Source organism: Cordyceps javanica, chromosome 5, assembly GCF_051103115.1.
Source record: "Cordyceps javanica chromosome 5, complete sequence".
Taxonomy (NCBI): domain Eukaryota; kingdom Fungi; phylum Ascomycota; class Sordariomycetes; order Hypocreales; family Cordycipitaceae; genus Cordyceps; species Cordyceps javanica.
The window spans coordinates 348935-411126 of NC_139299.1; the positions used below are offsets into that span (position 1 = coordinate 348935).

A 62192-nucleotide genomic window follows, 5' to 3' on the forward strand; every position below is an offset into this window, starting at 1 on the left:
AAGGTGGCGTTTTCAGTGATCGGCATCCAACCTGGCACAGGAGAAAAAGGGGGGAAGACAATGTTTGAATACCAATAAGCTTGTCCAACAACCATGTACGGATGAAGAACGGAAAGCTCCTTTAATATTATGGCGATTTATGAGACACAGACGATCCTTCCTTCGAACGGGTATCCGGGTTGAAAACTTGAGCTCAAGCCTTGCCACGCGAGGCGGCAATGCCAAAAGTGATGCTACAGTAGCTGCCGTGACCCACTGCGACTGAAAGTCGACGCGACAAGTCATCCGGTTCGTTGCATTGAATAAGTTCCGAATGGAGACGTATCATGTTTTTAATATGGGAGCTACGACTCCATGAGCCATATAGTGCGGCATAGATGCGCCACCACTGGCAGCTTTCGGTGTGCACTGAGTAGCGGCGCGGCAACAAAAGCGCAGTTGGCGAGGACTTCAGTCACGAAGCTCGCCCAACATGCGATACCAAAGTTCTCGACCAACGCCTGCGGGTACATGAAGCACGTTCTGGGGTCTTCGGCCGGCGTATCACCTCGTGCAATCGTATGCTTCATGACGCCATTCGAGACGGCGAAGCAGGCTGCATCTGAGACTCCAAGGCGCAGAGGGTGTCCCTGACGTGGCCGGTGACATTGCCTGACGCGCAGAGGAGGGCCCGACACAGGAGACTGAAGATGGGATAAACAGGCACAGAGGGTTTTTAATGCGCTCAGATATTACTCAGAAGCGTCTGCGGGGGGAGGTTTGCGACGGTGCTTGCATTTATGGATGTGTGCAGGTACGGAGCAAAGAGTAATGCAGAGCTAATACTGCGGCTCACGGCAAGGTCCTGGAGCTGCATCTAAGCTAGACAGATTGGGGCTGGTGCTTGAGAATGCATGCTACTCGTTCGCCTGCAGCGATGAGCAGTTCGATATGCTCAAATCCGAAGCCGGATGTGCGTGCAGGTCACCGCAAGTCTGCCAATCGCAGAGTACACAAACTAAATCCAAACGCAAAACGACAAAACGTCTGACCGGATCTACAACCCATCACTCTCACTGATACGAGCATCGCCGAATTTTCTGTCAAACACACTGCCCACCCACACCCACCGAAAGACCTTGTCCTGGGTTTGCTTGGGGGCTGACGCCAGAAGCCGAGGAGAACAGAGGCCAAATTGAGCTGGACTGGTCGGACATTGGGCGAGAGCGGCAGATGTGTCTGTCGGGCTTCTTTAGCTGATGGAGTGGGTTTTGGAGTATGAGTGGGTAGCTCGACAAAAGGACCATGCCCCTGCCATATTTCTCTGGACGAGCCTGGAGACTGGTCCGGGACTAGTGCTCGGCTGGCCCCCATGCCTGAATTGCAGGGGCTTGAGAGGGGACGTCTTTTTGGGGGCAGGCGTCTCGTCGATGCTCGGGCTGTGATGTGATGGCGGCTTTGAAGCTGAAGTCGCATAATTTTGTCTCTGAGAGAGAACGTCGCAGCCACGTTGCTTGCAGGGATACTAAGACAACAGGCCAAAGATAAGGACAACATATAGGTCAGTAGAGGAATATGCTATATGGATGTAAGCGCAGAAGCGGAAACTGACGTGCTGCATAGCAACACGGAACAGCGCTCTTGTACATGAATGCTACTGCGTAGGGCTCAAGTCTCAGAGTAAGGCTGTGAATGGTCGAGAAGATGGGGTAGGGTAGACAGTCGGGGCCTAGTGCACACCACAGACTCGCCCATAGGCACCACAATCTATCTTGACATGTTGTAGAGGCGTCGAAGTGGCTTGATGTGCCCAGCTAACTCCTTGACTCCGTACTGCAACTTGCAGGTAATATGGGGATTCCTCGTGGAGTCGTTGGTGGAAACCTGATGCGGAGGAGCTCTTGCTTGATACTGTATTGCGTGCGATTTCGCGAGCATCACCTAGATTTCGGAGAAGGTTCTTCTCTATTATTACACATCAAGTTTCCAGATTGATGATCAAATGAATATGGGGCGCTACACGCAAAATTCCCGCCATGCATCAGTTCAACGTGACTGCTCAAAGTAGTGAGCAGTCCGTCTTCATCGCGCCTACTACGCGATCCCACAGTCGTAGTAGATACAACTCGAAACTCGCTTCTAGTGGCGGTTGAGGGCCCAATCTACGGATTTTGAAACGAGACCATCAAATTCATACGCAGAATGGGCTGGTGAATGAGCCGGGCAAGACAGACAGAGACGAGCTGTTGATAGGGGGCCGTGCAATCTAAGAAAAAGACTAAGCTGGCCGAGATACACGCGAATGGGGTACAGAGCAAGGTCCTCCGTGAATTCTTAAAGAGTCCATAGAGACTACGGATGCCTTGCTTTTTCTGGCAGAAATAGCAAGGATAACAGGACCTCCACATATGATGCCTCCGCTTGCTTCCATTGCTCGGAGATGTTTGGATGAGAATATAACTCGCAACCCTGCTCGGTCCCATACCCGCCACGCTCTGGGCCAATCCACCGAGCCGGGCCAGAACTGACAAGAGACGAGGGTCGAAACAGTCTCTCTTCGAATCAGGTTTGGAGACTGTTGCGTTTCCACCCCAAGCCTATGACTGGTCTGCAACCCCACCAAGACTACGCTGCCACTCGGCGCGTAGCACACGGGATTTGAGGTCGTGTCGATGAGCTACCGATGAGGTTACAGAGGGGGAGCAGCAGACACACTGCGAAAGCCTTTCTTTGTATTAGTAGTGGTTGAGGGGGAGGGAGGGGTGGTGTTGTCAAGACATGTGGTCACAAGGGATGTGGTTGCGGTGTAAGATGGATCGCAGGCAGGTACCTAGGTTACTGGCATCAGACGGCGATATTACAATGGAGGGTAAAAGGAAAGGCAAAAAAAAAAATGATGAACAAACGGACCCCGCCACAGACAGACGAATGACCACACGACTCGGAGAAAAATAAAGCGAACAGGAAGAATGTAAGAGGTAGAAGCAAGGGAAAGCCGGAGTTTACGAGGCAAACGAGCACGCAAAGTACGTACACCCACATCAGGTATATCAGGTAAGCAAGGAAGAGCGCTATCAGCGGGGTTGAGGCGACCTCACAGCGGACTTGGTGTGCTAGAGCGACGGTCAGCAGGCGAATTACAGAGGCATAGAGGCAACACCGCTGAAAGAAGGGGGGCGGCGGGGGCGGTTCAGCGAGAGATTACAGGCCATCCGGGCGAAAGACGCAGCTGGGCCTCCTAGTACTTAGTCACCTGGTACTGGAGGACCTACACCACGCTGGGGAGGCGAGGTAAGTAGGCAGATTGCAGTGGCACTCCAGGCTGGGGTAGCGAGTTTGCGGGCCAAAAAACTGTGGGTTCTTGGCACGCTGGCAGTGGGCGCTGCTGTCTGCTGTCGGTGTCTACTGGTCGAGGTGGCCGGAGCTGTTACTGGGAGCGGAGAATATGCATACCATCTTGCGCAGAAAAGTAGAGTTAAAAATAAATAAATGAACATATAGTAACAATTATATAGATACGACGAGGATGGATACCATTGTTCCGGAACAATATATATAAGGTCTCCAAACTGAATCGCCCAAGTCCCATGTAATTTTACAGGGGAGCGGGGGATTCTTCTCTATGATGAAGCTTTTTAGAGGTCAAAAAGACCAAAAGGCCTACTCAGCCTACCGAGTAGCACGCCTACTAATGGAGGTAGGTTGGCATGGTACTTTGGTAGTACTGAGTAGGTTGGATAGGGGGCGCAGCTTGTCTCTGTACCGCTACTGAGTACGTCTAGTTACCAAGTACAGGCGAAGAGGGGGGGGAAGGGGAGGGAGCGTGAGAGGGAGATATAGGACCTTTTGCCCAGACTTTTGCCCCTCCGCCGATCGTTGTTGAGCGGTGCTAAACCCAAGCCATGCTTCACCTGGTAGTTTCTCCGTACGTTAGCATTGGTCGGTGCCGCTGAAAGGCTAACTTGTTGTCCGCAGACCTTGCGCCTTGCTGGCTGGGGGTCAGAGAGAGAGAGCGAGCGAGCGAGAGAGGCAGGGAGGACGAGGGCATTCGGCACCCCCTCGAACCCCGTCTTAGTGGTGTCGGTGGGCACCTGTGCGCCCCTCACAGGGCCAGTACAACAGTCCTGCGGCGCACCCCCCCTATACTTTGCTGAGTTGCCGCTGGCTTGTTGGCGCTCACCCCCCCTCCGCTCCCTCCCCTCACGCTTCTGTACCTGCTGAGCCCAGCATTGTAATCCGTACATTGTCCACTATTTCTACTTCGCACTCCCCTTCCACCCCCCCCTTCTCCTCCTCTCCTCTCCGCCACATCTCGACAACTTCATTATCCCACATGCGCATCCACTTCCATTATCTTCGTACCCACGCTCACAATCACCATGAGCCATCGCATCTCGTGGCTTCCCAGCCAGACGCCCCTCCCATCATCCACCACGCCATCCCCACCCCTCTCCTGGTCCATCACCAGGCCCTCTTCGACAACACCCCTCCCCCCTTGTCTGCGCTACGGGGGCACCACATTGTATCCCTCACTCGCGCCGGTCCAACAACGCCAACTCTTTCTACCCGGCCGTTCGCCGCTAATACTGGAGGACGACGGAGCCGGGACCGCAGGTCAACTCGCTCCCTCATCGCATATACATATCGCTGGCTTCCCATTCTCGTCTTGCCTACCTGCTCTTCCTCACATACCGTGCATTTCATAAACTCGAATCCATCTCTTTTTTTCAACTCATGTTGTCACTTCTCTGACAAGACGGAAACGACCTCACATCTCACCTTCTTCATTCGCTTTACACGACCCTGCTCTCTGCCCTTCTCGTCCGTACGACGCTGCTTTGCCGCCTAGGACCTCACCGGCTCCCCGACATCGTACAACGACAGGACTTTCGCCCTCACGAACCAACAAGCACCCCCAACTGGCTGTTCTGTAATCAAGTTAATATACAATCATTGCGTATTGAATCGAAGATGACGGCGCCTTTGTCTCACCAGACTGTCACGGTCAAGGACCCCGCTGCCGTCCGCAAGCGCAGACGTCGTGCTCCCGCTGGCGGTGCTGCGGACGACTGCTTCGCCTGCACAAAGCGCAACGTAAAGTGCGACCGCCGGCGGCCGTACTGCTCACAATGTCTTGAAGTTGGCAACGAATGCTCCGGCTACAAAACCCAGCTGACCTGGGGTGTTGGCGTCGCCAGCCGTGGCAAGCTTCGTGGCCTCTCTCTGCCCATCGCCAAGGCTCCTCCGGTGGCTCGTGAGCCCAAGAAGGCCCCCGTCGCCCGCGGCCGATCCAACTCGACCATGACTACGCTTTCTTCTCACTGGGATGAGCATGACGAAGTTCACCAGATCAGCCATCGTGGTGCCATTGACATTCCCGCCTCGCACTCGTCGTACTCCAACTCGGGATACGACTACATGTCCCTGTCACACCAGGAACACAGCCACATGCACTCGCAGTCTGTTCCCCACGGCAGCTGGAGCAGCGTCCACTACAACTCCTCCATGATTCAGTCACCGGATGCTCGGACAACTCCCAAGTTCTCCAAGTGGCCCATGCCCATCATCACCGACGGACTCTCTTCCTCTGTTGATTCCTTGAGCGAGGTTGACTACCTTTCGCCAATGAGCCAAGGATACTCGCGCGAAGATATGCCACCCTTTGGACACAGCCCTACCGTTGCTTATGATGGTTTCCCCATCCACCACCAGACGTCGCCCATTTCACGCAGCCCGCCTCCCACCCTGCTCCTCGATACCAGCCGCGTATCAAATTCGTGTGGTGGCCTCGTCTATGGTGGCCCTTCGGACAGCAGCTCCAGTCTTCACTCGCAGCTCGACCACTTTGAGTCCATGCGCCATTCCAAGTCGGCGACGGAGTGCGACGGTCTCAGTGAGCATCGCAATGAGCTCTGCCCAGCTTTCCCATTCTAACTGTGAGCAGGTGTCCCAGATGTCAACGGCAACTGCAATGCTCTGTCTCCAGCCTGGCACACCAGAGTTAAGGAGGAAGACCTACATTCACCACTGTCCGAGTTTAACCCCAATCACTGGCCGACGATTAGCGACCAGCCTCAGCCTCGCATCGGCCAGGACGTCACGGCCAAGATGACATTTTTCATGGACTACTACAAGATGACAATGGCCCCGTCCATGGTTGTCATTGACACGGCCCACAACCCTTTTAAGAACCACATTCTGCAGCTTGCGAGCGGCAGCCAAAGTCTCCAGCACGCCATCTGTGCCCTGGCGGCCTGCAATCTTCGCATGAAGCGCAGGCTCAGCCTTGGCCAAGACACTCGCGAGCTCTACGAGAAACTCATCGCCGAGAAGCGTGCTACCGAGAATGCGGGAGATGCCCCACCTCAGGACCCCTCCCACGCCGAGGAGATTCAGCACCGCAACCTGGCCGTGCAGCTACTCAACCAGCAGCTGAGCGACCCGGTCAAGTCAAGCCACGACTCGGTGCTCGCCACCATCCTGATTCTCTGCCACTACCGCATGGCAGAATCGGGTATTGCCAAGTTCCACACCCAGTTTGCCGGCGTGAAGAAGATACTGGCCATGCGGAGCCCACAGCAATTTGGTGGGTCCACCAGCGACGTCGCATGGATGGAGACGCTGTTTAGCTACTTTGACGCCATTTCGGCCACGATCAATGATCGCGAGGCGCAGCTGACCTCTGTTGACGACGGCTTTGCCGCTGGCACCATGCCGGCTGGCGCCGCCAACATGGTGGGCTGCGACCGCGAGCTGTTCAGGACGATTGGCAAGCTCGGCAGGCTAAACATGCTCTCCCAACACAGACCAGTCCAGAACATGGCTGGCTCTATCCAGGCGGCGGGCGAGTCTCCGCTGGCAAGCGGTTCCATGAGTCACGGCTACAGAAATAGCATCAGCAGCGTGCACAGCCAGACTCAGGGGGCCGAATTGTATGCTACGCCTTCGAGCCAGCGTTTTGATGGCAACGGCTTCGGCACTTTGCTTGATGACGACGAGCTCTTGACGTCGGCCATGTCAACCTCGACGGCTTTTGAAGACCGGCGGGCGCTCTTCTGGGCGGAGTGGAAAGAAGCACGCCAAGCCCTGCAGCACTGGCATTTTGATGCAGGCGCGGTGGCCTCTGAGCTTCCGGGCGGCCCGAACCCCGGCCACCTGCGGGACCTCGAGTCTCTGTCGGAAGCATTCCGGTATGCGGCTATGCTCTACACGGAGCGACTGGCCAGCCCGAGCCTGCCATCGAGCCACACCAACTTTCAGAATCTTGTCAGTCAAGTGGTCTACTACGCCACGAGCCTGGAAGCCGGCAGCTCGGCCGAGAAGTTTCTTCTCTGGCCGCTCTTTATCGCGGGCTCGGAGTGCGTCAACGAGCTCCAGCAAAACATTGTGCGGTCAAAGTGCAAGGATATCATGAGGCGGTCCGGCTACATGAACAACTTGGCGGCCCTCGACGTGCTGGAGCGCCTATGGTCTGGCGATTTCCGCAACGGGAGTGAGATGAACCTGTATGGTGGACAGACCAAGATGGGTGGAGCTCGAGGCCCATTCAACTGGTCCAAGTGCTTTGGTGGTCCAGGTGTTGGCGTTGAGTGGATTATGTTTTGATTGAAGCCGTTGAGCACTTTGCATTTGTCTCCGTCATTGTTATCTATGTATTTGGGAGGGGTGCTAGTTTCCTTGTTTGTTGTATTGCGGACATGATTTGGATCTGAAGGAATTACAAAAAGTGCATTGGAAAGCTTGGGATGTATTTTTATTGGACACTGGCGTGAGTTGGGATCCGGGCAATTATGCATGCATGGAGCATATGATTTTCTTGATTTTATTTTATATGGGAGGAGGTGCCGGCGCAAACAGGAACATTGTCTTCCGGCTCATGGTTAAATGCTACATATCAATGAAATTTGTCACCTTGAATATTCGGCAGACCTTTTTTTTCTCCTGTATTTTTTTCCCTCGTATTGAAGAGTGGCGTGATGGGTTCAAGTCCACTTATAATCAAGCTCGGAGTGTTGTGCGGCCAGGATCTGGCTCTTTTTCCCGACAGGCAGGGGTTGCCGATCATATCAAGGAGAGTATCCGTATTTGAGCGAGAAATGTCAAGGACAAGCGGAATGACTGGATCGGAAAAACCACCGTCGCTGACCTCTTGGCGCGAGATAATGGGGGGGGGCGAAGAGCGGCGGAGCGGCCGGGGGGGCTGCGTGACAGCAATTGATCCCGAAGAAGGGGGGGCTTGTCTGGTGGGTTGACCGAGAACCACAAAGGAATCTGCCGGCAGTTGATTGATCACGCCAATCGAGGCAGTGCGATGCGGGAAAACCGACGTACAAGGACATATTTTTGCATTGCTTCTGTTTCTGTTCTTTTTCTGCGTTGTTGATGTGGCCTGTCCTGCCGAGCGGGCGGGCGGCCAGAGACAGGCTGCTTGGGGCGGCTGTGCTCGTGGTGAATGACTCGGTTCGGCTATTTACAATGGTGATTGGCCGCAGCCCAAGAAAAGAAGAAGAGGCAAAAAAACAAGAAAAAAAAAAAGAGAGAGAGAGAGAATTAAAGATGAGAAAACTCGTATCGTTATCTAACACACTATCATTACTCGCCCAAACTCTTTTTTTTTTCCCCGGTGCGTTTTGCATTCTTGGGCTCGGACGTTTCTCTCTACCCTGCCTGGCAAGGTGGGAGCGCCGCCGCCGAGAACCGACGGGTGAATGATCCAGGCACGCGAGAGGAGGACGTTGTGTGGTTCAGTACTTAGCGCAGCGAGTCGCGAGGGACAAAAAAAAAACTCTAAATAGGCCGTGGAAGTGGTTTTTGATGGCGGCGGCGGCGGCGGCGGTGGTGGTGGTGGTGTGCGGCTTAGATGGCCCATTGCTGCTGTTGCCGAATCTCAAAAAAACTCTATAAAACTAGCTGGTTGCTTACTGGTGCTGCGGCGCGCACGATACGTTACAGCTGATGAACAGGGCATTTGGTGGACTCGACTCGGCATAACAAAAAAAAGTCCCAAGGGAGAGAAAAAGGACGGAGACGGCCAAAGTAGGTTTTTTATTAAAGAAAAAGGATGTGATGCAATGAAATGAGGAATAGTCATCATCATAATAATAATGATGGCGATAATGATAACCATGATGATGGTACTTACAGACCAAATGCTTAACATGTTTAATATACATACAGAGAACTCGCAAATGCCGAAAAAAAGCAAGGTTACCGTGTCAGATTGCACTCTGTTTTTTTTAAGCTTCGTGCCAGCCTTTTTGTTAGTGGCCACGCGCCGCCTCACAGGGCCAAACAAGGAACCGTTGAGTCGATTTTCAGCCCCAAAGGGGTTGAAGATTGGCAGCTTGGTTCATCATGTGATGGAACATGGCAGCACGCGCAAAGTCAATGTAGAACCTGTTGGCGACTTTTTGCGTGTGTGTGTGTGTGTGCGTGAGGTTGTATGAGGTTGTATGAGGCTGTATGAGGTTGTACATGTGAGGCTTTCCAAGTCACCGACAACAAGACATTCGGACCAAGCAGTGGAAGTAATAAGGTAGTCTACCAACTCACAGTGTGTTGGAGCAACTGCTTCCAGCCAACCAACAGGTTACAGTGTACAAAAGGCCTGGACCACGGGCCTCACAAGCAGATTGTTCTTGATGAAACACATGTCCATGCCCGTCCCGTCAACCATGATCCCCGACTTGCAATGCCATTATGCTTGCTTTCATGCACATCCACGGCAGCAACGTCAACCATGGTGTGCTGCTGTTGCTGTTGCTGTTGCTGTTGCATAGATACAGACTACTGGTACAGTGCCCTTTTCCTAGTCCCGATGTGGCCATGCACGTCCTTGGTCAGCGGTTCGCGTCCAGCCACAGCCCGAGTTAACAACCTTACCACTAGTTTGTTAGTACACACACACCCCCGCGCCCCCCCCTTGCATTCAACTCCACGTTTTTCTTTTTTCTTTTTCTTTTTCCTTTTTGCCAATGCAGCTAGCTCATCAACAAAGAACCAAGCACGCGCCGCCGTAAGCTGCAAAAGCCTATCAGCAACCAGAGGGGGGCGAGTTTGTGGGTTGCGCTGCTGGAGAAGAGAGGGAGATGCGGAGAAGACTAAGAAACAGAGTCGAACCACATGACTGGACTCTCTGTCGTGCAGAGCTTTTTGATTGTTGGCGGCTCATTCGCGTAAATGGATGAAAATGGGAGAGGGCTGTCAAAGTCTTGTTGGTCATCATTCGAGTGACAAGGACGTTGGAATGACGGACGGGGGGACGGCAAAGGGAGCTTATTACTTGGTAGTTTCGTTGGCTTGCAACGCTGGAGGAGGTCAGCCACTTCCATGCGCCACCCGTTTCCCTCGTATCATCAAGGTACCGATGCGATTTCCATCATGGACAGATTGGAGATGCGGACTGGGGTCTGTCTGTCTGTCTGTCTGTAGCTCTCTCTCATTAAATACAATGTCTATGAGCACAACATGGCATCGGCCCTCATCGTCTATCGTAGCTACGTTGACTGTCAGCCACGCATTCCCTCGTTTTGCTCGGAATTCGCTGGCGTCATTGATCCGGAAACCGTGACCCCGAGAGAGGAAAACCCCCAGACACATTGCCCATACACACACACACACAAGATTAACCAACCCGCCCATCGAGATAAAAAGAAAAAGGATCAGGCAATCATCCCGCTTTTCCTTGCCCTTTCGCGCCACCGACGTCCGTTCACCGTCGCGCCCGCGCCCGTCTACACACACCCTTGGCCAATGATGCCCAACACACTGCCAGCAAATGCACCCCCTCATTGAGCTTATTGAGGAACCGGCTGGCTTGCAAAAGTTCCCCCCCAATTGACTCGTGGTTGGCAAAGTCCTGAGCCCTTTTTGCGGTGACTTTGGCTACCGATCCCCCCTAGCCCCCCTCCCTTTTCCTTCGCACCACCTTCGCACCGCCTTCGCACCGCCTCACGAGGCCCTTTCTCTCTTGTTATTTTGCTAGCTCCGGGGACTACGAATCAGGTTCCCCCAAGAGCGGCGCGCGCGCGCGCACTTTAGCCCAATCTAAGACAAAATCTCCATCCCGCATTTGTTTCGCCCAGTTTAACTAGAACGGCATAGAAAAAAAAAAAGAGAAAAAGAAAAAAAAGAGCAGGCAGAATAAAGTAAAAGAATGGAAACTAGCAAGTTAGAGCGGGTGTATATACATAGAGCCACACCCTTTGACCCCCTTCTACAGGACCATGTGGTGGCTGCCCCCCCCCCCCCCCCCCTCTCTCCGAACCAGCGGGGGCAAGGGGAGTGTGCCAAGGTAAGAAGAGGGGGAGCAACTCACAAGCAGCAAGGCCAAAACCCGGAATTGCTTTGGGAAAGATACGCCGTGCGGGGAAGGAAGAATAAAGGATGGATGGGAAAAACTGCCGTCTCGTTCAATCGCATCAATCAGAACGTAGCCTCGGTGTCCGACGCTAGCATCGCTTTTCGTCTTTTAGGCAGTCAGTCAGTTAGTCAGTCTGTCTGTCACTCAGTCTGTCAGTCTGTCAGTCTGTCAGTCTGTCAGTCTGTCAGTCTGTCTGTCACTCAGTCTGTCACTCGGCCTGTCACTCAGGCAGCCTCGCTCCTCCTCGCGTTGGTCGCGGGCGCGACGAGAACAAGAGAACCAGCAGACTCGCATCAAGTTTCCGGCAAGTACACCCACGAGAGCAAAAAAAACTAGAGTCACGCCTCTACTCCATCGCCGACTGGATACTGAGAAGCTAGCGTTGGTGCCTGTGGTGTTTGGGTGTGTAGTACCAGTACCAGTACAAGCATGTCAACCTTGCTTGTCAACGTCTCAAGGTGAATCTGGCCCTGTATTGGGTAGATTTTGCCACCTTGATTAGATGCCGACAGATGGGACAAAAAAGAAAAAAAAAAGCTTGCTTCCCACCACGTTTGTTAGCGCAAGTCCGCCGGGCGCGTAAACCAGTCTTGATTATATGAGCAATCACAATGAGGGATGGGGCATAAAAGCAGGCCATGACGTGCTTTCTTATTACTCATTCATATTACCATCAGAGCTTTTACTTAACAAGCAGAGTGTTGAATCGCAAGTTGAAAGTTGCATTTCCCTCCGTGGACCGTGATAACATGAGCTCTCCATCCCCATCCAGTCGGAGATGAAGTACCCCCCAAGACAAGGTTTCTGCTTGGTCGATCCCTTGACCGAAGCTCTCGCTTCTTTCCTGATCTGCCCTGCTGGCCCGTTGCACGTTGCACTACAGCGGCCCGTAGAAATAGTGTTTTGATGCACCGCCGCCTCGTCTGGCGCAAAGTCGATCACTCACTGACGGGGCTAGATTATCTGTCTTCCTCCTTTCCATCCTCTCCCTACATCGGCAAAATCCATCGACATTATGGGAAAAATCAAAAGAGAGAAAAAAGATAAACATCGGGAAAAATCGATTTTTGCTCATCTGTAGATTCAACGGCCGTTTCTTGCTCCCCCTCTGTGCCAAGGACCCTGCGGCGGGACCCGCGCTCCACGGCATGATTGCTCACGCAGTACGGAGTACCGAGTATAATGACACAGAATCCCACGTGCAAGGTCTTCCATGTTGGCCAGTTTTGGACAACGGCAAATGGTTCTCTGGGTCACTCTCTAGGCTAAGCTTTCTATTCTTTGGGGTTGGGGCTGTGCTGTCGGGGGGCGCAAAGAGTGGTGCTGGTCGTGTGCGACAATGGGGCCGTGGCCAGCATTATCCTTCATTTTGGTCAAGTATTACGTGTTGGCATGCTAATTTTGGGTTAACACGAGGTGGCTTCCACGATGAAGCAAGGAGACAAAAGGTAATTTTATTAAAATAGAAGCATGTGCGAGTCCAAAAAAACGTCCAAATATAGCCGCACCATGAGGTTGACGGAGTTGGTCATTGATTACCCGTCCGAGTTGTTGTCATGCAACGAGAAATCAGGACGCGGCCGCAAGTCCGTTGGTGTCGTTGTCGTGTTTCGGCCATCTGATCTTGCATTGGCGTGGCGGTGGGGGAATAAGAAATGGAGGGCAGAAGCCCGTAGTCTTGCCGCTTCAACTATGCAACCCTCTCAAACTCTGGGAGCGACAAGAGCATCGCCATCTTGTTGTTGTTGTTGTTGTTTGTTTGTTGGCGACAAGATGATGGATCGATCATGAAACATCTCGATAACGTCAAAAGTAGCGTGTGCTCTCAAGGTTGACTGATACAGGGCGGCGGCGGCATTTGGCCCATCGCCGAGCCAGCCCTGATCGTGAGCCGTTCCCGTCGTTGCCGGAAGGAGCATGATGGTTTCGAGCCCTGTGGCCAATAGATCGCACAGTGGCTTTCCAGGTGGCATCTTCAACACCTCCCCCTCCCAATCCATCTGGCCACCACTTGCTACTGATACTTGTTGGGCAGGTTCGTATGGTCTAGCGCACCCGTCCAACGTGGCGACCACAAACCGAACCGCCAAAAAGGGCTTGGGGTCAGGACAGATATGGAGGGAGGGGGGGGGGGAGAACTTGATTGCTCGATTGCTTGACCAGCAGGCACCAAGCCCAGAAATCGCATCGCCAGTGATTGGCCAACAGATGACTTGTGTGCGAACCCCGCCCTTCTCCAAAAGTCCCTGGAGCCAGAATGACCGAGGGATCTCCTGCGATGAGAGGAGGGGGCGTGTAAGAATGAAGTAGTCCGGGCTAGCGTGGAGAAGGCCGGCGCTAGTTCCTAATAAAGACTAGACGTACAAGGCGAGAGGGCGTGCAATCATGAACAGGGCAGGGGTCCCCGTCTCCCCTTGTCTAATCCTGATTCTGGACAAGGCAGCAAGAGTTCAACACAGAGAAAAGGCGAAAGGGCCAAAGCAAAGATAGATGGCCGAGTGCGGAGTACAAAGCCGCCGTGTATACAATGCCAATTGCTCATGTGCTACAGTATATGCAAGTCAGCTGCAGCACATCAAATCAATGGGAGACTTGTGTGTGGTAAAATAGAGATGCAAGCACAGGTTGGCTATTCCGTGCAGTCCCGGGTCCCAGCTCGGCGGCGGCGAAAGCAAGAGCCATATCATATCCATATCCACACATCCCAACAGCCCAACGGGGTTGGGACTAGCCCCGGTGTCTGCGTACTTAGTAGCGTGGGGAGAAGTGAATACAGGTACGTCGAGGCGATTGCGTGATCAAGGTAGTTTTTGTCTGGTCTTGTCATTTGCAGGTTACGGATACTTACTGGGCCTTTTCTTACAAGCGGGCTGAAGAAGATGCAGTGGCAGATGCAGATGAACGAACCTCTCTCTATTCTCTCGCCGGCTTCTCTTGTTCAGCGAGCATACATCATATGCCCTTTTCTCGCTCCGAACGGACCAGACCCTTGTTCTGCACGCCAACAAGCGGCATGTCTCAGGCCAGCCGCATGTCGAACCGTGAGACGCGCCCGCAGGCTCAGCGAAAAAAGGGCCGTCTTGGTATAAGCCCGTCATTCCGATATAGGCAACGACTTGTTGTCCTTTTTTTTCCCCTTCCGGCTTGACTTGTACAAATATTTCCTCCTTGACCGATATTTCTTTCACCGTGTAGCAGGACACCGGCAATCGCCGTGAGGAAGGAAAGGGAAGGGGGTCTGCTCGCTGTCAAGCCTCGCCTTCGGCCGAGACATTTCTAGGTGACCGCCGCCGCCGCCGGGGCATATACTGGGCAACGGGTCATCCACGCGCCCCTTTGACAAAATGCAAGTTCCAGCAAAAGCTTCTTTTTGCTTTACTCGCCTTTTGCCCACCAATAGACATTTGACACTGTAAATCAGCTCACGGCGTGGCCCGCCTTACCTCGATAACGGGTGCAACGTTGTGTCCTGAAGATCCCGCAATGTCCCGGATCAGCTGTCAGTCAGCGATGATCACAGGCATTCTTCATCCAAAAAGCAGACGGTAACAAGAAAAAGTATAATCACACCGTATCTATACAAAAAGAGTGAAAAAAAAAGGACTGGGCAATGACGCAGGCAGAGGTCACTGACCACATGAAAGAAAAAAAAAGACGTCATTATCAAGAATCATCAGAGCGCCACTCAAAGCAGCCCACCCCCCGGCAGGCAGCCCGGATTCAAGCAGAAAACAGTTGATTAGCTAGCTTCATCGCTTATTAAACTCGACACTTGCAGAAGCCACAGGGGCACATTCCCATGTTTCGCTGGCCTGGGGCACCGCTTCGGCCGGCCACCCCCACGCTCACGAGCCATTCCACCCTCTTCCTTTCGCAGATAAGTAGGTGGGCTCTCCAAGAAGTCCAGTCACTCCCATTTTGCGGAGCCCATTGGGGGCTTTCGAAATCAACTGATACGGAGGGCGGGGGAGGGGGGAACGAAGCGAGGGAAAAAAAAAAAACTGACCTCGCAGGCGGTGGCTTTTTGACAGGCCGGTTATGCATCTCACAGGGCCACCGGGGGAAGAAGGAGGGGGGGGGGGGGGGGGATTGACTGGATACGCCGTGGCTAGTAATGGCAAATACGCCATGTAAGACGCCAGCGCAAACGCCGTGAGACCCTCATCCAAGATGGCAAGCAGCGTGCAGCCCCGTCACGCTTAGGTTCGAGTTTCTCTTTTTCTTCTGGGCTCTATACTCTTCACGTCTAGCTTCACCAGATACAAGCGCCCCCCCTTCGGCCGTCGGGACGACATGCAGCGAGAGAGAGAGAGAGCTTGCATTGTACCCAACCAATAACAAAATATGGGCTTTCCGTCCTGCGCTGCAAGATTGCCCATGACCATCAGTTGGCCCTTGCGCCGGCTGACCAGCAGCCCCAACCACTTGGTGCGGGCGTGGTGCGTGCGTGTGTGTGTACTCCGTACTCCGTATACATGTACACATACATATATGTGTGTTGACCCCGGGAATGAGACTGGAATAAGAACCGGAGAACGTCAGAGAGACATGCGGCGAAAGTCCTTGCATGGACTTGCAAGCAGCAGGAGCTCGCATACTGGGTATGCTTCTGGTGCCGTTCCTCTCTCCTGCCTTTTTTGCATTTTCATGCTTAAAAGAAAAAAAGAGAGTCATCCTCCCGTCTCTGCATAATCAGCCCGCGTCTGGGCAGCCTCGTGGCTGTTTTTTCCCCTCCCCCAGATAACACGCCCCCTCATCCACTTCAAACGAAGCAGCGCCATTCCTTCTTCATCTTTTCCCCTTTATCCTCTCGCCTATTCCTTGGTGCCAAAGTAGTTGACGATGGAAAGCGGAGGGGGGGGGAAGGGAGGAGAAACCCGCCCCCATGAGGCTGAGAGACAAGGAACCACGTCAAAAAAAAAAAAGTCATTAGGTAACGAGAATCGTGCTGGTCATGTCTAGCTCTGGGCGCTAAGAGGCTTGGTTGTGTTATTAGTTATCGCGACGGGCGGTGGAGTTTGCTCGCTCCTTGGCGCCAGGTTTTTACCATTGTATTGTAGTGTACCAGTAGTGCTGCTGGATGCTGCTGCTGCTACTTGCTGCATGCAGATCACCGTTCGCTTGGCCCGACGTCGAACCCATCTTCCGAACGCAAAGTACCAAGTACTGAGGAAGAGTGTGAGCGAGAGCGCGCATTGCGGAAAAAAGCGCGAAGAGGGGGGGGGGGGGACGAAGCAGCGACATGCGGTATCTAGGCACATGGTCAAGTCTTGTGATTCATTACCGCTCCTCGCCGGTTTCGCAGATATCTGCTATATTTGCCAATATATATACATGTACGGAGTATATATATATATATGCATCGCTGGAGTTGATGATGTGTGCAGAGTGCAGAGTGCAGAGTGCAGGATTATGTCGATGAACCCCCGCCATGTAGAAGGGGAGGGAGGGGGGCAGGGGATGGGACGAGACACGATACGCCCCCCCCCCCGGGGTGATGCCCAGATTTGACCAGGTCGGGGTGTGCGACCATTGATTGAGACGTGCCCAGGTCCCGCCATGTAATCTGTATCCGTACTGAGCACCGAGTAGTATACTGGTATCGCCTGCATGTACTCCGTAGACCGTACGCCGGTAGCATCTTGGGTTGCAGTAACTGACGGGTGTCCGAAAGCCCTTCCCCTCATTGAGAATGCGTGCCTCTCCAGACGTAAGACGTACAGCTTCGCATCGGCGATGCTACCCTCCCTTTCCCCCAAGGATTTGGAGCTCCTCTAGTGCAGTACTGAGTAAAGCTCTCTGGGATGCTTCACCTAAGACACGCAGCTTTGCGCGCCGCCCCAGGGCCATTGGCAATGTCTCGGGTGCACCCCAGACGGACAGACTGCAGCTCTGCCCCGTCGCACCCCCTCCACCCCTAGGACGAACGCCTATCGACAAAAGGGCCTTGGTCTCAGTTTCTTCTTCTAGAAGGGCAATGCACTTCGTAACGTCGTTTTCCATTTCACTGGTGTCGCCCTCTGGGATGGTGTGTGTGTGTATGTCTGTCTGTCTGTGTGCGAGTGAGTGTCTGTCTGTCTGTCTCAAGCCTCATCCGATGCAGGTTTCTCTCGTGTCGCCGGCACTTTGATTGGTCACCATCACATGCCTTCCCTCGACTCTCTTTTTAGCCGTCGTTTAATCTTTTGCCTTTGCCAACATCCGAATTGCGCAATCGCATCACGGTTGTATTCATCGATCCCTTTTTCGTCATTCTCCAGCCGGGAAGCATGACCTACGGGACAAGTGCATACATAACCCGCAAGCCACCGCTACTACAGTTCCCCAGTTCACCGTCACCGCTCCGAAAAGCGAGATCTTGCGCCCCGGGGAAAAGTAACCACACTCGAGCTCTCACCCCCCCTCCCCCTCCCCGGGTCGCCGTGTTGAACTACCGGACCAAGAAGGGGGGGGGGGGTATATGCCTGCATTCAAAGGATCTTTTGTCAACGACGGCACGAGCAAGCACGCTCTCCACCCCAAATAGTGCTCCCCTTGTAATAATTCAGCTACATGGTTACCTAGAAAAAAAAACTCCGATGTCATGGGTATCATGTATCGCTGCGCATTTGGCGCCCGATAATGAATTACCCCCTTCTAATAGCACAGTCGTCCCTCTCGTTTCCTTTTATCCATCCACGCCCCCCCTCCCCCCGGGACATATGCCCGTCGCATAGGCTGTTATAACTGTTTTACAGAATACGCGCTGCAGAGGGCGCGCGCTTCGCTCGCTTTGCTGTTCATCTCCTTTTCATTGCAAGGATGAGAGCGAGCTTCTTGTCGCTGGTTTCACAGCTTCTGCAACAAGAGCAGGAATTAAAGGTCCCCTCCCCCCTTCACGGTTCCTTTTAGACGTTCGCCGGCCCGGCCTCGTCCCCCACTAGCCGCTTTCCCACAATTCTTTTTCAAAAAAAGCCCAGCTCGATCCCCGGCAAATTTCGTGGCCCATCTTGGCTCGGCCGGAGTCCGGTCAGCCGGGGGGGCGTTGATGGCCTCCTGACCCCCCGAAGCCCTTTCTTTTCACCGACCAATTCGCGCCAATGTCAAAAGTACCTCTCTTATACTGAGTAAGAAGAGCTGCTGCCTAGGTACTCCGTATTGTCCATACTATATACTTAGCGCCCCCGGCCTTTCCCTATCTTCTGTCATCTCCCCGACCTGTTGAATAGCGTAGTCGGCGGCCTTTGATTGCCCATTATTTTATCAGTCGGCGCTCTCTAGAATTGGGCCCCGGGCCATTCGGCGAAGCTTTTGGTTTTGCGACAACAAGTATATTTCCGGCCCCCATTGGCGACGTATAAGTTCGCGAGTCAGTTTAGACTTGGCCGAAACTCAGCCCAGAGTCCGGCGCAAGCCTTAAAATCCAGGGGTTTCGATCAAAACGTCCCTATCCGAAATTGTCCCCTTTTTCACTTGAACCAATGAAGAAATCAACGACTTGCAACGCCACGGCGTCGGCTTGCGCTTGTCCCTACTCTCTACAGTCAGGTACCACCCCTGCGCTGGGCTTAGAACATGAGACGTATACAGTAGCCCTTGTCCAAGACTTCGAACACGCAGTCTTCTGTGGAAAATAGCGTGTTTTTATTCAAGACGTGTCTGACAACTCACTTCAGATGACGCCATGCCGTGCGTTGCTCTTCCGGCTTGGCAGAATAGGTATCCGTACAGCGGCGCAGTTGTAATCCGTACACGTTGCATGCAGCCACAAGTGTTCCTCTTTGAGCGAGAGGCCTAAAAAGCATCAATTCTTATGCCTTTTTCAAACGCCATTTTTTTCGACTCCTGTATCTCTTTACTTCCTCTGTATTTCTGTCTCTTCTTGCATCTCCCCTGTCTGCCGGACTATACTCCTCTATCCCTCTTGTAGAAGACGAAAGCTATACCAAAGACTCGAATTCCAAGCTTTTAAATGTGTCCTTGTATCTTATAAGTCCGCAGCACATAACACATTAATTCTTTCGTTCTCTACAACTGTAATTCGCGGGCCGAGTTCTGATTGTGGTGCCGCCAATTTCAATCTATCGCTACACCGAGGACGCACACCATTTGCTATTGGCCACGCTGATGTTGCAGCCATAACGAAACCCACGACGCTCTCCCGTTTAGGTAACTTTGAAATATTTCTATTTCCTCGTCAGGCCGTGGTTCATCCAATGCCAAGTGGCCAGTTTCGTTGAAACACCCCTCCGCCATCTCACCGTTGGCCTGATATACGGCATTATTACCTCACACTCACGAACATAATCTTGAGTTCATCTCAATTTGTAGTGAATTCTTCACTCTAGAGGCGCTGTTGTTATGTATTTCAATTGTCATTTCCGTCGTCTTTAGCTTCGTACGTATGCACAGCAAATGCCGACTGATACAGCAAAGGCTTTATAACGCATCCCCAAACCATGTGACGCTTTACGTGGGTATCGAACTTCCAGCAATGACCTTCCCTCTCTTTTTCCACCTAAGAACATCATCCAACATAAAAAATAGCTAAGCAAAATGTGACCGTTCGTCATTTGGGGTATTCCGCGGCTTGCCCTACCACTGTCTTCCTCACCGTAGCCCAACACCAGTGATCAGAAGTTCAAGCATCCACCTCGTATTTGTACAAATTTCTGTCGTCAAAGCTATATTCTTGAAAGATACTTCTCTGTGCATTTTTAGGCTACTCCCCAGAGTAATGTCAACTTGTCCCTGTATTGCACAAACAATCGTCCTCGTAGAGCGCATTCACCTCCGAAACCTTTGTAGACCCGTAGACAGCCGAGAAAAATGTGGCATGCCATGAAAGTCAATTCAAACCAGGCAGTTTTGTTGCCAGATAGTAACTTGCTTGCTTGTGTAAGTATTACTTGCTAGGTCTGCTGCGAGGGCGGCTGCCGATGTTGAGTATGACAGATGCGCCGAAACCGGATGTTGTAAAGATATCAAAGACTTTTGGGGGAAAGAGGAAGATCCACCACCGGAGAATCGTCTCGAGATGGTGATCGCGACGATAGATGTGTTGCAGATGAAGGAGGCGATAAAGGCATTTCCCGCGATTTTCCCTGCATCGGCACGGGAGGTGGTGGCATCAATTCGCCGTCAGGCACGTCTTGTGCTCGGCCTCTCGCTGGCAATGGAGGAGATGGCATGAGCTCGCGTTTATTCGTAACTCCCATCTTTTCTGCAATGGCCCGGCTGATCAGTCGCGGGAGCCTCTCGTCAATCGAGTCGACCTCGTTCGAGTACCACTCAGACTCCTCGACAATGCGCAAACCCCGGGGTTTCATCTCGAGTAAAGTATGCAAATCGCGCTCAAATCCCTCCGTGTCTCGACATCCCCCGTGCTTGAGATCCCAGATTGTCTCTGCGTACTCCAAGGTCCATTGCTCGGCGTCTTCGGCCTCGTAGACTTGAGCATTACGCTTGCGGGATTCCGAGTCGGCCAGCCAGCCGTAGCGGGCACGTGCATTATACAACATGTCTGATCGTGTTGCTGATCCCACACTTATCTTCTCCTCAATCGCTGCTACGGCCGCTTCATGTGCAATACTGGCCTCGTTTCGATCTTGGCTAGCCTTGATCTTGATGCAGGAGCCGCAGGGGAAGCACGACTTGGTCACGAGCAGAGTCTCGGCGGGCTGGCAAAAGTCGTGGCAGCTTTTTGTGCAGCCAGTCTTTTGCAGTTGGCTGTGGCTACAGCCATACTGTGTGACGGCAAAGCAGCACACCATGTTGCAGCTTGAAGCGCGCTGCGTCTCTGTTTTGCAAAGTGAAGGATAATATAGGATGCAGAGTAGGAATATGCTCACGCGTTTGCTCCCTTTTGCTGTGAAGGGGGGACAACACGCGGTATATACTTTACGCCGCCGCTTTTCGAGAGTTCTATTACGGTTTCCCGCCATAATTCGTTGTTGTGAACGCCATTTGTCGGCTCGTAGGGCAGCGGCCAAAAGGTGGTTCTTGCCTTAACGCAGAAGTCACTCTGATGTACTCGACCGTTCGCGACGACAGGTATTCGCTCGTGTTTTCCACATCTTTATTGATACATTTGAGATACGTTAGATGGATTGAAAATCAACATTCGCGTGCCTGGCGAAGAGTGTTCACGCATGTCTTGTCCAAATTGCACCTGCTTCCTTGCAACATGCCCGAAATTTTCTCTATTCTATACAAGTAGTATACCTTTTTTTCGCTCTTCTTCTCCCTGACTTTTTGCAGAGAACATTCATGTACGGGCTGCTCTAACGGCGCTGGTCACAGCTTAGCAACGTCAGGCGCCCGTGGTGTCTCCCAAGTTGGCAAGCTGGTCTAGATTCATCGTCAAGGCGCTACAAAACTCTGTATTGCGAAAAATAAGCTATGTAGCCGAGACCAATTTGGTGTGCGTTGTTAGTGTATTAAGCGTTGCTGTGGTGCGCTCTATGAAGACGGTCTACTTCGATGAGTGGTGAGGAGCGGCCGTCCGGCTGTCGGCGTTACGGACACACGCGCAAAGTCAGGGCTGATGCTGCGCGAAAGCGATGACTGGCCGATGCTTTTGATATTTTCATAGATGCTGGCTGACGGTGCGTCGATGCCGGGACTCAGCGAACCACTCGGCGGCTTTTCATTGGACACGAGACCTTTAGTATGTACGAATGCGCTGGATCGCACATGATGAGGATCTCTGTCGTAGTACTTGTCTAGAATTGGATGGACCATGACCGTCTGCCGGTGAATCGTTAATATAGAGTTGGTAGGCACGTTGACCCAGTTCTCTGAGTATAGGTTAGCACTTCGTTGCGTACTCTAGCTTGAGAGTCATAGACGTCATGAACTTGCCTCGCTCAAACGTTAGAGGTTCGCTCGCCACCAGGACGATGTCGGCGCCCTTGTCCTGGCGCTCCATATGGTACTGCCTGTCTTCGACTGCGCCCGTCCTAGTCTCCCAGCGCGTTCCCGAGGAATAATAGAGACTTGCGGCTTCGTCACGCGCGCTGCTAATGTATCTGGTGCAGATGGTACTGTGGCCATCTGTGACAGCAAAGTTGAGCAGACTACGCGTGTCGACATCCTCGCTCTCGAGAATCTCCTTTGGTATGGAGTCGGTGAGCTCGTTGATCTTGGCAATCGTTTGCTCGACAGCTTTGCGCAAAACAGTTGGGCCGAAGCCGGCGGGAGGGCATGCACTCGGGTTGTGGCCGAGGCGTTCCAATGTATCGAGGAAGAGGGCAAACGCCCACTCGCTATCAGTGCCACCTTGCACTCCCAAGTACCACTTGTCCGCTAGCTGGCTACCTAGCCGGCGCTTGATGTACTTCCAGCCACCGAGACCGCCATTATGCATCCACATTAAGCTGCCATGGGTGAATGGGTGGCAATTGTCTTCGTTGGTGGAGCCTTCAGTCGTTGCGCGAACGTGGGCAAAGATTAGCCGAGAGGCGGTCTTTGAAGCGATTCTTTGAAGGTTTGCGCAGTTCCATGCCGGCGTCGTCGATGTAAAGAGGCAAGGAGCGGAGCCCAACTTGGGGTCCGTGTAGAAACCAATTCCAAAACCATCTGCGTTGTTCTGGCCTCGTCGCGTGTCCTGTTTGAAGGGTCAGCTGCCGGTCCCGGGGTGGGAGAGGTAGGCCTAATAAGTACCAGTCGGAGTCGCGAATCGAAAGACTGCTTAAGGATCGAATGTGTCGGGTCGAGTATCAGCTTGGAGAGCAGGATCTCATCGCTACCTTTGTACACCTGATGTGTGGTGTCAGCAGACATTGTTGGGTGTGAGGGCCAAGTTGCGCACGTACCAGGAAGCGACACATCTTGGGAAGCGCCGCAAGAGGGTAGTTGCGGGAGAAAAACAGTGGATGAGGGTTTCAGGGAGTCTTCTTTGTAAATACTATGTCCATAGGATTGTCCAGATCGAAAAGTTCCCCTGGCGCTGTTGCGCAATCGTGCGTGACTCAAATGACACCATCGGCGCCACAACAGAGTGTGGTCAGGGTAGCGAGCGAGATCGGCCGGGACAACGAGGGAGGGTGGGAGACCGGGCACGCCGCAAAATGTAGGATTACTGGGGAGTTTGGGGTGATAACACTTTGAATCAGGGGGCGACAAAAGGGATCACAGAGCAAACAAACAAGGGAAGGGTTTAGGATGGAAGTTGGAGGCGGCAGATTGCAGAAGAGGGCTGGCTTTTCGAGAGCTGGTGGTGGCAAGGCGAGTGAGGCACGTCAGGTGTGGCGGTGGAGTGTGGCTGCCTGTGATGGTGCAGCCCTGTAAATGCACACTGCAATGCGGTGCAATGCAGTGCGTGACGCTGCGGGTGATGGGAACAGCGCAAGAAAGGATTTCGGAGGTGAGCAGAGAAAGGCCCGTATGAAACAGATCAGACGAGGTTGTGTCGATTAAGCTTCAAGGATGCAGCTTTTTGTTTTTCGCCTGGAGGTGGATTTACTCACATCTACCACCGAGTCTAAGTACCTAGCCAACCACAGACAGACAGAGAAGTGCTCGTCCTTGACTACGGAGCATAAGGGACAGCTGTTTGATCCGGTCCTGTTTTGGGAGGGAAAGAAGTCATTTTTTGTAGCTACCGGTTGTTTATTATCATTTTTTCCGAATTCTTTAACGCAATTCCTTTTGAAGCTGAATGTCTGCCATTTTCCCACATTGCCACGGGGATTGCCACACACGACCAAGAACGCGTCGCTACCAGTGTATATCGAGCAAGTGTACTCCGTAGTAAAAGAAGTACATCAGCAGACAAGGCTTAGCCCAACACTCCCTCTGTCGAATGCAGCAAGTTTACCATCCCGATTCCAACTCGATTGGCTCTACGTCAATCACTTGCTCTCTCTTTATTTTATTGCTCTTTGAGCTTGCGCCACAGCGGCACCGCCACAGTACAGGGTGGCCGCTCAGCGCGACACCCGCCAGGTACCTAGGTAGGTAGCAAACGTCTCCACTTTACGCCACGAACCCGTCGACAAGTACCTAATTAGTACTGGGTAACTCTGGGTAACGCTGGTAACTTAAGTACTGCACGGATTACAGAGTGCGTGCCTTAAGTACCTACTCAAGTACCTACAGAGAGGTGCCAACTTACTAACCTACTACCACCCTTGTAAGCTGTGAGGCTCGCCGCCTCCACGCGACGAGACGCGGGACCGTGTTAATGACCGACATTTGGCGTTTTCTCCACGTTACAGTCCTCCCAGCCTCAATTTATTGCCTGCACGGGGCAATATCGATCCCTGGCTTTCTGCCATTACTTTTGTCTGTTTTCCACATCATCTTGCCTGCACTTTTGTCATGCTTCTTCCATCTTATATCTCCTAACCTTGCAATTCCTCTCATCGCCTCTCGTCTCCCCTCCCCCATTGTCTGCCCGTCGCCTCGAGGCTACAATGCATTTCCATCATGGTCCCTCTACCTACGCAACAGTCCCATCAAGCCCGCCAGCTTCCGCCGTAGCATCAGTGTCCGACATGAGCTCATCCCCCGCCGGGCCCTACCTCTCGCCCTCGCGTGCAAGACGCGGTAAAGAACGACGAAACCCTTCGGTTACGCCAAGACGATTTGGCAGATTCTTCACTCCCCGATCGTCTCTCCCAGGCGGCACTGTCCTACGCCTGCCTCTCGAATCCCTCACCAGCTCCGAAACCAACCGTCAAGCTTTGTCTCCGGAATCTTGGGCCAGCGATGTCCCAATGTCAGACCCTATATGCTCCTCACCAACTGAGAGAACAGCCCGAGCTGGTGCCAGCAAGCGGCACTGCCCGCAAAGCTCCTTGCAGGCTCTCAAGAGAAGACGTGGCTTACTGATGGATGATTTATCCCTACCACAGCTACGACTACCCGGAATCCCTCCAGACATGATCACGGAGGGAAACAGCACGGAGCAGCTGCCCACTGATGCTTTGGGCGACAGACGGAAAGCCACACTCGTACGACACGATCATTACCCCTAGCATGTTGTTCCTGGCTAACTCTTGGCAGAATCTCTTCTTCAAGGCTAGTCGAAGTGGACTCCGAGGTATCGAAGAGAAATCTCTCCCATCGACCCCAGACGTCATTTCTACCGACACTCAGGACCATGCTGTATGCTTCTCTACCTCGCCAGACTTTCTCTCTCCTAACGAATGACAGACTCTCGAGGGCTATAAACCACAGCCGATCCGTAAATTTCGCAACCGCGGTTTCGAGTCGCAGCTGCTCAATCGCGAACATGGCTTTTCCTCACACACTGGTCAACAATGTCTCGCCACACCAGCTTGCGACCCTCGTGCCGAATCGGCTGCATACTACAGCCGCAGCACTGACGTTCACCAATGCACAGCATACACTGGTCCCGGCAACACGATACCCTTTTCGCTGACCAGCTGCCACAAAGCACCCGTTACAGCTATCGGCGATGAGCAAGGCTATGTGCGCCTCTTCAACACAGCCGACAGTAGCGACCCTCAAGACTCCAAGGTGGATACTCACATCAAAGTTCACGACAATGCCATTATGGCCCTCGCATTTTCCGACGACGACCTTCGCCTCGCTACAGCATGTGGTGATCGCACAGGAAAAATTATAGATGTTGCGACACAGACTGCAGCCGTGGAGCTCAGCGGAGGGCACTGCGACTCTCTCCGCCAGATCGCTTTTCAAAAGGGTCAAGCCAATGGCAGCACACTAGCGACATCTGATCGGGCCGGCCGTATCCAAGTATGGGATCTGCGTTGCTCGGCCGTACCTGTCAATTGCTTCTCTACCGTCGGTGGGGAGAGTAAGCTCATCCAGCGTGATACACGCCTTGAGCCCATCACGGCTAGGACTGTCAACACAATTGACAACTCCCACGAACGCAAGGTCAATGGCTATACAAACTCGGCGTCTGTCACCACTATCCAATGGCTCCCTACCGGCCGTGAGCATCTTCTTCTGTCCGCATCCGAGGCCGACGCAACTGTGAAGCTGTGGGATACGCGCTATATCAAGCCTCGCCGACAGCTCGCTGAAACGCCGCTCGCCATGACGCAAGCGCCCCCCAGCCATGCGTGGCGCTCTTACGGTACAACATCCATGGCGCTAAGCTCCGATGCGGCGCGTCTCTATGCCGTCTGCAAAGACAGCACCGTGTATGCGTACTCGACAGCGCATCTTATCCTCGGCCACGCCCCTGCACTCGAGGACAATGCCGCTAAACGCAAGCCCAACGGCGCTCAAGGTATTGGCCCCCTTTACGGCTTGAAGCACGACATGTTTCGAATTCATTCGTTTTATGTGAAGTGTGCCATTCGCCCCGTTCGTACCGCCGGCGGGCCTGAAGTCCTCGCTGTGGGCAGCTCCGACTTTTGCGCTGTGCTCTTCCCCACCGACGAGCGCTACCTCCGGGCGTCATGGGCCGCCAACTCTCACATTCTCTCGGATGAACGCCACGGAAACCTGTCTGTCTCGTCCTCCTTCTCGGCCTGTACACCCGCAGCTGCCACGCCGTTCTGCTCTACCCCCTTGGGCGGCAGTAACAGCTCTCTGCCCATTTACCGCGCTGGTACTCCGCTTATCCGCGGGCACTCACGAGAAGTCACCACCATGAGCTGGTCATACGACGGCAAGCTGGTCACGGCGTCCGACGACTGCGTTGTGCGCCAGTGGCAGCAGGACGCCACTGCGGCGCGACACCTGCGCAACGTGGGCGAGTTCGGCGGCCAGCGATACATGACTGGTTGGGCCGACGTGGCAGCTGACTGGGACGCTGATGACGAAGAGTGATGTACTGCGAAGCATTCTGCGTCCTGTCAAAACACGCCTTGCGCACACAACCTTTTCTTAATGAATAATGATGTTTGTATATATATACATCTAACATGGCAGTAGTGATGGGCGTTTCTCTTGGTCCGCATTTTTAGTGTTATTTTATTTCTTTTTTTTCTGGTTGTAATTTTTGGGAACCGCAGTTTAAAGCATTGTCAGGGTCGAAAAGGGCGAAATTTCTTGCATTGCCGGCGTTGAGAAGGAGGATCATTGCATGTTACGAGCCTTATGAATTTTCTTTGATACAACATTAGCCAGGTCAAACATAGTTGTTCAAGTCGAAAAGCTAGGTAATTGTCTATGTCTAGAAAACAGTGCATACTTGCTGATGACATCGTCTGCCGTGTGCTCATAAAGGCTGAAAGTAATACAATTTCAAACGCCTGGGTATGCAATCTCGTATACTCTTGCTAAAATACAGTACCATTCATGTTTACATGATGCTACCAAAGTCAAGCTAATCAAAACGCCATCTAATGCAAGCCCATCCTCGTCTCCTAATAACCCGGTCAGGCCACCAACGCTCGTCGTGAGACTAAAATGACACCGAAAGCCACGACGCCGAGGATTGCAGCAAGAATGCAACTTGCTAGGTCTGCACTCTTGAGCTGCTCTCGCCCCGCCGCAGCGGTCGGCTCGTTTTGCTGAGGCAGCGCCAAAGCCGAATTGAAGCGGACGGATCTAACGGTCGCAATAGGACACAGCTCGATGCCTGTGACAGCAGGTAGTGATGGGTGCTCAGAAGTAGCACTGTCAGTCGTGTGCGATTCAGATGAGGCGCTTGAACCATGATTGCGTCGTCGAATCACGGTACCAGCGCTCTCGCCTTCACTTGAGGAAGTTCTCGGCGAACTCTTTGCGTGTCTCTCCTTGGCCACGGACACACTGTCACGCAGACGACTGAGAATAGGCACCATATGCAAGTAGTCTCCAGGCGTTGTTGCGGCACCGTCGTTGGGATCCTCCTCGCAAATGGCATCCAGCTGCTGCACAATAGAGGTGATGTGCTCAAAAATATTGGTCGCCTCTTGCACGATGTCATCTATCTCTTCCGGCTCCAGAGCTGCTTCGCAGATTCGAACCCGGCGCTTGAATTCAAGTTTCAAATCCTCCCCATCATGTGGCGTGTCAAAGTGGAAGAAGCTCAAGGGCAGCGGGTGGCATTTATGCGTGTCAGCCGAGGCCTGCAAGCCGTTGTCAATCTCATTTTGGAAGTTGGGGGTGGGTATACACGGCTGCATGGTGGGCTTAATGGGAGCCAGAGGAGTCTGCCAGAAGTCATCGCCAGTTGCTTCAAGCGTCGCTCGGATAAACCGCCCCCCCGCAAAGAGGGCCATGTACATAATGTATGTATACGTGACTAGAAGAAGAGGCTTCTTCTGGATTGAACGTTCCATATGATCGATCATGGCTGCAAGGGGTGCTGCTCGACTGGCGATTTCGAGTTGGCTCTCCACGACGTGGTCGGACCACCCTGTTAACGCTTGAATGTCGGCTCTCAGGCAGCCTCCTCGCGCTAGGCCAGGTAGTTGCAGCGCATGGAGCACAGAGTGCACTCGTATGGGAAGGACAGGCTTCCGTTCTTGTGATGAAGGGCCGGGCAGCGGTGAAGCTCCCGCTGGCGTTGTCTCGGATCCAGGGCGCGGCGACGCCGCCAGCTCCGCGTGGGATCCGACGCCGCCATCCGGGCCAGGTGAAAGAAAGCGGTCCCAGAGGCTTTCAAAGGTCAAGTATATCGGTGCAATATGCAGAATTCCGGTGACATATGTGGATGGATCGGAGGCACGAGGGGGCAGGGCAAGAGGAAGACGGGCCACGATGGACTTGTTAAGTCGAGCATGGATGCCTCGTGTTTGGGCAGCGATGGCTTCGGCGAGGGATCTATCCCGGACCCTGCCATTGGAGGGGGTAGTTGATGTGCTGTCTGTGACAGCCATGATGATGCAGTATAGACGGCTTGGATAGGACTGTTGGAAGACGTTTCGAGGTTTCGTAGGGATCAAGCGCGAGGGGGTTATAGGAAGCCGTGAGAGGTTTCAAGGTGTTGCGTATGGAGAGTTTCGAAAGGAGGAGTATCGGAGCAGAATGACGAATGATGATACAATACGCAGCCCATGTAAAGTAGCTCCTGCCATGTCGTTTGCACAGTGATGAGGTCGCCTCTGTAAGTCACTTGCACTGCATAGGTGGCTGGCGCGCGAGTAGGTCAGCTGCGGTGGTGCAGGGTTATAGAGCTCTAGGCGTTCTGTCAAGAAGCCTTGTCGAATGAGCAAGCAATATCAAATATGTGATACCCCAAGGCTCAGCGTATTGAATGGCCAGAGGCGTCGTCACATGGACAGTTGCGTTGACAGGCAGCCACGCCAAGTAGTGGCGGCGGGTAGCACACCAGCGAGGCAGCAGCAGAGGTTGCTCTATCGCGTGATTCCTGCGTCCCGTTCCCGAGTTGCTTCTTTTTGAAAGTAATGCATCGATGGCCTGCAGGCCTGGCAGGACTATGGAATATGCTGTGGTGCATGTAGTGAGAAAGATGGTGGTTGCGCCGCCCTGATGGGTGGGATGTGCAGGACAGCCACTCTACCTGCAGTTGCCAGGGAGGGAGGGGCAAGCGCCGCATGCAAAAGTGCATTATTGATTTTGCCCAAATCCCATTGTCTGAATTGAGCGGCGGGTCTTTTAGCTATCAGAATACGGAGCTAGCAAGTTCCACGGAACAGCATTCTCGAGTCGGTGATATGAGGATCGAGCCGACAGTGGACGATCGGTCCAAAGTGTGTCCCACCTTGTTCAGGACAAGGAACGGCCGCCGCCACTTGGGAAAAAAAAAAGTGTATGCCTCGGCCTAGTGAGATTGAGGCGTCTAGTATTAAAAGTTTGTCTAGTTTCAAGTAAACAGTTGTTTTAAATACCTGGATTCCACTTTCTCTCTAGGACACTTACATCGTCATCAGTTCGGGGCATGAGGCGTTCTTACCCTACCGCCACTGTGGCTGAAGCATGTCCTACCCTAGAGACCCTGGACCGCGTATTTGAGATCTCATCATGTCGAACATGGTGCTTCACACAATGATATGCAAAGCAGTAGCGCGTGATCAAATCGAGCATTGCAGTCATCATTTATTTCTTTTTGGTTCGGAGATAATATCACCTAGTCGTGGGATCAACTGATCAGGAAAGGGACATCTACAACCAGCAGAAGCTTTCGTGCTTCGGCCTCGCCCTCGCCACCCTCTTTGGCTTTTTGGGGAGTAGTATTAGATCTGGACAAATGTGCATTGTGCAGAAGAGGTTTTCTATTCAGAGTTGAGATAGCTAGTCTAGGATTTCTGTATAGGAACAATGGCGCCCAAAAGCTAGCTTCACTGGGTAAAGCTACACGTGCCACTAACAGATATGTTGATCCCGTCAAAGTCTTTGAAGTCTGCATCACGCTTTGGGAAATGCAGAGTATCCAGTAGCCCTTCAATCATTCCACTGCGCTGGCCCCAATGCTCTTCGGCGAAAGCCCTCATCAGATCGGCGCCATTGAGAAGAGTACTGGAGCTCCATAGCTTGCCGTCTCTGACCCAACGCCGGTCAACCCATTCGACATCAGGCGCCATGCCCTTGGACATTTCGAGCAAAACTCTCGGGGCCGCTACGGTTTTCCCTTGCAGCAGTCCCGCCTCGAGAAGTGGGTATATACCGCCGCAGATTGTGAGAAACGCACTGCAGTTATGAAAAGCCTCCCTAATGAACTGCCTCTCGGCCTCGTTTGTCTGGTAAGCGCCATGGGCTCCCATCAGGACAATGTCCAAATTTGGAGCTGTCTTGAAAGAATCCTGGAATTACTGTTAATATCGGAAAGTTCCTCATGGTTTGGGACATCGTACAGTTGGGATTATCTTTGCGCCACTTTTCATTGACGCCGGTTGACCATCCTCGTTTATCCAATGCATAACAACATCAATACCCTCTTCGATCATCTCGGGGGGAAAATTCAAAAACTGAAGCGACTTTTTGTCCATCCAAGTAAACAGCTCTACCGGTGCGACATCGAGCATTTCGGTTGTCCTATGCGCTTGTCAGAATTCAAACGAGTAGATGAGGAGGACCGGACTTGCGCCTACCCTTTGGTCAAGACTACTCCGATATGGAGGGGCCGACCTGGACTCGTGAGGTTGGAAGTCATTGTTTGTCATGCGATAAAAGTTTACGATTTACATGAACAAGACTTACTCAACGACGCCGTCTGAAGCTTTTAAGTTGTCTCAATGCCAACCCGGATGCGGTTCAGCTTTGTGGAGCTATCAACAGGCGTCGCCTTTATAGGTCCGACGAGGCACGGATCTAAAGGATACTCGAGCCATTTCATCATAAAAGCTTCGACGTCTCCGCCAATTGACTCAAACGCGCGCGAACAGTCACATGCGCATGAGATTTCACCAACGTAATCAGCTGCGATAAGCTCGGAGCCAGGAAGGCTGAGTTGATTCAGATGCCGTCGCTCGAGCCAGGAAGCCACTCTCCATTAGATTTATTACTTTGTAATACAAACTTGGAGTAGAAATCCTCGGCAATAAAATCTAGCGCAGTCCATTGTCAAAGAGCCCTTGAATTTGTCGGAGGCTTCCAAGAAACCAGTAAACCCGTGGGCTTCACTAATGCTACTCGTACAACACGAGGAAACCATCAAATTCTAGAGAGCGATTATTAATACAAGCTCTCGAGTATTCTTAATTTACTTCAACCTCAATAATTAGAAAAGATTCAGCTAAATAAGGCTAACAAAACCAGAGTCACCTGGTGTCTCTAATGGGGTACTTATTTATGTGAGTTGCCCAATACCTTACTTAATAAGCTACGCTTACGGTTATGCTGTCTATCCACGTCATGGCTCTCGCACGCACACAGCTTCAACACCACCTCAAAGCTTAGCACGGCCCCAGCTCTCCCTCCTCCTCAGCCCCCACGTTTACACATGAGAAGCTCTTAACAAGATGGCAACCAGACTGTGACACTCCCGTCATGAAAAGCTCTCGATATGCCAGCACTCGCCAAAAATCCTGCCAACAGTGCTCCAGTGCCAAGGCGCGCTGCGACCGCAAACACACTCGATGTGGACGATGCGCCCAGCGCCATCTTGCCTGCCACTATCCCCAAGCTGCGCCGCAGTTGTCGGAGCTGAATCCCAGCACATCCATACCGAGCCCAGCATCGGATTTCTCATTCAACGCGTGCACGCCGGGACGCACGCCGGGACAAGCGAATGGCCCGCTTCCCGCCACGGGCGCGTCGTTGGCTGTGCCCAGCAGCCATGGTCCGCCCGGTACTGTCGCTGACGACGACGACGCCGACCCGTACCATGCCCTTGATTTTTCCCGCCTCGACCTGGCCTGCCCGATTGATGCGGAGAGAATCCAGAACCGGTGGCTCAACCCTTACCTCGAGCAGCCGGACCAGGTCGTCAAGGATTACCCGCCCATGGTCACGCGCTTCATCTTCCGCATCCTCAAGTCGTATGCTGCCATGGCAGCGCGCGGTCGGACTGCGCTCCCATTTGTCCATGCAGCACAGATGGGCGTCATTGGATCCCATCTCGCGACATGCCTGAGCCTCGCCCGCGTCAGCGACAATCCGCTGCCCGGGAGCGAGGATGCCGCCGCGGCCATTCTCCAGCGGGAAATGGAGGCCATTACAGCAGCGCCAGACCAGGTCCGTGACGCCGATGATGTGGCGTCACTGGCCGCCTTCCAGGCCTACTTGATCTACATTTTGATCCTCTTCTTCCGCTTGAATCAAGGTCCCAGCCCCTTTTTCCGCAGCGCCATGACGACGCTGCAAGGCCTGGCGTGCATTACGTCTCGGCAGGGCCTCGTCTGTGCCGCCGATGCCACGCATTCGCGACCGAGGTGGGAGGAGTGGATCGTCGCCGAGGCGAAGAGAAGAACACTATATGTAATGTACCTCCTGGATAGCGTCCTCTCAGACCAGGAAAACCTGCCCTCGTATCTCGGCACGGAGCTGCGCGGGCTGCCCGTCCCCTCCAACAAGGCGCTGTGGCACGCGCCGAACCGTGCGGCGTGGGAAAAGGAGTATAATATGTTTTTGGCGGCATGGCCAGATAAGCATCTGACGATTGACGAGCTCTGGCCGATTCCGCCAGAAATGGACGATGAAGGCATTGTTCGCAGGCGACGCCGCGTGGATCATTGGCTGGAAAACTTGGACGAGTTTGGGACCATGTTATTTGCTGTGACTGGATGCACACATGGTGGACTGTAGTTCGATGCATGAATAGAAACCAATCAAAACAGAGAAAATCTGCTATTCGTTCACCGGAGCTCAATGTGAGAAGCGTTACTCGTTGCAAGTCGCGACGGCTCACCCGTCGAATTTGAGTGGCCCACGGCCTCAGTGAACACGTTCACCGTCATCACCCTTCGCACTACGTTGTGTCTGTCGAGCTGGAAATATGCAAATTATTTTTTTTCACAAGAGTTGCCGCAAATTGCTGACATGGGGTAATTATAACTGCACTTTATACAACAAAGCTACTCTTTGCACCCACCTGCTTGTGGTCATTGATATCAATCATGTTGGAACTCGGTTGAAGATTCAGTTTGGGCAACTGGCTACTTGGCAGAGGCTATATGGATAATCAGCTGGGTGAACCCCTTGAGATTTGGATGGAATAATTGTCCGCCGAGAAGGAAGATTTGGTAATGATACATTCGCCCCATCACGTCCAGGCTCGCATCATCTATGTATTCTGCGGGCCGCGTGCGCACGAGGCCACCATGCAGAGGGGCTGAATGACACCCAGATCGTGCTTCGTTTCTGGGTGTCAGCCATGAGCCTTCAAGATTATCGAAATTAACGGGTTTATCCGCGGAAATAAGTTTATTTAGACATAATTATCACTAGTTTCATCGGACAAGGGACATGCACTGCCTTGTATTTAGAGCGCAGCCTCGGGGTGTCTATCTATTCGTGGTGGCCACCACCGGAGTTGAGCGGAGTTGAGACGCCTCCGTCACCGGAGCTGACAGTTTTCGGGTCCGGCCCGGCGAGGGCAACTCCCATGTCTTTGGCCGAAATCTTAATCTTTTCTCTTTTATAAAGGCATCCTCTTGCTCCATTCTAACGAAATGGACGGAATGTACATCCATTCAAACTCTCACAAGTCCCCGTTGATTCTCGTCCGCTCCAAGTATACTGGGTGGCGCCATCGTACAATTATACAAGTCGTCGGTTTACATTTACACCATCTAGCTCGGCGGGATGGCCTCTAAAGAACAGCAAGAGCGCGATGGCAGCACTCTCGAGTCGGCGTCGCAGCCTGCGCCTGCTGCACCTGAAGCGCCATTTACAATATTTGACAAGCGACAAACGTGGTTCATTGTCTTTATCGTTTCTGTCGCCGCTACTTGTACGCCTCTCTCTCACTATACCCCCCCTCCTCTGTCGCAGCCTCGCACACCATCCGGCATTGTCCAAGCTAACGCCATGCGCAACATCCAAACAGTCTCTGGCTTCGCCTCCAACATTTACTTTCCCGCGCTGCCGACCATTGCCGCCGACCTGGGCGTCTCGGCCGAGCTCGTCACGCTGACGGTGACCTCGTACCTCGTGTTCCAGGGCCTGGCGCCGAGCTTCTGGGGTCCCGTGTCCGACGTGCGCGGGCGGCGCGTCGCCTACGTCTGCACCTTTGTCGTCTTCCTCGGCGCCTGCGTCGGGCTCGCGCTCGCGCGCAACTACGCGACGCTCGTCGCGCTCCGCTGCCTGCAGAGCGCCGGCAGCGCGAGCACCATCGCCATCGGCGCCGGCGTCATCGGCGACGTCACCACGCGCGCCGAGCGCGGCGGCTTCATGGGCGTCTTCCAGGCGGGCCTGCTCATGCCCGTCGCCGTCGGGCCCATCATCGGCGGCGCCGTCGCCGGCACGCTCGGCTGGCGCGCCATCTTCTGGCTCCTCGCCGTCTACAGCGGCGTCTTCCTCGCCGCGCTGGTCGTCGCCCTGCCGGAGACGCTGCGGTCGCTGGTCGGCAACGCGAGCCTGGTTGAGGGGGCTTGGCTGGTGCGGTTCCCGCTGCGCGTGTACCAGAGGACGACGGCGAGGACGGACTGGGACCGGAACGCGCCGCCGTCGGCGCTCCCGAAGCCGAAACGCATCGACGTGCTGGGGCCGCTGCGCATCCTTGGAAGCAAGTTTGCGACGCCCATCATCGTGTTCCTGGCCGTCTACTACACCGTCTGGCAGATGAGCATCACGGCCATGTCGTCGCTCTTCAAGGACCGCTACGGCCTGAGCGAGATCCAGATCGGCCTCACCTTCATCGCCAACGGCGTGGGCTGCATGCTCGGCACCCTCGTCACGGGCCGCATCCTCGACGCCGACTACCGCCGCGTCAAGGCCAAGCTGGCGACGACGACGACGACCGGCCATCCCGCCGACGACGGCAGCGACGAGGCCAGCAGCCTCTTCCCCATCGAGACGGCCCGCCTGCGCCTCATCCCCCTCTTTTCGCTGCTGCAGTGCCTCTCACTCCTGCTCTTTGGCTGGACGATCCAGTACCCGCGCAGCGTGCCCATCGCCGTCCCCATCATCTCGACCTTTGTCACCGGCTGGACCGCCGTCTCCACGCAGTCGGCCATCACGACCTACCTCGTGGACATCTTTCCGGACCGCAGCGCCGCGGCGACCGCCAGCCTCAACCTGGCGCGGTGCCTGTTCGCGGCGGGCGGCACGAGCTTTGTCATGCCCATGATCCGTGGAATCGACGTGGGTTGGACGTTTACTGCCTGTGTCGCCGTGCAGCTGGTCGCCTTGATTGGGCCGTTTGTGCAGTATCGGTATGCTCAGAAGTGGAGGTTAGAAATGGAAAAGGAAAAGGATTCGAAAATGGAACACTAATTCACATTTTTTTGAGCCTTTTCATCTAGACCTTATCTCGCTACTGTACCGCATACGTAATCAGAGCTCATAGATGTAATAAATACATGCACGGGAATTGGAGTTTCTTTTATAGCTTGTCAAGCCAGTTATTTCTACATAGCCTGTCTCGCAACAGCAGTGCAAAATAGGACCCTAAGTACAGAATGACCTGACATAAATTCTCTACAAAAAATGAATTGTCCGATTCATGCAATGAATTATATTGTGACTCTAGCCCGGTGAGATCCCTGCTCTCTTCGAGTACGTATGTACAGATTATGTGAGCCGCGCCATTTCCAGGTATGCGCTGTCTACACCTTTTTTTGACCAAATTAAAAATACAAGCGAATATCCAACATCACCGGCATGGATCACATCATTTCTTGTTCCTCTGCTTCCTCACCCTGGCTCTCGTTGCTTACAAATACGAAAGACAGAAACACAACGGCTGCGCCAATCCAGTACACAAAGCTAGAGTACTGGCCGTATTGTATCATTTCGCCAATGAGAGATAGGGGGATAGTCAGCGACAAGCCGACGGTGACGACGAGCGGCGTTGTTAAGAGCATAGCGAATGCCCAGAAAATGTCGCTGATAAAAGATGAAAGCGAGTTGGCCTGGCGTGGGGTTAGCTATGCGAAATTCCCGTTCGAAAAACAGGACATACCAAAATAATGGCCCAAATCTTGCCAGACGGCGGTAATTGAAACTATGCAGTGTTAGCTATGGGAGTCATGTAGAAACAATTGTCATGCAACTTACGGGCTCGATGCCAGTCCAGTGGAAAATGAAAAAGAGCGGCCACAGGAACAGCAGGTTAAAGACGCCGACCATGCCAAAAAATAATCTCATGTCGACCTTGTCTTCGTCCCCAACCCGCCTCTTCATCACTGTCACATACATGCCATAGACGACCGCGCTGACCAGGGCCATTGAGTCACCAATCGCAATCTGGCCGGTTGTCTTGTGCGGAAACGAGCCCCGATGCTCGTCGCTGTTGCCAGTGAGATCGACAGTCGAAATCAGGACGATACCTATCAGCGACGCCAAGACACCAAAGAGCTTGCGTAGCGAAAATGACTCCACCTTGAAGAGCGCACAGAATACGAGCGTCCAGATGCTCGATGTCGACGTGAGAATCGTGACGCTGGCCACACTGGTGTACTCAAGGCATGCCGAGGCAAAGTAATTGGCCAGGAACCAGAGCATGCAAAACTCGAGACTCAGGTATGCTGTGTCGGCAAAGGCCATCTTCTCCGGCATCGTGGTCCCGGGAGCCGGCTCCGGGACGCTTCCGCCTTGGTCTTGGCTGGCCAGGAGGCGTTCCCCGTCAACGGCATCTTGCTCCTCCTCGTCCTTTAACCTGCTAAAATGTGCACCGCGGCTGTTGCGCTGCTGCCAGAGATGAAGCAGGTCGCTACGCAAACCGCCAATTCCGCTTCGCATCATGTAACGCACAAACATGGGTATCAGCGATATAGCAAACATCGATGTGTTGACATAGACGACGAAGAAGGGCTTGTCGTAGGTATGGTCGGAAAATATGAACTGCAGTGTCCGGTCAGTACGAGTTGTCAGAGCTGGGGAGGCTACATCACGAACACTCGCTAGGAAGTTGGATAGCGTCCATAGAAATACGACGACAATGAGCAGGCAGATGCCCAGTGTCCGTCTTGCGTAGCCTCCGAGACCGATAGTAGACAATAGGTTCCGTTTGGGGACAGGATGCGGCAATGCAGCAGCAGCTGGTGTCGTCGAAGCATTGGCAGCCGTCGCAGGCTCCTCCAGCTCCATCACTTCGGCCGAGAATCGAGGGACTGCGATATCCGGCGCAGTTCCGGAGGCGTGCATCGCCGTCACAGAGACCATGATGGCTCGTAGGAGAAACACGCACTGTCGCGTACGTCGTGGCGGGCCGCAGAGCGGCTTAGCGGCAGCGTCGGAAGGACGCCGTTGAGCCGGTCAACGGATCGTGTGATGATCGGAAGGGGGGATGCATTCGGCCCAGGAACGGAACAGAACAGACAAAGGGTCAGGGTTTGGATAGAGAAAGCGAGTGACGGGCGCCTCGGGATGTCGCTTGCGGGGCAGGGGTCATGCGGTGATCGTTGTTGAATGATGGCAGCTCGGTGCTGGAGGTGTTGATGACGATCCCCAGTCGGAGCGAAAAATCAGGAGGCGCTAAGTAATCAGACGTGTTTCATTGGGTCCGGTACTTTGAGCCAGGGCAACCTTTTAGCGCAGATTAACGCTTTGGCGCTATACTTTTAGCTATACCTGCCCCTGTACATCCCTGACGGCGCGCCCAAAAGCCACCAAAACTCGTGACGGGTGGTGGCTGCGGTAAAGCCGGCTTGGTGGCTGATGGTGGCTGAACTGTATAATGACGGGAGTGGTCCTCTTTTGATCCTTTATCAATCTCCGCGCTTGCATCGAGTATAGCTGTATTCACAAAGCCTGGGTGTGTTGCTTGCATCTTGACTCTCGGTGGATTTGGAAACAGGGTACATCTCATGGACAGTACTTCCCGCCCCTATGACGTTTGTGCAACGGACATGTGTCCATCAAGAGTATTCACCAGCTCGCCTCTGAAGGACTGTTCAAGATTGATCATCGAATTGACGGCCTGATAGTAGGTTCCATAGCCGGTCATTCGGCGTCTTCGAGTCCTACCTCTATAAGCGCAGTCATACATAGCACTACAAATGGCATCGACCTTTTTTTGGCGGTGCGGAAGAATAGAGTCTACCCTTGACGACGATGACTGGGATATGAGGCGCCTTCAACTTCTGATTCTTTATGTCATACGGTAGGAAATCGTAACGATCGCCTATGAGATACGCTCCTGAGGTCGCACCAGGAGTTTCGGAGGCGGATGTATACCGCTTCATCTTAAGAAGACAAAATTCTGTAGTTGCTGCTCGTCGTTGGAACTGCATCGCTGCAGTAAGAGTGCTATTTCGTCATGGCTGTGTATTCTACCAGCACCGGGACGATATCTCAATGGCATTTACAATGTACGACTCGTTCAAAGGAGGCAAAAAATCGCCAACGCCAACGCCAACGCCAACGCCAACGCCGCGCGCTGCCCACGATCACTTTGCCAGCACGCATGAGCTTGTCAGCACTGTCATGATGGACAAGCTTGTACTTGCCACTGTCAATAGTCAACTGCCAACCATGTTTTGGAAGATGGACATCTCCCTCGCACGGTCAGTACGGCCGCCCGTGGTTGGCCTGACATTGTGGAATTTTGTGATCAGCAAGGGACTCGACGTGGAAGCGCACACCACACATGGAACTACTACACTGTACCTCGCAGCCCCTCCAGATCAGATGTGGTGTGTTCAAGTGCTTGTTCAAGTGCTTGTTCAAGTTGGCGCTGATCCGGTCCGCGATGCCGGACCTGGAAACGGAACTCCACCTCAACTGGAGGCCACGTCCCGAGAACCAAAGACTGAGCTCCTGATCATACTCCCCACGGCTACTAAAGCTATTTACACAGAGCTCAAAAGTGCTCCTGGGACGCCTGGTTGCGTGAGGAAAGAGAGATGAAAACCGCTGATGGAAGATGCTGTAGGCTTTGCGGTGCAGACGACAACGTTGAGACATAGAGCATGGTCCCGGCCATGGCTATAAGCCATCATGACGTGGAAGCTGCGTGGCTCTTGCTGGAGAAGAGTGTCAATCCTACATTGAATATTGAAAATTACAACGGGCATGAGCATGCAATGCACAACAACCAAAAAAACCATCATCAAAATAATTCTTAGATGTTGCCCCAAAGCACTACTACAAGGCTCAGACGGCACTTGTTCTCGTCGATTTGCAGCTTGTCACAAGAGCTTGACCGTGTGCCAGCTTCTTTTGGACGAATACCGAGCTGACTTGAGTGGTATATCGCTCCATGAACAAAGGGCGACGGTTCCCCACGAGGCTGTGCGCAATAGTCGGAACCAGGTGGTGCTTAACCTTTTGCGAAGCGGCGCCGATGTCCACATCAAGGAGCAAGGTGGATACACGCCGTAAGACGTATCCGCCATGGTTTCCGACAAGACTATGGCAGTGTCGCTGTTAGAGGACGGGGGCGATGTGCGATGTGCGGGCATTGACGGCCGAGAACCTCACAGCGGCGGAAGTGGCGCAAAAGCACGGAAACCCTACCCTGGTGTGGGCTGAACCTGGTGGGTTCTCTGGGGTCAGAACGGCATGAACGGTGAGACTCGAAAGATCCGGTTCACATTTGTCCAATACAGTATGTGACTGGTTGGAGTGTATGGGGTTACCCCAGCAATTGATCTCCAACTGCGGTTGGGAATCGAGTTGCTTGGCATGGCGCCATGGCGGTGGCGTTTTATTGTCAGCAACTACGCCAGGGACAGGACTACTCTTGAATAGAGTGTCACCTCGGTAGCTTCTGATTGCTAGATCAAGGGAGGGAAGAATGCATTACAAGTATGACATGGACTAAACTAGGCCCGTCAGGAGTGGCTGGCCTGCAGGTGAGAAACACGGCTCGGAGTGGAAACCTGTTTGACAGCTGCACCCCGTCTTGTCCGTCAAGAATAGTGTCCACTAGCACAATCTGCGTGAAAAGCAGTCATTTTCAGGATGAGAATCGAAATTACTCGGATTGCAGGCGAATGACGGAAGCAGCAACGGCATACTGGGTAATGTGCAGCTATATCATGCAAATATTGAAAAAAAAAATCGCCGAGAGGGTACAGTGGCCCAGGTTATAACAACGGCTATTAAGAAGGCGCCCAGAAACAGCCACAACCCACCCCGCATTGTGCCTGTCAAGCACCCCCAAGATACGAACATACGACTGACGGATCAGCAACTGCCGAGAGGCTCTTTGAGGCTCGATACACTCACAAGCCCACCACGACTGTGCGCGAAATCCACCACCCATAGTGCGGGGAAATCGATTTGAAGCCAGTCGATGGACGCCCAGACCCCCGCGTGGATCTAAGTTCTGCACCACCGCGATGTGGGGAGCGTGGGGAGCCTCGGGCTGCTCGCACCACCTGCTGCTCTCGCCTGTGAGCGGCCGCCGCATGGTTTCCACGCGGAGAGTAATTTATTACGCATCAGGATTATTCAAGTGGTGCTTGGCCTGCGACGAGCGAGGTTACATCCTGCAGAGGCACCTCGGCTGCGGCTCATCGCACTTGAGGTCTGGCGTTGCAGCTTCCTTGTGAGACATGACTATATAAGCGTGCTTTCCTTCCTCTAGTTCAAATCCGAACCATCCGCTACAACCCAGTTCACTCTTCCAACCCTTTTCTCTTCCTCACCTCTCTTCTCCTCACTTCCAGGACCCAATCAATCAATCACCGCCAAGATGAAGTTCAGCATCGTCGCTACTACCCTCTTCGCCGGTGCCAACGCCTTCGTTGCCACCCCCGTCGAGCGCTCGCCTCCCTCGCTCGTCGAGCGCGACCTCCCCACCGTCACCTCGGTGCTCGCTGATGTCAAGGCTGGCTTCGCGAACCTCCAGGCCGCTGCCGCCGCTTTCAACGGTGACCCCGGCCCTCTCAAGGCCGAGGCCGCCAGTGTCATCTCCAAGGTCGAGAGCGGCACCACTGCCATCTCCAACATGACCCCCCTGACCGTCAACGAGTGCCTCTCGCTCGTTTCCCCCTCCAACGACCTCGCCAAGCAGGGTGAGGCGCTCTCCAAGGAGCTTCAGAGCCGTCTGGCCGATGTGCAGACTGCCAAGGAGTGCGACACTGTCCGCAACTTCCTCGGCACCGGTGTCACCGACGCCGAGGCCCTCATCGCCGCTCTCAAGGCCAAGTCTCCCACCGCCGTCCAGGGCGTTGTCCAGACCCAGGGCAACAAGATCACCAAGCCGCTCAAGGACGCCCAGGCTGCCTTTGCTGGCGACAAGTGCGTCAACGCAGCTTAAATGAGGGGTCTGCCCCGGCGCAGCTGAGCTGCTGCCTACTTTAAGAATCTCTCACGAAGAACGAAGAAAAATGGGCTGTTGATAGATCTGCAACTACCTAGTGTTACTAGGTCCTGTCAATCTCTATGGTCATCGGCCGGATTGCTGTGTATAGAGTATATAGCCTGCAAATAAAAATGTCAATACTGCATCTCAGTCTCGATTTGTAATTCCTGAGTTAATGTGCTGCACATCTCTTAGAGTACCATGGCTTCTGCTTGCATGCCCTTCCCAGGTACTAGGACACCCGCCTTTTGCAGGATCGCTACGCAGCTCTCGACCGTTTCGGCCTTGACACCCTTCGTTTGCACCGGGAACTTGACCGTCTTCAGCCACTCGCGCGCGTCTGCCTCGGTGTAGTCCAGGTTGGTGCAGATGTACTGCACAGCTTCTTCCTGGTTGGCATTGAAGTGCGCCACGCCCGCGTCCAGCTTCTCGAAGAGCGTCCGCACCCGCTCGTCGCCCTCGGGCAGGTACGTGGACGCGACAATCTTCCAGCTGCTCCACGGGGTGTAGATCTCGCCCACGCGGCGGATCTCGCCAGCGTCAAAGTACCGCTTCTGCGTGAAGTGCTCCCACATGAAGAAGTCGGCCTCGCCGGCGTTGACGGCGCCGCGCAGGTTCGCAAAGGTGTGCAGCACCACGTTGTCGGCAAAGGGCGGCCGGCCGGGCGTCAGCCACCCGCGCTGGTCGGCGAGCACGAAGCCCATGACGTAGCTGCCGGAGCCGATGCGGGAGACGCCAATCTTGCCGCCCTTGAGGGACTCGACCGACGTGATTTCCGGGCGCTGCGCACCGGTCGAGATGGCCCAACCTGTAATCGACGGGTCAGAGAATTCAGGGCCTTTTTTTTCACGGGATGGATGCCGCAATGGTGCGTGGTGGAAAGGGCAAGGGGTGCGGGGGAGGGGGGGGCCATACAGAGAGGGGTGTCGACGTAGGTGCCGACCAAGCGGTAGCCGCCATCGCCCTCGAGATCTTCCTTTCCGAGGCCGGCGATCCAGCCTTCCGTCAGCCCAATGCCAATGTCAATCTCTTTGGCGCGGATCGCGGTGATCATGGCGCCGGTACCCGACGGGAACGGGGTCAGGACGGCGTCCAGGCCGTAGTGCTTCTGGGCAAAGTAAATGGGCGTAGAGAAGTGCTCGGGCACATAGCCTATCCTAAGAGGGGTGCTTGCCATTTTTTTACGATGGTACGACTCGCCGACGACCTGTCACTGCACGGTGAGGAAAGGAGCTGGAGGTTTGAGAAATTTATATCTGAATCATTTCAAAAAGATCGGCTTGGTGGGGTTACCGCCACAACCCCGCCAGGCGATTACGGTTGCAGATTGAGGGTGAGACGTGCTACTCTAATGGGGAACCGAGCGCAGCTTCTATACGCATGATTTTTTAGACGAGGGCTGACATCAAATGAAGGTGATTCGAATTTCATATGTACATGTATGCTGATTGAATATACAAGAATCGCATGGAAATCTATCCGCAACAGGGCCCGCACCCTTCCTCCCGCTTCGAGTTGCACTTTGCGCTATTTGCTGTCGCCGCGCTCGATTGGACCAACGGCTGTTGCTGGTCTGTGGAAGGATATTCCAACCCGAATGCTGGGTTCACATTGTTCCCCCCGACCACACCCATCGCGGCAGGGTTGAAATTGCTCAGATCCATGCCGGGCGAGGCGTCCATCATGGCGAGGATCTGCTTCGTCGTTTCGTCGTCCATGGCCGGCCAGTCGGTCACGTTTCCGAAATCGGGAAGGTCCATTGAGAATGGCTGTTGGTAATCCAACGATACATGTCCCGCCTCTGTCCCTGTAGTTGGGATCGTCCCGAGGACGCCCTGGTCCATGCCGCTTCCATCGAAACCTACAGCGGCATCGAGTTGTGGGCTGGTGATCCACGAGTTGGGGTCAAATTGTGCCAGGCCATCGAGCGATGTAAAATTTGACGCGGGAGTCCCAGCATCTGACCACTGAAAGTCGGTGCTGGTCGATAGTTGCGCTGGGCTGGCTGTATTCAACGTGCTCGCGGGCGACGCCAGGTCAGAGATGTTCTCCGAGATGTCGCCGAGCTTTTTGGCACCCTGCTTGGGGCTCTTTTTGGTTGCACATCTGCATTTTTGACCCGAGAAGCAGCCGCAGTCTGCGTCATCTGTTAGCCTTTTCCTCCACACACGCGCGCTGTGGTAAGATGAAGATGTTGCCTTACCAGACCCTCCCTCGGAAGCTCGTTTGCCACACTGGCATTTCACGTGCGCCGACCGATTCTTGCGCTCTGAGCGACAGTGGTTGCACTGCGACACTGGGCGGCCTTTGGCCTTTATGTGCTGCAGAGGCCGATCTAATAATGGATAATAGTCAGCGATGGCGGTGGCCTGGTGATGATCCGTCTGCGAACAAAGCGTACCGTTGTGCTGGCAGCTGCGCGTCCTGTGACCGCGGATGCAGCCCTCGCATGCGTATGTCTCGCCATCGATAATCATTGTGAAAGCTATCTCAGGGACCGGAGGAAGGTATCCCAACTAGATCCTGCCGAGCAACGTGGTGTCTCTGGGGGGACAGATTGTACCAGGGTCGAAGTAGCGTCAGCGCCACGACGCTGCTGGGGCAAACAGGGCGGGGTATCGCTGTGCTAGGGCTGTGCTGGGAAGCCTGGCTGCGCCAAATGCGTCGTCGGGTAGTCCATGCAGAGGACTCGTGTTGTCGTGCCGGGTTTTCAATATCAGATATGCAAAGAAGAAACCGCAAAGATGAGATGGCGATCTGAAGACCGTTGATTTCGTCGCTTTGTCATGCATCGCCATGTGGCGTGCGGCCTTTTTGCGTGCCTTCGCGTTAGCGCCATCTTGTGTGGCGTTTTTTTGGTGGGTTCAGCCACCTCATCTTCACCTGTGACGTGGGCAAGACAGGGCAGCCTGAATTAAAGTTGAGCCAGATGCAGAACCTGGCCTGATTAAATATTAAGCAACAGGTACGGCTTATAAAGCGACAGTCCCGTGTTTGTAGGAGAACATCTAAAGAGCTCGCTGATCTCATGAGCAGTAGATGGGCAACTGTGATCGATATTCGTTACCAACCTCGCAGACACTTCCTCTATGCAACTGCCGAGTACAATCTGCGAGCGAGCTCTTGCAACACAAAATTTGGCCCAGACGGCCAGAATTCCTCTTTTAGGCCCCCGTCTCCGTGTATGCTACCTCGCCTGCATGGTCAGGGGTCCAAGATCTACATTCCTCACCCCGCATCATACCCTAGAGGGGCAGAAGGCGGTATCATGACCCTCGACCTCGGACGTACTCGGTGGACTCCCACTAATAATTCCCACCTCTGGCCACTTGGGGGGCACACTACTGGTACACCGTGAGCCCCCTTGCTAGCGGCTATTGTACCACGTAGTTCACAAACCGAGTCAAGTCCGCAGGGACAAGTCGTTAATTCATCACTTTTGGTCATCAGACAACTGTGCCTTGTGGCGCGAGTACTTGCGCGTTGTTCCCGGGTAAAGCCTCTAGGCTGGAACTAATTAGGTGAGGGAGGTTCTTGGTCTAGATGCTGACAAGTATAGCAAATCAGTACGACATGAACATGCTCGGACGAAGATTTTCATGCTAGAAGTCGCCATTCAGGAGTCTCGTTCACATATTTCGGGTTAAAATAAGCTGGTAAGCACGCGCAACTCGTGGCAACATGTCACTACATCCGGCTGAGATGGTGCTCGAAATGACCCAAGTGAGAGCGTATCATCGATCAAAAACCACAACTTAAATACTCGGTGAATTTGTAGACCACCTGGTGTCAGAGGTAGGGGCCTACATTAGTGCATCTTAATATAGACAGTCTCGTGACAGGAGCATGTAACTTGAAAGCAAAAAGTTTGTTTATTGACAGCAATCTTATTTTATGTACTAGACATCGTATGAACAAAGCAAAAAAGCCTGAAATGAGTGTCCCATCTCGTTTGTAATTTTAGACGAGAGCGCGGAGCTTGCCAAAGTCGAAGGATCCAAGACCGGAGGCGGCGTCCCAGCCCGACTTGGCGGGGAGACCGACACTATCGCAACCCTTGTTGGAGCCAGAAGTGACATCGCGAAGGGCGGCGTTGACCTTGCCAGAGTAGAGGAGGGGGTTGATGAAGCCGAGGTTGGACTTGCCCTGGGTCTTGCGGTAGTCGTTGAGGAGACCGACAAGACCGGCGATGCTAGGGCTGGAGGCAGAGGTGCCCAGAACCTGGCTGATCTGACCATTGACGTTGACCTGGTACTTGACACTGACGAGGGAGATGTCGGGGTAGCCACGGCCGTTGGCGTTGAGGCGCTGCCTCTGGGGAGCGCTGAGGCCGTTGGCGTAAGCAGTCGTGACGTTCTTGTTGTAGCTGGGGGCGGCAAAGTGGTTGGAGTAACCACCGCCAGGGGACTTGACGTTCTTGTTGTACTGCTCAAAGTTGGCAACGACCTCGCGGCCGGAGCCGTCGAACTCGGTACCACCAACAGTGGTGACGTAGGGGCACGAGGCCGGCCACAGAGGGTAGTAGCCGTTCTGGCAGCTGGGTTCGCCGTTACCGCCGACACCGTTATCTCCGGAGGAGAAGAAGATGGAGACACCACGGGAGCCAGCCTTCATGAACTCGTTGCAGATGCGGTCGAGGTAGCCGCTGTCAACACCGTCCTCCTCGCCACCGTAGCTGGTGGAGACGGCAGAAGGCGGGTTGCTGGCCGAGTTGAGGTAGTTGCCAAAGGCGGTCATGGCATCGTTGAAGGAGTCGTTGTCGCTGCCCTCGGGAGCGTGAGCCAGGTACTCGCTGGGGTTGGGCGCGGCAAGGGCACCGCAGTACTGGGTGTCCAGGTTACCCTCGAGGGCGCTGCCGTCGCCGCTGTTGCTGCCGCCGTTTACGCTGACATCCGAAAAGTCCTTCAGGCCGGGCGAGAACTGCCTGCCAAAGTTGAGGTAGTCAGTGTGAGAGGCACCGACACCGAGGAAGCCAGTGGTGGCGACGAGGGTGTTGCCCGTGCCCTTGTAGTCGACGTTGTAGGCCGACCTGATGGAGGCGGGGCTGGTGAGGCCGGCGGCGGCGGCGAGCTCGTTGCCGTGGGTATGGGGGTTGATGTTGTGGTAGAGAACAGTCGTGGGGGTGACAACATCGATGAGGTTGTGGAGGTTCTGGGGGATCGAGAACTCCTTGGTACGGGGAACCTTCTCTCCAGTCTCAGTGTGGACGAACCACTCGTACTTGCTTCCGAGCAGAGACTCCATCTTGGAGACAGGGACAGAGAACTCGAGCCAGCTAAGAGGGAGGTTAGTTGTCGCGTTCTCCTGCACAGTTGAAAGAACAGCCAGAGACATACTCGTTAGTGGGCATCGTCACATCGGTGATGCCAGAGCTGGCGAGCCAGGCCTTGACCGCGGAAACATCAGCCTCGGCGGGAGCGCTGTACTTGTCAACCTCCTCCTTGGACAGCCACTGGCCGTAGTTGGGGCTGTTTGGATCAGCGATATCAGCAAGCTTGTCCTGGAGACCCTTGATGTTGTTCTGCTTGATGCCGATCTGGGCCTTGATGACAGCGTTGCTGTCAGCGGCACCGGTAGCAACCCATTTGGTGGGAAGCTTCTTCAGCTCGCCAAACTTGACGAGGGGACCGTGAGAAGGACCAGAAGGCGCTGCAAGAGCACCGCTGGCCGACACGGCAACGAAGCAAATCTTGGAGAAGGAAACCATGCTGAAAGTCGTGATAGTAATGCTTTGAAAGAGGCTGATGAGACTGGGTTGCTATGCGTATCATCATGAGCGAGCGCATGAGACCTTCTTATACTTTATGGCGAAGCTCTTCGATACATGTTGAGAAGACCGAACTGCCGAATTAGGAAGGACATGGAGTCTCAACAACATCGTTACAATCTCGCTGTCGGTTCTGTTGCAGTATCTGATGGTTATCGCAGCGCACCTGACGCAATTCAGCATGGCGTGATGACATATCAAATTGCCTTCCTTCTCTTACTAGATTAGTCGTTGCTCATCAGAAGATTCAGTTCCGTAATACAAACTGATCAATGAGTACCATGATCCCCCCTCCTCGCTCGGGCGATGTCAATGGACAGCGGTTTGCGTTGCAACTAGATCCATGCTAAGCTGGGATACGCCGTCTATGAGCTAGCCACGAAGAAAATGTTTCCCTAGACCCAGAGGAGCAGGTTGGCTTTGTCTTGGTGCTGATTTTTTGCAACCGGACCATCTCGCTATGTGTACAATAAACTTGTCACCGATATGACTACTTTCGTGGAGAAGGACGCTACGCCCCTGGTAGGGACGGCGCGGAATGAAGCTTCCGTTCCTTGGCGGTGATCATCTTGCAACTCATCCGGCCGATTTGCGGCTGCTCATGCCTTGGCGATGGAGACTTGGCGATGGGGACTTGGCGATGGCGGCGCCATCATCATCAGCACACTCATATCCCAGGCAATGCCCCCCCCCGCACTAACGAGTACCGGCCGCAATTGTCCGGAAAGCTACTCACGAGTTGTCACGAGACGCCAGCCTAGAGTTCAGTCATGAGGTAAGAGAACCTTCTCCCCGTGTGGTGGCAGTACCTTGTACTCGCGCAAGCACAAGATTGCCATTGTCTGCATTCCTATCGCAGTGCTCCCTATATTCGTCCACCCTTTAAACGAAGGGAAAGATTACGCCAGAAACTCAGTTACTAATGACTGTCATTATCAGAAGCTAATGTGGAGTCAAGTCTCACCTTCCCGTTCCGCGGTAGCTTGGATAAAAATAGTGTGGTCTATGAGCCTAGGAAGACAAGGCGCCGAGGTTTGCTGCACGGCAGTAGACCTCATGACAGGAGTGTTTAGTCCAGCCTAATTTAGTGGTATTCCATGAAGAGAACACTTCCTACCTACCCAAACCGAGTCCACTAAACGTGCCTGATAAGTAACACTGAAGTGCTGTTCGGTCTCGCCACTCTCGCCACGCGCAGATGGATGCGGAAGAATAAGTGAGAGGCGGCAGAGAGGCGGCAAGAAGACCGAGAAGTAGAACATGGACCTTCGCTGCTGGACAGAGAGCCTATGTTGTAGAACACGGCGTAACTGGTGCAACTCTGGGTAGTGTCAGAGTTGGAACTACGAAGATCTCAATCAAAGCAAGGCCATGCTACCCTGGCGTCCGATAGATGAGTTGCGCCTCCATTGCCTTGTCCCGCGTAGATCCGTCCTCGGCGGTTTTCCGCCCGAGAACGGAATCTTCCGCCAAAATACAACCGACTGTGACTAAACAGTATTATTGATGTTTTCATGTATCTTGATGAAGAGCTTATTACAGTTTGTGCCTTGGAGTTCTGGCTTCATCGCATGTGCCATTGCGAGATAGCATCAGCATCTTCTGCATCGGCAATTCTACATGAGGAAAGTAGAGATCTCAACTGCTTTCTGATATATGTATGCAATATATATTTGACTTTGAAAGCACCTAGATTCGACTTTAATTAATTAGATTATGCGACGATGGGCCGAGACGTGCGCAGCCGTTGCGTTGCCCTGTAGGTGGACCACCACCAGATCCATTGACCATGTTGCTGCCACGTCTCTTGCTAAATGGTCATCATATCCACTCGAGATGAAGTGACAACTATTGATTTCTTTGAGAAAGCCTCTCTAGACTTTCTATAGAGTGCAACGGAAGGGGACCAAAGTCGGACTTTTGTCCACGCCAGCACCGAAAACCGGGAAAAGGCATGTCGCCATCTTTGCCTCGCAAAACGAGGGCCGGATGGATCAGGTTTAGTGCTGCCAGTGCTAATAACATGGGTAGGCCGTCAAGATAGAGCTGATACCACTCTCGTCGGAGCATTGGGTTTGAGTTGTCGGCTCCGCGACTGAACTCAATGAGGCGGAAGATGATGCGTTCTTGGTGTGGCATGTTAGCCTGTTGCTGCATGTAGCACGGAATATTCACTGGCGTACCACAATGAGAACCAGAACCAGAAATATTACCCATAATAGGGGCTCGATCCAGCGATTACGCGTCTTGGCTGTGCCTGCGCGAATGTCACGCAGCACGTTGCGGTAGAACGCAGCGACCACAAACACAAAGACTACGACGCAGACAAGTTGAATGCTGCATCCCACCATATAAATCTTTTTTCCAAGATCGGCATTCTTCTGATTGTCTTGGCCACCAGCCATGAGCGCGCCTCCGACGGCCTGAACCGCGAAACACACAATGTCGGCCGACACGAAGCCTTTGGCCAGCCAAGTGGCTCGAATGCGCAGAACCTGCCTTGCACTGTCGAGAAAGTATACGAGCCGTGATACTATCATGTATACAAAAGCATTGATCCCTATTTTGTGATTTCTGGTTAGAAACTCTGGCTCATCCAGAGTACGGAAGAAGAAACTAACACAACGGCGCAAGCAGGAACAGGAGCGTAGAGAGCATGACATAGGTGGAGTTTTGCTGGTCTAGGGCACCGAGGGTTCGAAGTACAAAGCAGATGCACTCCCAAGATGCACCCATGACAATGACCCAGCAAAATTTCTGGAAAAAGATGAGCATGTTTGCGCGCCAGACGTGCCGCAGTTTGCACACCTTCTTGTAGACAATCGATTGGGTTAGGTGTGCCACTGTGACCAGACCAAAAAGAGCTGCAAAGACACAGTTATCTTCCCATTTGGGATAGAATCCATAGTTTGCGTTGCAGGACTCTGGAGGAACATGGCCATTCTTGTCCGGAACGGCCGTCGTGCAAGATGGCACCGGACTTGCAGCAGTAGTAGCTCTTGGCTGAATTGTCGGCATTGGCTGAAGCATCTTGAAGATTTTAGAGTTATTTGAATCACTAAACTCAGCGTGAAAGGCCAGTTATAGGGTTTGATTTTCTAAATTATTGCCATGAGCGATTGCTCTTCTTATACTTCCTGTCTAGACCTCTCTACCTCCTTGTCCGCGTCACCAGCAAAATACCAGACTATTTTTAAAACAATAAACACTGCCTCAGCCGTCACAGATTGCGAGGTGTAGGTATCTCGGTTCTCACTTGTGTGTTCCTGATGGACGTGCAATTTATTACATGCTGGCTCTACTTCAGTGCTTGTAGGAGTCCGACGCAGCCGCAGGTCGGACTTGGGCGGCGGCGCCCCCGCCACCTCCACTTCGGGTTGAGCGCGACTTCGGATTCAAAGCTGGCGGACCAATGATATGCTTGAAATTCTGAAATTTTTGTCGTCAGGTCCTAGTTATCGCGTACGCCTTCTTCTTGTCCTGCCCCATAGTCCATGAATTCGCAGCCTCGCCCTGTCTCAGCGAAGATGAAGACGCTCGGCCTCCTCGGCGGCATGAGCTGGGAGTCTACCGTGACGTATTACCAGCAGATCAACCGCCGCGTGCGCGAGGTTCGAGGCGGCCTGCACTCCGCTAAATGCATCATCTTGTCATTCGACTTTGCAGAGATTGAAGCCCTCCAGCGCGCCGGTCACTGGGAGGCGGCCGGTGTCCAGCTCGAGGCCGCAGCAGCGAGGCTGGCCCTCGCCGGGGCCGACGCCATCGTGCTCTGCACCAACACCATGCACATGGTGTCTGCTGGAATTGTGGCGGCGGCACAGCGTCCCCTGATTCACATTGTCGACCCAACAGCGGAGGCTATTCGCAAGGCTGGGTTCACGGCGCCAGGCCTGCTGGGGACGAGGTTTACGATGGAGAAGGAGTTTTACCGGGAGCGGCTGGCAAAAGAGCACAACTTACAGGCTGTGATTCCGGACGAGGCCGATAGAGAGACTGTACATTCAATCATATACCAGGAGCTCTGCAACGGGATTATCAAGGAGGAATCGCGACAAGCTTATGAAAAGGTTATCCAGAACTTGGCCGCCGCTGGCGCAGACTGTCTCATTCTCGGATGTACCGAGATTGGACTACTAGTTACTAAAAGTAGCAGCGACTTGCCCGTGTTCGATACGGCCGAGCTCCACGCGGTCGCGGCTGCAGATTGGGCCATGCTCATGGAGTAATTAGTATCATTGCAGCACTCCTATATATTAACATTGTAAACGCTTGAAGATGTGAAATAATCTACACTGGCACCAAACTTTGCTTTTGCTTAGTTGACTTCTATTTCGAGTGAAACTATCTAGCAGAGATTGCTTCCGGTGCACCTCCCTTGGCAGTTGTACTTGCCGTGCAGCCCGCTGTCCTTGCCGTACATGTCGTAGCCCTGGAACCAGCCGTTGAGCGTCTCGTGAATGTAGTTGAGGTTCTGGGGGAGGCCATTCTTCTTGCCCTCGCTGCTGCAGGGGTACTTTTCCGTGATGCCTTTGTTTCCGTTGAGGCCCGACCCGGCGGTGAACCAGCCGTTGTACGCGCCAATGGCCTTGATGGCGTTGCCGCCGTTGCCGTCGAGCCCGGAGCGGAGGACGTGCGCGCCGCAGTCGACGTTGTCCTGGACCGGGTACTGGCAGCTCTTCTTGCCGTTTTGGCAGTTGGCCGGCGCGCACTGCATCAGGCCCGGCGTGGGACCGCCCTCGTCGGCGTTGCACGACGACTCCTGCATGGCGAGGAAGGCGAGGATGGCGGGGTCAATGTTGTACTTCTTGCCCGAGCTCTTGAAGTAACTGTCGTACTTTTTGCAGTTCTTGCCCACGCCGCTGTAGTAGCTGTCCAGGCTGATGTGGGTGAGCTCGTTGATGTCGAGAAAGGGCGGCTTCCAGCCGTCGCCGGTGAGGCCGGTGTTGAGCCACTGCTCGGAGCCGTTGGGGCCGCAGGCACCGACGCCGCCCTTTGTGGGAGAGCAGGCACCCTGGGCCTTGGGGTTGGTCGCGGCTTGGGCCATGCCGGCTGCTAGAGCAGCGGCGCTGAAGTATGAGATGGATCGCATAATGAAGCTGTATACCCGCGAGACTGAGCAGAAGGGGTGATGTAGGGCTTGACACTCCGGCCCAAGGTGAGCTCGGTCGCTCTTGTAACCTGCGAGTGTAGTTTGGCCATCGCGCGCGGAGAAAATATTTCCGGAAAAAAAGTGCATTTCATGTAAGACTTCTCATGGATCAACATCTCCAGGGAAAGTCTCTCAATTGATTGGTGGACAACCACGGCATTACCACGAAAACGTGGGGAAGATCGAGGCTAGTAGTCTCACGTCAGCCCTACGAGAACAACAGTCTTTCAAGGGCGTAAACAATGCTTTCCTAGCAAGCTACTAGTGGAAACAAATATGCGCCATGTGAATCTTGATATAATTCATGTTGAATTCCACAATTGGAGCACTCAGTTTCGATGTTTTCACTTGGCAAAGCCTTTGGTGGCCGAGGGCCGGTCTGCGCCTTGCTGGTAATAGCGGCTTGTTATTAGCAAGCTCCACGTCGGTCCTTTTTTCTAAACTTGATTCGGGGGTCTTTACGAATGAGTATAATATATAGAAACTATACAAGTGAAATTAATTAAAGAAAATATCTAATGCGTCTGCGCTTCAATCACGCGGCTATCATTCCCTGTGATGTGCTGCTGGCGGCTGCGTGGTCCAGTTTCCTGGAATGCCTCGCCCTCCTCGGTCCGGGCTGGCAGCCTGTTGCGATCTTCGGCGCTCAGTGTCGACCCCGCCTGAATTGTCTTCTGATACTGTAATTTCCACCGTCTTCGTGATGGTGTTGAACGATCTGTTGGGTGGCATATCCACAAGATAATACTCGTCTGCGGCCACGTCACTCCTGCCGTCGCTTTCAGTGTTCCAGCCTGAATCCTTGGAAGAGACTCCGTTCCCTTGAGCCTCGACTGTGACAATCGCGTCAATGGACGAATGCTCGGCATAGGCTCTGCTTGCTGTTATAGTCGTTTGTCGCGGTTGACTCCGGGCGTGCGAAGAGTCATCGTTGTGGCCTGCATAGAGTGGGTTGTCGCTGCGCGCAATCTTGGCGATGAGATTCGCCATGACGAGTTCGATGTACAATTTGATAATGTACACCAGAGGCGTGAACTGTACGTATCTGTCCAGAAAGAGCTCCATGTTAGTATTCTCCAGTTCTGCTCCCGAAAGCAGGATGAACGTCTATTAACAGAGGGGGGGGGGGGGGGGTGAAGGTAAGCGTACACATAGCCGTCGGGTAGACTGATCATGCCCAATAGAGCAGCATCCAAAGCTGTGGATATTCCGATGAGAAAGACATTCATGTTGAACAGGCGCCAGTATTTTGTCAGGCCTCCCGAGATGAGTCGCGACCGCACAAGATGTAAGAAGAAACCGTTGAGCGCGAGGTCGAGTACGAGGAAGACGGTTTTCTCCATCCTTTCGCAGGCTGTATTGATACGTTTCTGTTTCGCTGTCGCGCTAGGTAAATGTGCCGAGATCCAGACAAAGTAGACCATAATGTTGAGCGGCAGGATTGCGACAAAGAGGCCAATGCGGAGCCAGAGCGACTTGCGGCGGCTGGTCATGATGATTGCGAGGCGGTTGGCAATAATCTGCGGCTGAAATTGAACCTGTATACCCCAAAGAATGACTGATATGTGATGGGTTGTTGTCTTGTTAGCCTACTGGGCGTACTTGCGGCAGCCAACGCGGATGATTGTCGAGACAAGGAAATGGGAAAATTTACCCGAGGCAAAGAAGAGGCCGAAATGGCCAGGAATCACATTCTTCAGGTAAAGGATCGTGATGATGCCAAAGGCGAGACCCGCGAGGGCGTCCAGCCAAATCATGTACACATAGAAGCTGTGAATGCGTTTCCTGCGACCGATGATTTTCCACGTCTGCGAGATGATTTTGGCCAACACAAAAGGAAAGACTCCAACGGTTGCGCCGAAAAAGAGAGAGGGCAGATCGACTTCCATTTCTTTCGATTGGAACGTTGGCTTTGACAAAACGATCTCGTCGCTTTGTTCTCGATGAGAACTGGAATCCATCGAGAGGGAGGTCTGGCGGCCTCTCATCTTCTTATACACACACTGGCGACGTTGACACCATTAGACCAGCAAAACTCATGCACATCTTTTGCCGCTCGATCGCCCTGATGATCGCCAGCTTGTTTACCCGTTTGTAGTTGCATTACGCCTGAACTAGAAAGAGGTGTCTCGCATTTTTCCCAAACATGGCCGAGCTATAGGAGCAAGGCAGATATCTGCGTCAGTTCCGCTTTCGTGCTGTGAATGTTCCGACCCGATGGTTAGATAGATTATGTCTACATCGCCCCCCCCCCCCCCCCTGGCTCTGTTCTCCCCTGTGAAACAGGGCTCATCCTTGCTGTAACTCCCTCTTAGCCGCTGTTAGGCTCCTGTTGGAACCTTGGCGGAATCCGAATCGAACTGCCGTGTTTTCCAATCGGGCCCCCCTATTCGAGACTTGCCGACCTCTTCCGTCCCATTCGTGAATGCCGCCGGCCCCTGTCCACTCCCACCTTCACGCCGTAGAATACTAAGCGAAATGACCCATAACTTGTCGATGGCCGCTCAGGGGACAGAAAGTACGGTGGCGGTGTTCCAAGACAGCGCTATTCTCTATTTCAGCCCACCGGCTTCGAACAGTACTTCACCCGCGAGCCTAGGCACAATGAATGCAAAGCCAACTGGCCACACGCGGGAGCCGACTCTCGGGATATCTGAGATCCCCTGTTCCTTGTAACCGTGGAGTGCCCACTCAGGGTGGTAATCTAAAACAACGGTTGCTTCTCGTGTCCACTTCGGATTCGCGCACTATTGCTCCCGCCGGTCTATGCGTAACGTGAAAGCAACGCCCATCAAGGCTAGCCCAACACAATTTATTCGCAAAGTCCACTCTCAGGGTATCTTGAAGCCCCTGTTCCCAGTGACTAGCAGGCTAGCAGGGCAGTAGTCCAGTTTGGCTGCGTCTAATCTGTAATCTCGACTCTCGAGTGAGAAGATTGATCAGACAGTCGACGATCAGGGCATTAGTTTATGCCAGGATACATTGAGCAAGGACCTACCCAGTACACACTAAAACAGCCCTGTTACTTCAGTCCGTTCTGCTAACGGGTAACTAGCGGGTATCATGGCAGTTTGCTAAACCCATGTCTGTCAGTGTCAGGCGCTAGTTGTCGTCCCGTTCCAGCCTTCCCGTTGGACGTTGGCTTTTGACAACATGAATGGTCAGGAGGATCGCTTGGATGTGCCGGTCTCGTTGCTGCTCATGTATCCCCACACGATTAATATAAATGCCAAGGCCTGTTACACACTAGTCTAGTTCCTCGAGCCTGCATACACAATGCTAAGCCCTCAACGACGCGACGCACAGTCCAAGGACACAAGCGACCATGGACTTTTTTTTTTTAATCCTCTTTGCAGAACAACTGAATCGCGGTAGTATACGACTATACGATACCACAAATTAGATCACGGTAGCCTACGCCACGAGACAAACGAGTCTCCAATCGCCACCGCTTGAATCCTCTCGTTGTCGGACCCTTTTCCATGTCCTAGTGTGGGCTCCTCCAGCTGCTTTTCGATGCACATATATGCCAAAGCAGCACCTACGCTCTCCTTCGCTGTTGGCCCTGATCATGATTGATTATTAAACACATTAGCTCGTATTCAGTGACTCGCAGAGAAAGGGGCATCTTCGGCCCTACAAAGAGTTTTTTTTTGTTAAATGAGTAGGTCGCCATTGGCACGATTAGATATCTCTCAATTCCTCGTTGTTGACTAGCTAAACTACCAAGTTGTAAACATGGGGCTTCATCTGCTTCCTAGTTCCATTCAGGGTCTGTAATGACATCTAGGCGAAAAACGCAAAGTTTTTTGAAAGAGAGCACTCGAGAAAAAATATAAAGGCGATTCATATGTGATCCAACACTCGTATCTTCCTTGATTCTCGTCCTGAAGATTCCGCCAGACATGTGAACCGTTCTCCGAGCTCGGGTTGCTCACCATTTTACGACCATTGATTTGCATCACCCCGGCGCATTGCAGAGTAGCTCCTATAGGTCAGCCACGGTTTTCTGAGCCGCGGCTCGAGCGCCATGGACAAGGTTGTTCTCTGCACCCCAGCATTATTGTCAAGTTCCCCGTCGCCATGGGCTCGGGTCTTTCTGCTTCCACCACGCTGTGGCGTTGGTGGTGGGGGGCTGTGTGTGCGTCGCTGCATGTATAACGTGGCAGAGTCGTAGCCTTGTTCCATTGCACTTGATTTGAGTCCTTTCCCTTATTGTTTAGTCGCCATTGCGCATTCTCGTGCTGCTCCTATTCGGACAAGGTTAGTCTGGCCAGCCACCAATTCAACCCATCTCAGTCATCCCCGCCTACGGCACCAATGCATTCGCATGACTAGTATCCATGAGAAGCCATATATCCTGTATATTCACTGTTTTTGGAAAGCGCCGCTCGGAGAAAACCTATTATAGTCCTCATAGCGTAGCATGTCTCCCAGATCTCTCCCCTACCCTGGGAGCACGGCGGCTGTAATCTCTGCCCTCGCTACGCTCATCCCTGCAACATCACCTCCATCTCCTATCTCCCGGCATCACTCTTCTGTTGCTTCTTCCACTTGTGGATCTTGTCAGGTATGCTTTCCTTACTCTGTTACTCTGTTACAAGTCTTTGACCAAGAGCTTTGCTTTTTTTGGTACTCGCTCATTATAGACGCAAAGCATTGCTGCCGCTGCGCCGTGTCCTTTGCTTTTGCCATCCCAATCTCCCCTTGCTTGCCCCTGCACTCTTATATTGCAACCCTTTCAATGATCTTTACGATGATTCAGTGCGGTTTAGTGGCCCCTGCAGACCTTTATCCATAAATGATGCACACATAGAGTGCGAGCCAACGACTCGTCCCGTGACCAAAGCCGACTTCCCCCGAGGAAAATCGAAGTCATTTGCAGATGTGGTCAGGTATGTATCATCAAAGGTGCCCTATTTCAAATATCTTGGATTCTAGTGTCACTCTGTCTTCTGCACATGCTTGGTGCCATCTGAGATAAACATGTGAGAGGTTATGACAAAGGGAATTTCACTGCAGTGAATTCTTCATAGTCATTATGAACACGAATCAAACCATTTCACAATAGCGAGTCAAAATTAAAGGGAGAGTATAACCAAATGACGGTACATTCCATGTGAGCGCAGACGGCAATGCGCGCCAGTCAAGCGGCATGACTCGACGAACAAATGTACTTATAATCGCGAATTCTCCTCGGTCTCAGTTTGCCTTATTAGGAGCAAACTTCTCTCCAAGGCAGTGTTCGCGCCTTTATTCAGGCATTATTGGTTGCATGTTCTCGACCGCAGCGAACACTGACTGTGGAACCAATAAGAGGTCACGCGACAGCACATGGGCGGCCGTTTTGAAATAGGCGGCACTGGCGAGAGGTTGGTGATATAGTTTGGCGAGGATCAGTTGACGTATGGTTGACAAGCTATTGCCAGCTAGGGGGCAACCTGGACAGTACAGACCAGAGCCTGTTAGTAACGACCGAGCGGCAAGCCTGCCCCTGAAGGGCCTGCATGCAAGGTTTGCAATTAGAGTTTTGATTTTTCCGAGATGAAAGACATTCTATATTACATTCCAAAGTCACAATACCAAATTGCGGAGTCAAACTTTCTCTAGCGTAGCCCTATGAAATGAGAGCAAGTTACCATCCCTCTACCACTTTAACCAACATACTCAATCCGCCTTCGGGCTTGGCCACGACACTGGGGTTGATTCTCAAGTTCCTTTCGTCAAGCAGTGATTTGTCTTTGATCTCAAAGGAGAATCGGCCGATCCAGGCAGCGAGTAAGCATGCCATCTCTGACTTTGAAAAGTTTGCGCCGATGCAGCTGTGCGGCCCGTGGAGAAAAGTCATAAAGGCGTAGTTGCTGGTTGCGCCGCCGCTGGCCGAGTTGGTCTTGCTCGTTCCACCAAGCTGAGGGCTTAACCAGCGCTCTGGCTTGAACTCGTGCGCGTCGGCACCCCACAGCAGACGATCCGTGTTGTGTGCCCAGATGGGAAGCATCAAGAGCGTGCCGCGCGGGATGTACTGACCCTGTAACGTGGTATTTGCAGTGGCTATACGGATAGTAGTTGCGACCGGGCCGTGCGTGCGGAGGGTCTCGTTGCACACAGCGTTGAGATATGGCAAGCCATCAATGTCAGCGCTGGTGATGCCCGAATCTGCACTGTCTGGGGACGGCAAGTTCTCCCTGATCTCAGTCCGGAGTCGCTCCTGCATATGTGGGTTTTTTGCAAGCAAATAAATGGCCCATACCAGGGAGGCAGCAGTCGTTTCATGGCCAGCGGTCAAAAAGGTAAGCATCTGGTCAACTAGGTCCTCATCCGTGAACAAGCCACTGGACAGTGCCACACTGAGAATGTCAACGCCAATATCCTCTTTATTCGCTAGGCGCATTCCCTTGTCCTTGATGAGCCCTCTACAGACACCCCGGATATGCTTTGTGGCTCGCTTGATTGACAACATACGTGGGAGGGGCACGGCCTGCAGCACCCACCGAGGAAGAAACGCGCTGAGTCCAATCAGGAAGAAGTCGGAGGGAGACGGGTTAAGACGGTAGTAACTCTGGGCTAGAGGGCTATCGGCGTCTTTTATGGCGCCAAAATCAATACTGGTTGAGGCAAGGCCGATAATGTCCAGGCCACTGCGGGTGGACCACGCCGAGATCTCCATCTCGGCTTTGCCAGTCGACGGCTGATATGTTTCCCGGTACTCAGCAGTCATGGCGGCAATACCTTCGCAAGACTTTTTCCAGAACAGGGGGTATAGGTCTTTGATGTGGCGGAACGCAAAAGCTGGCAGCATATTGCGACGCTGTTTCTTGTGCACATCGCCTTCCGTTGTGAGGAGCGCCCAGCCAACCACGATGGAGAGAAAGTTGCGGATAAATCCTGGCTTCTCAAACTGGTAACAGTTCTTGACCAGGATTTCGGCAAGGGCTTGCTGCGAGCGTACGAAAATGAACTCTTGATTGCCATGCCAAAGGACGCGTAGAAGGCCATCGTCGTCATTCTCTGAGTACCTGGTACACTGGTAAGCTTCACGAAACGGAGAAACCCAGTTCGAGTCCTGAGTCTATCGGTAGACGTCACATACCACTGTCTAGCCATGTGGCCTGGGCCGTATATGCGCAGGTCATGTCCATGACCGATGATGGGTAGCCCACCTTTGGGCGAGCGCAAGTGGCGAAAGGGCGAGAGAAAGAAAGGGTAAATGAAGACGGCGTAGAGAGTGAACGCACTTGCTTGCAAACCAAATAGCAGTGAGAATACTAGCGGATACGAGGGCAACTCTGTAATACCAGCCTCTGCCAAATTGACATGCAGCAGCTTCGGAAGAACACAGCCCAGCGCGCTGGTGGCTACTATCCAGCCAAAAGGAAAGTCACGGATTGCTGTCATTGCTCGTCTGGAAGCGCATTTGCATACCGGGAGACTGGTCACGGCACTGGTAGCATATAAGTCTTAAATATACAAGGACTTTCGAACGCCCATCCACCGCGCAAGCAAGTGCCGATCTCCCTCGCTCCGCATTGACGGTCGCCCCGCACCGGGACCGGAACGCCGCCGTACAGCACCGGCCCCGTACTCACCAGGGCTAGACAGACTCCGTGCTACCCCGCCCTCCGGGCCATTGTCCCGCTCGCATGATACCTCAACGGTGTGCAACATGATTTTGTTGAGGAGCTGTACAATCACAAGCAAATTGACCCCCGCCACACAGCCTTGGCACCATTGGCCTCGAGAATGGACCCCATACTCTCATTATGGAACGAAGAACGTTTTTGTTGGGCTGACGCTTACTGTGAGTCTTTCCATCACATTATGGCTTGCCATCACTAGTTTGAACGGCAATCATTCCCGGTCAAATAGCCGCGACGAGTGCTGGGACGTCATGAGCATATGCTAATCGAGAAATGTGCAGATTGAAAGCTACTTGATTACGCAGTCCCTCCCCTTACTCTAGCTTGGCTTTTTGCATGTGATTGTTTTCTGGATCTCTTTTACCAAGAATAGCCTTAGTTGTCCCTTCCTTGCTCGAATTTGGTTTTGCATGTGATTGTCTTCATACACATTAACCGTGCCAGCAACGGATAAGCTTGCTGCAACGCGCCGTGACGCATGAGACTACAGTCTGTGCCGACGACAGGAGCTATAGGCTCCATGGACCACGTGAGTCGGGGTGAAAAGTTCTGGTATTATCTTCACGTATGGCCGTGTAGCGGAAACCAAACAGGTGTATTTGAAGTTAATTTACGATGAGAGCCTTTGACGACGCCAAAAAATAAAGCGTCTTTCACATTATTTACCAAGCTACAGCTTGTTCTCCTTGGTTCGCATTTTCATACAATACTTCAAATAGGATTGTAGTTAATATCCAGTGCGGGCGAGCATGATCAATGCGTGAGAGGATGAGCAGAACGGTGTAAAGCTAAGAGCTATAGCACCTCACCATGGACCATACAGCACGGCTGTTTCCAACATTTCTAATATCGAGGAAAGAAACAACTGTCTGGGCGAGAAAACATTTGATTTTTGCAGTAAATCCTTGCGGCCAAGCACAGGTCTCCAATGATTCAGAAATAGCTGCGAGGTCAAGCATAGGATAGTGCAGCTAGAGAAAGGCTGCGGTCCGATGCACACGCCTCGTGTGAAACTGATGCTGCTGAAAGACAACAATTTGAAGTATTCTAAAACAACTTGAGGGCATACCGCTCCAGATGATTTCGCTCCGTGGTCATTCGCAAGGGTACACATATGGCAGGTGAGGATCTGCACAATGTTTCTAGGACTACTATGCCGGTACGACAGGCAACAGTCAACACCGGCGCTCTGGTCCGCAACATTCCAAATGCAAGCGGTGAGCCCACTTTGTCCATGCTGATAACCAGCTCAGTGAAGCTGGTCAACCCTTTTGAAAGGCTCATGACGATATGGCAGCCAATGTGGGGACGACATCACGTCCGATGATCCAGATTGGACTGCAATGTCTGACGTATCACGGTATCCTCCATCACAAACCTCGCAGTTGACGCAAATGCCGCCACTCCACAACCTTGGTATATAGAGCTCTCACACCGGTCCACGCCAAGACAGGAAAAGTTCAAGACCCTCGTAGGTGTACGCAAGCTTCTCCCGCCATGGTGGCTTTGGCTGCAGGGTAGGTAGGGCCAGCCTATCGCATTGCTCGCATTTGTCCACATAAGCTCAAGGCTGACCCGCCGCGCGACCCAACTGATCTTCAGCCTCAGCCCGGCCGCAGCTTATGAAA

General features: G+C 53.3%; 18 protein-coding genes across 18 annotated transcripts; 6 read left to right on the forward strand and 12 right to left on the reverse strand.

Moving 5' to 3' along the window:
- Positions 1-4950: 4950 nt before the first annotated feature.
- V2A60_007345 (transcription factor domain-containing protein) lies at positions 4951-7584 on the forward strand (the record flags this gene model as incomplete). Its single annotated transcript, XM_083258630.1, has 2 exons — positions 4951-5872; positions 5924-7584. 2 exons carry the CDS (start codon positions 4951-4953, stop codon positions 7582-7584), a joined length of 2583 nt encoding a protein of 860 aa, XP_083114756.1.
- Positions 7585-20304: 12720 nt separating this feature from the next.
- Positions 20305-21093, reverse strand: V2A60_007346 (uncharacterized protein; the record flags this gene model as incomplete). Its single annotated transcript, XM_083258631.1, has 1 exon — positions 20305-21093. One exon carries the CDS (start codon positions 21091-21093, stop codon positions 20305-20307), a length of 789 nt encoding a protein of 262 aa, XP_083114757.1.
- A 688-nt stretch (positions 21094-21781) lies between these two features.
- On the reverse strand, positions 21782-23151 carry V2A60_007347 (glutamine amidotransferase subunit DUG3; the record flags this gene model as incomplete). The annotated part of the gene is made up of 4 exons (XM_083258632.1): positions 21782-22119; positions 22184-22928; positions 22985-23080; positions 23137-23151. The coding sequence occupies 4 exons, from the start codon at positions 23149-23151 to the stop codon at positions 21782-21784; spliced, it is 1194 nt and encodes a 397-aa protein (XP_083114758.1).
- Positions 23152-25206: 2055 nt separating this feature from the next.
- Positions 25207-27094, forward strand: V2A60_007348 (WD40-repeat-containing domain protein; the record flags this gene model as incomplete). Its single annotated transcript, XM_083258633.1, has 3 exons — positions 25207-25278; positions 25331-25432; positions 25481-27094. 3 exons carry the CDS (start codon positions 25207-25209, stop codon positions 27092-27094), a joined length of 1788 nt encoding a protein of 595 aa, XP_083114759.1.
- Positions 27095-27645: 551 nt separating this feature from the next.
- On the reverse strand, positions 27646-29073 carry V2A60_007349 (biliverdin-producing heme oxygenase; the record flags this gene model as incomplete). The annotated part of the gene is made up of 1 exon (XM_083258634.1): positions 27646-29073. One exon carries the CDS (start codon positions 29071-29073, stop codon positions 27646-27648), a length of 1428 nt encoding a protein of 475 aa, XP_083114760.1.
- A 1422-nt stretch (positions 29074-30495) lies between these two features.
- Positions 30496-31307, reverse strand: V2A60_007350 (uncharacterized protein; the record flags this gene model as incomplete). Its single annotated transcript, XM_083258635.1, has 3 exons — positions 30496-30957; positions 31009-31189; positions 31246-31307. 3 exons carry the CDS (start codon positions 31305-31307, stop codon positions 30496-30498), a joined length of 705 nt encoding a protein of 234 aa, XP_083114761.1.
- An 836-nt stretch (positions 31308-32143) lies between these two features.
- Positions 32144-33400, forward strand: V2A60_007351 (Zn(II)2Cys6 transcription factor domain-containing protein; the record flags this gene model as incomplete). Its single annotated transcript, XM_083258636.1, has 1 exon — positions 32144-33400. The coding sequence occupies one exon, from the start codon at positions 32144-32146 to the stop codon at positions 33398-33400; it is 1257 nt and encodes a 418-aa protein (XP_083114762.1).
- Positions 33401-34399: 999 nt separating this feature from the next.
- V2A60_007352 (major facilitator superfamily domain-containing protein) lies at positions 34400-36031 on the forward strand (the record flags this gene model as incomplete). The annotated part of the gene is made up of 2 exons (XM_083258637.1): positions 34400-34547; positions 34644-36031. 2 exons carry the CDS (start codon positions 34400-34402, stop codon positions 36029-36031), a joined length of 1536 nt encoding a protein of 511 aa, XP_083114763.1.
- A 392-nt stretch (positions 36032-36423) lies between these two features.
- V2A60_007353 (DMT family transporter) lies at positions 36424-37921 on the reverse strand (the record flags this gene model as incomplete). Its single annotated transcript, XM_083258638.1, has 4 exons — positions 36424-36669; positions 36720-36761; positions 36815-37600; positions 37655-37921. 4 exons carry the CDS (start codon positions 37919-37921, stop codon positions 36424-36426), a joined length of 1341 nt encoding a protein of 446 aa, XP_083114764.1.
- A 3478-nt stretch (positions 37922-41399) lies between these two features.
- V2A60_007354 (cell wall mannoprotein 1 family protein) lies at positions 41400-41966 on the forward strand (the record flags this gene model as incomplete). Its single annotated transcript, XM_083258639.1, has 1 exon — positions 41400-41966. One exon carries the CDS (start codon positions 41400-41402, stop codon positions 41964-41966), a length of 567 nt encoding a protein of 188 aa, XP_083114765.1.
- Positions 41967-42202: 236 nt separating this feature from the next.
- V2A60_007355 (substrate-binding domain-containing protein) lies at positions 42203-43188 on the reverse strand (the record flags this gene model as incomplete). Its single annotated transcript, XM_083258640.1, has 2 exons — positions 42203-42819; positions 42927-43188. The coding sequence occupies 2 exons, from the start codon at positions 43186-43188 to the stop codon at positions 42203-42205; spliced, it is 879 nt and encodes a 292-aa protein (XP_083114766.1).
- Positions 43189-43486: 298 nt separating this feature from the next.
- V2A60_007356 (copper fist DNA-binding domain-containing protein) lies at positions 43487-44488 on the reverse strand (the record flags this gene model as incomplete). The annotated part of the gene is made up of 3 exons (XM_083258641.1): positions 43487-44148; positions 44215-44346; positions 44413-44488. 3 exons carry the CDS (start codon positions 44486-44488, stop codon positions 43487-43489), a joined length of 870 nt encoding a protein of 289 aa, XP_083114767.1.
- A 1483-nt stretch (positions 44489-45971) lies between these two features.
- Positions 45972-47718, reverse strand: V2A60_007357 (S53 family peptidase; the record flags this gene model as incomplete). The annotated part of the gene is made up of 2 exons (XM_083258642.1): positions 45972-47286; positions 47348-47718. 2 exons carry the CDS (start codon positions 47716-47718, stop codon positions 45972-45974), a joined length of 1686 nt encoding a protein of 561 aa, XP_083114768.1.
- Positions 47719-49793: 2075 nt separating this feature from the next.
- Positions 49794-50808, reverse strand: V2A60_007358 (uncharacterized protein; the record flags this gene model as incomplete). The annotated part of the gene is made up of 3 exons (XM_083258643.1): positions 49794-49904; positions 49962-50338; positions 50400-50808. The coding sequence occupies 3 exons, from the start codon at positions 50806-50808 to the stop codon at positions 49794-49796; spliced, it is 897 nt and encodes a 298-aa protein (XP_083114769.1).
- A 497-nt stretch (positions 50809-51305) lies between these two features.
- V2A60_007359 (Asp/Glu/hydantoin racemase) lies at positions 51306-52004 on the forward strand (the record flags this gene model as incomplete). The annotated part of the gene is made up of 1 exon (XM_083258644.1): positions 51306-52004. One exon carries the CDS (start codon positions 51306-51308, stop codon positions 52002-52004), a length of 699 nt encoding a protein of 232 aa, XP_083114770.1.
- Positions 52005-52123: 119 nt separating this feature from the next.
- V2A60_007360 (uncharacterized protein) lies at positions 52124-52867 on the reverse strand (the record flags this gene model as incomplete). Its single annotated transcript, XM_083258645.1, has 1 exon — positions 52124-52867. The coding sequence occupies one exon, from the start codon at positions 52865-52867 to the stop codon at positions 52124-52126; it is 744 nt and encodes a 247-aa protein (XP_083114771.1).
- Positions 52868-53473: 606 nt separating this feature from the next.
- Positions 53474-54816, reverse strand: V2A60_007361 (uncharacterized protein; the record flags this gene model as incomplete). The annotated part of the gene is made up of 3 exons (XM_083258646.1): positions 53474-53972; positions 54077-54485; positions 54582-54816. 3 exons carry the CDS (start codon positions 54814-54816, stop codon positions 53474-53476), a joined length of 1143 nt encoding a protein of 380 aa, XP_083114772.1.
- A 3717-nt stretch (positions 54817-58533) lies between these two features.
- V2A60_007362 (cytochrome P450) lies at positions 58534-60066 on the reverse strand (the record flags this gene model as incomplete). The annotated part of the gene is made up of 3 exons (XM_083258647.1): positions 58534-58544; positions 58595-59935; positions 60018-60066. The coding sequence occupies 3 exons, from the start codon at positions 60064-60066 to the stop codon at positions 58534-58536; spliced, it is 1401 nt and encodes a 466-aa protein (XP_083114773.1).
- Positions 60067-62192: the final 2126 nt, after the last annotated feature.